At 37.0% G+C, this 72089-nt stretch overlaps 1 long non-coding RNA gene across 1 annotated transcript; it reads right to left on the minus strand.

The window, feature by feature from the left end:
- Positions 1-29115: 29115 nt before the first annotated feature.
- Positions 29116-31289, minus strand: LOC142157755 (uncharacterized). The gene is made up of 2 exons (XR_012692609.1): positions 31246-31289; positions 29116-29197 (listed from the first exon to the last, which is right to left on the minus strand). It is a non-coding gene; the product is annotated as an uncharacterized LOC142157755 (long non-coding RNA).
- Positions 31290-72089: the final 40800 nt, after the last annotated feature.

The following is a 72089-nucleotide window of genomic DNA, read 5'->3' on the forward strand; positions in this document are numbered from 1 at the left end:
TTTGGCTTAATCCCTGGCACCGCGAATTGGACTGACCATCCCGTGTACCGACCCGGCTGTGTTATCGACTACTCTCTGGATTTCCCTCTGGCACCGTATACCTGATACCTCCTGTGTACCGACCCGGCTGTGTCTCGACTCCTCTGGACCCATCTCCTGCTATGCACTCAACCGACTCTTTTCATCTACCGGTGACTGCTCCAGACCTCCAAACCCTGGAATTCACGGTTAGTGCCTGTATTTGCATCACTTTGTCATATTGCCTGTTTGACTACCCATCCCTTAGAGCCTTCTTCCTTACATCAGTAGGCTAACCTGGGGGCCGCGACCTGCGGTTCTTCGGCAGCAAAGTCCACCCTACCTTGCGGTGGTTCTTGGTGAAGACCGGAAGGCCGTTAGACACCGCGCCCTAGGTAAGCCTGTGCAAATACTGACTAAGGCATCAGAACCGTAACAAGATGGAATCTAGAATCTGATTGGTTATTATATAGGCAACATCTCCACTTTTTCAAATCCACAGTTTAGTAAATATACCCCATAGTTGCACCACATGCTCAGATGAGGCTGAAAACATACCATCAAGCATCATGATCTGGAATGGTCAAACAAGGGCAAATGTGCTAAAACAATTCCACATTCATAAGTACATTGTTGAACTAAAGAAGCACTGTTAATGCCAGTGATAATAACGCAAATAAGTTCTGCTGATCCATCCTCATCTGCATCCAACTTAGAATTCAAAAAATATATAGTGAATGGCAAACATTTCATTGGAAAAAAAAAATGCTTGCCCCATCAGTCGAAACTGAGAAGCACAACTCTACAAATCACACTTTAATAAGAAAAATATACTGTAAATGAAAGCGCAACATGTCATTGGTTTCATAGTCTTTTCCTTTGCATGTGTTATTGTTTTGTACTTACTTTTGCGTTTCTGCTTGCTCCTGCATTTACAGCAATTATTGTATTTTTTCATTTATGTTTTGCACATTTCGTGTCTGCTTCATGCTCCCTTGTTTACATTGTGACATATTTTTTATGGTGATAAAAGCAGGTCTCCAGGTTGGTCAGTGTAACATGTATTGCAAGATGAGCAACTAACATTACTTTTTGAAAAACAGAGTAAAGATTCAAGTAGTAATAATATAATGTATTTGGTGAGTGCAGCGAATCAATGTGTCTTTTTGTTTACAACACCCTTACATGCAGCCCAATTTTCATTCACTTTGTGTATATATATTTAACTTCTTTTAGGTTATTTTCGTTTAGGTTCATGAAATATTTGTGGTAAAGCAGTTTTATGTTAAATACTGTATGTGTTTTATGGCAAAGCCCTTTTTGAACTCTGTAAATGAGGCCCTGTGTTGTGTATATATGATTATTGTTTTACTAGAATCATTCTGTAGTTTCATTACTTGCAATGTTTTGCTAGTAATGAGCTATGTACCAAATAATTTTAAGATGACGTAACTGTCTATAAAGACTAGATTGATGTCCATTCCCCAACAGTCACTAAATACATATTATGTATTGATTTATTTCTTGCACCTATATACATGGAATACCCTAACGGGAGAACCATATTTCATACATAAGATTACTAGATTTTAATCAACTATTTTCACATGCACTGTAATTGACTATAAAAAAAATAGAGAAACATATAAGATGTACAATAACAGATAACATAGTACAATTCTTGAAATTTCCACATGTGGGCAACATTTCCTAACACAAATCTCTTTCTACTACACTATATAGCTACTGCATAAGAATCTCATATTTTATTATTTAAATTTTATGACTGTAATATTTTGAATCTAACAATGTTATTGCAATTAAATATGTCTTTATGTAGAACATTGTGGAAAGTATGTTGGACTATTTTAAAATGTTGAAAGTTTTAAATCGAATTCATTTAGTTGCATTACAGTAATCAGAGTTATATATAATGAAGAGTGTGCAAGGCAATAAACAAATACTATATGTTTTGTAAATAATTCTGTGCTATCTGTTTATTGTAATATGAAATTAGTATAGTGATTTTTTTTATTCCATTGTATGAATTAAATTAAAAAATCTTCTAATTGTGATTAATACATTGAAAACAAAACTGCATAACACACATATTTTGCTAAATATACTGTAATAATTAAACCTAAAGGCATTTTACCAAATTTCATATTTAACCAGTGGTTTTCAATGTTTTAAGTGAGATTTTTTCCCGTCTCTTGCTAAAGGCAGACAACCTTTGCTTAGAATGCTTGCAGTTATCAAGATACAACACATATATGCTTAATTTATTGTATGGTGCAGACATCAGATTGTAAAGAATTTTAGTGTGACCTGATCTGAACCAATGTATCACAGACAGCTGATTGGGCAGTTTGAACAATCAGCTGTCATTCACATCCTGCCTGTCAGATTCACTTTTAAAATACTACAGACACTGATGCATTGAATGTACAGTAGACCTCATTAATGAATCACAATGCACGGCCAGTACAAAACACCTTGTACCATTGCTCCTAGATGGTCGTCTAGTGCACTTGAAGTTACATGCCTATTTGCAGAGAAATCTGAAAAGGTGCACTTTTAAAACTCTAATCTCCAACCTCTTTACAGATCACCTTTTTCAATGAATAAAACTTTTTTTCCCCCTAAACTACTGTCTGGTTTAGCTTCATTTATTGCTTAAAATAAATAATCATGAGAGTGATGGGACATTACAACTGTCTTTATCACATGCAGCATTGTCATTTTTGTACATCTCTGTAAAACTACATACTTTGCAAGGTAGTTGTACTCTACTCAAGTTCTCCAATTGAGCCATGCAAACCTCTGTTCTCTGCAAATATCACCATCTTGCTCCAACACTGTAGTATTAAAGAGGATTTTATGGTGCAATTTTGCCATTTTAATCCTTGCAAATAAAATTCATTGCGAATTGTGGAAGGTGACTGACTTGGTAGTAGTTGGGGCTCCACTGAGCACACTCATTAAACTGGTAGGGAGAAATGAAAGGCAAAAAAAGAGGCTGTAGTCCTCTTTGCCTCTATGTCTTTCTAATTAAAACTATAATATTAAGTTAATTAAACTATATCACACACTGCACATTTTTAAATCATTCTGCAATTAGGGAAAAAGTTATCTCTTGATCGGGATATTGATTAACTACCTGCGATACAATTATCAAATAAAATACACACAATATAAGCATTTGTTGAAATGCCTTTAACATTGTGCCTTGCTGCATATAAAGCAATCATTTTAAATAAAAATTTCTGGCAGAGTGACGGAGGAATTTGGGCTTTCACTAACACACACTCACATAAAAATCTTCCACTAATGGAAGTTAAGAAAAAATACGTTTTAATTATGCGGTAAAAATACATATGATTAATGATAATGAACTTTACACATGACACTCCAGCACTATTTGGAAGTGAACTGGAAAATGCTAGAAGCTATTACGATTGTGGTTCTACCTTGCAAAAGCTGTTACCAGAAATGTCATTAACCCATGCTCTCACAGAAACAATAAAAATCGGCATCTAAGCTTGCACGTAATCAACTCAGACGAATGTTTTCCAAGATTGTATCCAAAAGCCAAAATTCGGTATCTTAATATTCATAGCTAACTATTTACAGTTAGCTTTTGACTTAATGGGGAATGTTATATGATTAGTTTTGTTTTGCAGATCCTTAAACTTATGTTGCTTTTAGTTTTTTCCATTAGCCTATTAGCACAGTCAGTATTGGTCATTTACAAAAGTTCTAAAATATGACAGTTAGTCAAGTTTACGTAAACTAATGTCAAGGAACTATTTCTATATGTCATTTCTTGTGTTGCTGTGCCTGTTCCCATGTCTTATCCTTCAGGTCTACTCTCCTGTTCAGATGTCCTGTTCCCTTGTTCCTGTTTGCTGCCTGTTCTCTGAGTCTCCAGCACATCTATCCGCAGATCATCACCATCGCATCCTGTGTCCGTTACCTTCAGTGCCTTGCTCTGCAGTCTGTCACACCTAGTGCATCATCTCCACTACTTTGTGGTAAAGTTCTGCAAACCATTGCCTTCTGCATATTATTTACTGAGTTTTTTTTCCATTTCTGCCATACCCTACTGTACTGCATCTTGAAACCCTTGTAACTGGTGTTTAATAAAAAACACTTCTTTCATTACACTCTTTCCATGGTTTTATATTGGGAATCCTGACAAATTGTTTGTTTTCATTGTAGAGTTAGTGATTTAAAGCACATTATTAAATAATTTCTGAATGTACACTAATTATACTAGACTAGCAGATCATACATATTATTGCATCAAAAATGCAGTTGAAAAATGTGTGGATATTTGCACAATTGCATTTTTTGTGAAAAGTTTTACTAATTGCAAGCATGACGTTTTGCGCCAGTAGCATTTTTGCCAGGTGTACATAGAGCATATATCAGGTACACTTACATGATGGTGAACTATGCATTATCTAATTAGGTTGGAATAACATTTAAAAATATCTTGGATACAGCAGGTATAACTATTTTTCTCATAAACAATAAAAAAAATATAGCTGAAATACATTCACAAAATCATATAATATATCGGGAATCTGAGACAAAGCACTGCAGGAACTGTTTTAGAACTGTTTTAGAGATTGGTTGGTACCCTACATCTGTTTGTTTGACTGGAGGTGGTAACCAGACGATAAGTGAACTGAAATTCCCAGCCCTTTATAGATGGCCCTCTAAAACCATGTCAGGAAATGAACACCTGTTTCACATTCAATCTCCAAGGGATGTCAATAAGATCAGAAAACCTCTCTGGTGAAGATCTGGGAGAGTTGGAGTGCTAACGGTAGTTTCTGCAAGGCTGTGCAGTGGACTTACTTGGAAATCTGATCCACTACCACCAGGATGGCTGTGTTGCATTGAGAGCTGGGCAGATTGGTAATGAAATTCATGGACACATGGGACTATGACCTCTGTGGAATAGACAAGGTCATCAAGAGCCCAGAAGACTGTATCATGGTATCTTCATCTGTGCACAAATAGTACACAATTGTATGAAGGAAATGACATCCTTCCTTACAGTGGGCACCAGAATTTTTGGAGGACCAAATTAATAGTTTTCCTGATATCAGGATGTCTTGCCAATCATGAGTCATGTCCCTATTGCATAATCTGTACCTGGTAGCTTGGTAGAACAAACATCTTTCTTTTAGCTGCCTCAGGCACCTTTGAGCGCACTCCAGTTGTGACCTGGATTCTCTCCAGAAACTCTGAAGAAATGACTGCTCCCAGAATTAAACCTGGAGAGAGAATGGTGTTGACCTCCATGATGACTCATTTGAGAGAGAACTTCCCGCAGAGTGCGTTGACCTTGATGTTGCTGGACCCAGGCTGGTATGTTATAATGAAGTCTAAGCAGGTTAGGAATAGCAACACGTTGACAACAGGCACTTAAAGACTTGATAATTTGCAAAGGAAAAAGTATATTTTAAATGCACTTTTGAGTACCACACCTGCTGCTAGTTACTCTGCTCTTACCTTATGGCTTGACTATTACTAGTCATGGATAGCTAAATATCTTATTACACAGAGAGTTTAAATATGTTCCTAATAAGCCAAACTACCTTAATATCAAGGTATTCACTCTTTATGTTAGGCAATTATTAGATTTTGTAGAAAAAATAAAATAAAACCACAGTTATTGCCATGACCTCTCATTTTCCCTTGTTCAAATCTTGCCACCATCCACCACTTATTTCCCAAATGATTTCTATTTCTACCTCTACTCCATACTTCCTTTGCTTTACATCTCCCTCTCTTTCCCTCATTTAACATTTTTCCTTCTGTATGACAGTATTGTGATGTACACAAATTGGAAGTTGCTCAATCAAATTACAAGCAACAGCAGAAGCTACAAATGGAGGGTAAAATAGAAATGATACACACAAAATACTCCCTGCTGTCAACCATTAAAACAGATCAAATAATACTGCCTTCTATTTCTAAGTAAAATGCAGAAGTCTTCATTACACACAGTTGCAAATGTAGGAAAAGCTACCTGCCACCTCATAGTGCTTCTGCTATGGGATAGTCCTAACTCCTTTCTAAGTCCCTATATTAGGTCATATATTTCCACTTCAGCCAGTTTGCATGCATCATAGTCCCTCTTTCCAGGGACCTTGATTAGTGAGACAAACTTTTCTACGTTTATTTAGTATTAGCAACCTATTCTTCTGTCTACAACTTCTTTTTTTAATGGTTTGAGCACATGAACTGCATCTAAGAAAGAGAAAAAAAAATATTTTTTTCCAAGCAATCATCACCAGTCTGCTTGGTTATAAAGTGATATTAGTATTTCTGCTTACTATATGATAATATCATCAAACCCCACTAGTAGAGCTGTGATCTTAATGTATACCAAGTGTTTAGGATATGACCATGAACCATGGAACGCACCTTATACTGTGTTTTCACTATTGCAGGAGTTATTTTAAACTGGTGTTTGCTCTTCAACAACTTCAGAAGTATCTGTGCTGCTGTCACCATCTGCATTCAAGTGTGGAAAGTTTTCTTCTCTACACAGTACCTCTTAAAAAAGAAAATAAATATGGGTCTTTTTAAACAATTGATGCCACTGTTTATTGGCATTAATCTAACTGCCTCATAATTCTGGTAGCACATTAAACTCTAGGAAATAACATTACCTTCTGTAGGTCTTAGTGAGACTTCCCTTGTATGCATCAATTATTTTTCTATGACATGTATGAATTTGCTGATTTTGACCATCTGTAAACTTTTTTCTGTCAGTCTTTTGTACACTCTGTACAGTGTGATATCCTGTAAACTTGGCAAATTGATCTAACTTGTTGCCCTTTAAGTTCATTATTTGGCACAGTGTGGCCACATGCATTCTTAATTTAGATGAGATTACCAGGGTGGTTAGTTTCACTTACAACTACAAACTTCCTTAGACAGTTATACCATCTAATTAGGGTTCTTGCTCATTGCCTTTCAAAAATAATAGGGGTTGAATTTTTGGTACACCAAATCTGTCACATGAAAGCAATCTCCAAATAAAGTACCTATCTCTTTGATAAGCAGCAAATGCACCTTGCTTGCACATTTACCTCTGATGCCTAACTTGGTCAAATGTTGTCAAGCATTGATATTCTCTCATATACAAATGCATTGATAGGTGTTTCGTTACTATACGTGTACATCTCCAAGAGCAATTTTGCTGATTCTTCATCTTGTCTGTAGAATAGCATGATTTGAATTAAAAGTATTGATTGCCCCAGAGTACGAGCCTGCACGCTATAGTTCCAGGCCTCGGATGGGGGTCTGGGCCTTCCAAACATTTCTAAATACTACGTGGCTATTCATCTCACTCAGCTGTTTATATTTCACTCACAATCTGCAATGAGACTGTGGGTCGACATTGAGGCCAATCTTCTGCATTTGCTTTCCCCCTACACGCTTCTGTGGATATCTATTAAACCACCCACCTCTCTCCTTACTCCCATCCACTATCCGCTTTTCTCTTTAGGTCCTGAACTATAGCACCCATGCCTTCAATCTACTAAAGAATCCTGATATTATGTTACCCCTTTGGGATAACCCCGCTCTTCCCCCTTGGCTGCAGCATTGCAACTTTAAGCATTGGTCTCAACAGGGTATTCAGTTTCTCTAAGATTTAGTTCCCATGCAAATTTTTCCAGGATGTGTGGACCTCCAGTGACGGTTTAGCAATTGCCATTACTGTTTCTACCAATATCTTCAACTAAGCCACCTTTACTGCTCTATACCCGCATTTAGGCTGTTCTATAAATTGTCCCTAAAAGAGTCCTTCTGTGTGAGAAAATCCATCCCTAATGACTGTTACCGTTTATTGGCTGCATTTCGTCAACCAGTCAAAGATCGTTATAAGCTAGAATGGGAAGAGGATCTGAGTGAGGAGCTGGATATAGACAAATGATCCAAGATCAGGACATGAGTTTGCGCATAAAGAGAATTCATATAAGTTACTCTATAGGTGGTGCTTGATCCCCACTCACCTACAAACCATATACCCTGCTTCTGCTAAGCTCTGCTGGATGCTACCTCTACTGCTTGCTGGTGGGACTGTGGGCAAATAAAAACATATATTTATAGTTGGTGGTCCTGCCCAAAGATATCTACCGTTTGGAATAAGATCTGATCCCTCCTCCCCTCCTTCCTTTCATATTCAGTCTCAAAAAGCCCCTTGTCCTTTTTTCCTTGCCACCCTCTTCAATATGGAGACAGCCACTCGGCAAGCTAGCTTCCCATATCTTTGCTGCTTGCCAAATCTTGAAAACAGAATTATCCCCCACATGTTTTTGCTAAAATCCTGCATTTGTTTTATACATGGTGTTTGAGGTGTAATGTGTTTGGGGTTTCCTATACAAAGTGGGTTTCTCTCACAAAGTGTTTGTAAATGCACAGTTAAACAACACAGTTGCTAATCATGCTTCATTTCAATTTCCCAGGTATGTACTGGAACCTTGATCATCTTCATTCCTGAACTACATCTTATTAATTTGAGCTTTTGATCTCTGCAACTGTCTTTTTTAAAAAAAATAAACACAGTTGAACAAACATTGGAAAACATCTGAAAAAAATCCAAGAATAATCTGCATCTTCTGCATCCTATTCTATACTCCTTCTCTAACTGCACTGGACATTGGAACTAGGCATTTCTTTAAATTCCCTCAAATTTGTTGTTTTTTACTCTTACATCACAATGTTTGACAAATTGCTTTTCTTATTCTCCTTTCATGGCATTATGTTTAGTATTATACCATCCTTCACCCTTCCTGCAACACACACCTTTGTCCATAATGCCTCTTCATTACCCCACTCGTTTCTAGTTAACACTCATGAACTTTTGTCCTATTTTTATTCACTAACTGGTAGAGCCTCATCCTGTCACCAGAAAATAAAAAGACACACATTTTGCAATCATCTTACCTATCTCTCTCTCTCTCGCTGCTTCTATTAGCTGGTGGTGTATCACATAATCCTGTAAAACAGAACTCCAATACAAACACATCAGAGCTCTACTGCAATTCAGCTAACCTCCAACGCATCATCTGTCACTCCTCTCTCCCAAAGTCCATTAAATGTACCCTTTGAAATGCACACTCTGTTTGTAACAAACTTACCTCCGTACATGACCTCTTCCTCTCAAACAACCTCAACCTTCTGGCAATAACTGAAACTTGGCTTACACAATCAGACACTGCCTCACCTGCAGCCCCTTAATATGGTGGCCTCCTTTTCACCCACATCTCCACACCTGGAGGCAGACAAAGAGGTGAAGTTGGACAATTTCTCTCTCCACAGTGCACATTCACAGTTCTACCAAATATACCATTAATTACATTCACATCTTTTGAAGTACATGCTATTCTGATTTTTAATCAATTCTCTATGTGTGTTTCTGTGATCTATAACATACCCCCACTCTCCCCCCTGGGCTGCACCAACAATTTCTTGAAGATTTATCTACAAAGCTCCCTCACTTCTTATCTTCCGACATCCCCACAATTATCCTGGATTATTTCACATCCACATTGTGGTACACGTTCCATTGCTGCTTCCGAACTACTCTCTAACCTCTCTAATAGGCCTCTCCTCATCGATATGGACACGGCCTTGATCTTGTTTTCTCTAGACTATGCTCAGTTTTTGATTTCCTTAACACTTCTTTCCCCCTCCCGGAGCATCACATTATAAGCTATATGCTCACCTCCACTACTGTAACCTCTCTGCTGTCAATCTCTACCAAGCCTCCTCATACCCACAGAAATCTTAACTCTATTGATTTTCAAGAGTTTTCCACCTCTCTCCAACAGCTTCTCTCCCCAATCTTTACATTCTGCTCCTCTAATACGGCAGTACCTCATTTTCACCAAACCATAGCAATAGCCCTTGCTCAAGTGGCTCCAGCGACTCTTCATACTCCACATCAAGCTCAAAATCAGCTGTGGCACACTAAAGTAACATGAAATTTTCAAAAATATTCCCGTAATGCAGAACGTCACTGACGTTAATCTCTCTTACCTATAATGATTTGTTCACATACACTTCTATCTATCATGCCTATCAAAATGCTCTGGACACTGCAAAGCAAGGATACTTCCAATCGCTTATGTCTGCTTAGACTTCAAACCTCAAATGCCTTTTTAGCACATTTAAATCTCTTCTCAACCTTCCCACCCTACACACTCCAGGTACTATGAGTGCCCAGGATATTGCTTCCTACTTGTAGGACAAGACTGATAAGATCAGACTAGAAATGGAATCATGTTCCTTGATAAGCAATTGGCTCAATTTCTTTCCAGCACCCTCTGGCACCCTCTCTTCATTTTATCTTACAATTGAAGATGAAGTATCTACTTTCTTTATCTTTCTACTCCACCTCCTGTCCTCTTGATCCTATACCCTCACAACTTGATAGATCCATGTCTCCTGTGCTCATTCCACCTCTAACTAAACTCTTCTGTCTGTTTCTCTCCCTCTCCCTCTCCCTCTCCCTCCTCCTCTCCCCCTCTTCCTCTCTCTCTCTCTCTCTCTCTCTCTCTCTCTTTCTCTCTCTCTCCCTTCAAGCACACAGTGATTACTCCTATTCTGAAAAAAACAAACTCTAATTCATGCACTTATGATTTCCTGCATTGACTATTGCAATTCCCTCCTTGCTGGTCTTCCCCAAAACAGTCTTGAGCTCCTACAGTCTATTTTGCATGCAGCGGCTATATTGATTTTCCTTGGAAAACGTTTTTCCTCTGCTGAGCCACTCTGTCAGTCTCTGCACTGGTTGCCCATTTTATACCGAATCCAATTTAAAATATCTCTTCTAAATTACTATCTCTACTAAAAGGCTATCAACAAAAGGTCACCAACATATTTCTTTGCACTTGTCTCAAAATATCTCCCAGCTCGACACCTTGTTTTGCACAAGATCTGCATCTCTCTTCCACTATCATCACATTCAAGCTGCACCCACTCTATGGAATTCCCTCCCTCGAACAAGACTTTCCTCTGGTCTATTTACCTTATCATTCTCTAAAAACCCACCTCTTCAAGTAATCTTTTAATATTCCGTAACCACTCTCTTAACCTCCCTCGGTTACCCTATTACCACCCTTTGCACAATCCCCTCAAGACAACAACTCTTTGACCCTCTGAGCAACATTTGTGTGACTAAATAATATAGCATATGAATTACTTTTACCTTTGCAATCTGGCTGTACTGAAATGCATTATTTAGACTTAACTACATATATTAAACTCCCATTGTAGATTGTGAGCTTGGCGAGCAGGGTCTTATTACCTCTTTGTCTGTATTACCTATTATTGTATATTATTGTGTTTGTCCCCAATTGTAAAGTGCTACTGAATTTGCTGGTGCTATATAAATAAATGTTGTTGATGATGATAGTCCATATGGAAAAGATCACTTACTACCTGCATGATAAATAGTACACATTTCACCATATCTGTGCCCCCTTGTAATGTATAGTCCACTCTTACTTATTCTTCTGCTTGAATTTGTAAAATACTCTTTCTCCTTTTCCCTTTTTATACTTATCTTATGGCTCCCTTAACTTATTGCCCCAGGGTACACCTAAGAAGCACCACTGCTTTTAAGTGTTGACCACCATATCCTCCCTCCTTCCCTCCCTCTCAATATATAAATTTAAATTATATGTTTCAGTTTTTCTATGCAATTTTTATTGCTTATATAGTTTTCACTGTGATTGAATCTTGAACTTTCTAAGTTACCTTGCATGTCTGTCTGTAATCCAAGATTGTTGAATAAAATAAACAAAAACGAAAAAATACAAAAACAAATAAATAAATAAAAACCAGACAGTTTCTTTACATGTTTGACTACCAAAGTCAATCTGTCTGGATAAGTAGCATATTTGTATTACGTAATGTTAGAATTTAACTCATTGACATCAAAAACACACTTTGCTATTTTTCTTAGCTTCTGATCAATATGAGATTGTTGTGTCTTATTAAGTATATGTATCAAATACAACATATTCCCAAATTTAAGCATAAGTTGGTAAATTGCTAGCATGCAGTGATATTGTAATGGATTTGTTGGACAATTTCTTTAGACTTAATATTATCAGTTGGCAATGGAAGAAGATCAGTTGTCACTGATAGAACTTTCTGTCTTTTCTTGAACCCTTGTTTTTATATTTTAGATAACAACAGAGTTTACGTGTCCACAAGGAATAAATCCCAAACAGTGATGTTATGGCAAGTAGTCATTCATCAGTGCAGTTGTAGCTGATCACTTCCATACAGCAAGGTCACTACTCCTAAGTACTTCTATATTTTTGTGATAATAACAAACTTGCCAACTTTGTGAAGTGCCCCTCCAGGAGTTCCCAGAAGGGGTACGGGTGGATGGGCTTGATGAATCCACTGTAAAATAAGGCGCATGCATCATTATATCGCAGGGTGGGGCCAAAATGATGAGATTCCATGAAAATTGCGTCATTTCAAATTGCGTCTAAAATTCTACTTTTACTATGTAGTGGGCAGATGCGGATGGATTTCCTACTCTTCCGGACTCCCAGAATTCGGGGGTCTCCCGGACATTTCGGGAGAGTTGGCAAGTATGGTTAATAATATTTGCTGTGGAGTCTTTCTATCAGAACATATCTGCATTTTGTAATTTTTAGAAAACTTAAAGCTTAGCTACTTCAATACCATTTGCATTTGTAAGATCAATATAATATCTACAGGATACGCTAGGTAATGAAATTCTAGTTTAAAATGCTCTTGCTTTGTACTTTACTTTTTTAAATTGGAACCTGAAGTAGTAGAGGTATTGGTAGTTTACTATAAAGTGAAGTTTGTTAGGTTTCAGAACTAACATGTATTAGGTCGAAAGCATATATTACCCTGTAAACAAATAAGTACCAAAGCAGCATTTTAGTTTGTTCTCAATTTAATTTTTCTTAATGCTTTTATGTTGTCATTAAGTGAAACATAGTACTCAGCAGCTGTAAATTATTACTCACAAACTAAAGTTGAGTTTTGCAGAAAGCTAGTACATCGATTTCACAAATGACATGAAAAGAACAATTTTATATAATAAAATGTCAGTCTTGTCAAAGATAAATGAACAATTTAGTGAAAACATTAAGAAGCACATGTTGTTTTGTATGAGGTTTACTAGCATGCTAGATTTTTATAATAACACATATTTGAGTTCAATGTCTATACTCATCCTGTGACATAAGAATTCTCTTTTGTACATGATATTACTCGAGTTTTTATGTATCTGTGGAATTGTATTAATTTGTATTAATAAACAATTGGATTTACCATTCCCAGTTTGAATTATATATTTCTGCCATAGTGAGCTAGTAGTTAACGTCCCTAAGTAATTACACTTTTAGTGCTGTTATGTGTTTTTGAGTATTCTCCTTCCAGAGGGTTTGGCATCAATCCCTCCTTTATTACAGCTACTGTGATTTTTATTGTGATTTCTATTGCTACTGCTCCTAATTAGTTCAGTGCAGGACTTACTTTTTCTATATCTATTTCAGCTGCTATCTGTGCTACCTTTAAGCTACACAAGGGGTTGATTTCATTATTTTTGTATTGCAGAAATTTGCTGCTTGAGGAGAAAATTAGGAAATGGGCAATATCAGATCAGGTCCTCATTTAGAGTTAAGTGTTAAGTCCTGAATGTACATGTAAAATTTTGGACGTAAAATTGCCCTTTTACATGTGCACTTTGAATTGCATGAATCTTCAGATATGTGCAACTAATACTATGTAGGTATGTGGTCACATTAAGATATCCATGAAACATATCTTAATGCAGTCATAGTAAAGATATGCCAATTTTTTGCCAATTTTCATCAATTTGATGATGATGACTGGCATTTTAGTGTAAAAAAGTAATGAATAAATAAATATTATTACTAATAAGTGATGGTTTGCCATATGGTTTGGCAAATCACAGCTTAACATATTGCCAGATCTGAATGTATCCTATTGGAAACATTGGGGTTGCGATTTTATATCATGTACCTTTGATTGATGCACTTTGATGTGCGGTTTGGACTCTAGTAAATTGCACATAAAAGGGCACGAACACATGTAATTTGAACAAACAGCAATTTAGTAATTCTCCCCATTAGAAAGAGAGAAAAGGAGAGAAACAACGGAAGAACTGATGTTCATGGGCTTTTATATCTGTGGCAAAGAGTTGTCCAAAGGTTAGTAGTATCCAAATTTTTGTCACTTGGACTTCTACCAGCATAGTGCATGGACCACACTCTCACACTCTTCCGTTTGAAGTTACAGGTGGAAACCCAAAAGCCTCTTCAAGCACCTGAATTGTTTTTGTTTACAACACATGTTTCTGAGTATTTAGATTCAGCATCCAATTGAGATTCAATTTGAATGTCATTAATTTCTACCGCCATTAAAATAATTGTTATAGGTGGACTGTCAATATGTCATTGACACTGTTCTTGCCATTTTGTACATGCCACCACTTTTTGGGGGGTTTAGGACTGTGTTTTCATTCACATCATTATTTTATAATATACCTTGGAACTTTAACAATCTTGCTTCATTTAAAATTGGCACCATTTCTCACATTGCCAGCATCTGTTACTTGCCATAACATTTTCTTTTAAAAAGTAGGTACATAAAACAGCATTACTAATTCATTTTCAGAAGAGTACTAATGATTTACAAAGCATACTATGCCAATTGTAGTGAGAACAAAATTGAGGGCAGATCATTGACAGTTTCTGATTTCAACTTGTCCTTGATGCCAACACAAAGTGACCGACTTCTTAACATAAACTGTTAAATTGACAAGTTTGCTCTTGATTTGGATGTACTTGTCTTACTTTGTGAAAACACATTTGTTGTTGCTTACTTTATAAAATATTGCATACATTGTTTCAATAGCACTTCTTGCTGCTAAAATTACTCTGCTGATCTCCCTAACACCAAAGTGTCATCACTATCACTATAACTTGACTCTGCCTTATAACCAGAAATACAGTTAAAGTAGATAAGCCAGATAATAAGAGAAATTTCTTATGATTATTAATCGTTAACAATAATCAATAATTATTGGAGTATAATACAAATTATGCATTTTTCCCCAATTTTAAGTCACATTGAATACTATAGAGTACAAATGTTATCACAATTCAAAGTAACCTTACTCATCTTTAGTCTTGTACCACAAGAACCACAGAAAGGGAGTCCATGTTGTTGCAACCGAATGAGAAATCCATGATTTTTACTTAAGTGACTTCCATTTTTAACCAGACCTAAACCTCCCAAGTTTCACATATCTCTTGACATATCTATCACATAACCCACCATCATATGTGAATCACTTTGTGAACACAAACCTATCATCAAGTTGTAAGTAAATTAAAATTGTTCAGTCATCCCTACTCTCAGTTATCATGGACACATGAACAAATACAAAGTACAAAATATTTTACTTCACAAAGATATATTTGAGATCATATAAGTGGTTCATATAAATCCTTATATATGTTACTTACAATACAGTATAGTTCAACAGGTAAGAGAATATACAATACCATTAAGCCACTCTTGCAAGCGGTAGTAGTCAATAAAACAACAATCTAAGCGTCGACACTACTTACCCCGACATGATGACACCGAAGCTCTCATTGGTGACAGGCTGGTAATACTGACTGCTTTCAATAGAGACTTCAAACAAATCCGACCAATGAAGATCCTGGCACACTACAATGACGTCACTTGCAAGGGCCACACTATCATTTATGCTGTTAAGGTAGCAATTTAAAGAGGCGGCGACTGTACAATGTTCTTTAGAAATCCTTGTACATTGTACAGCCAGCGCCTCCTTAAATTACTACCTTAACAGCATGAATGATAGCATGGCCCTTGCAAGTGACATCTTTGTAATGTGCCGGGATCTCCATCGATGTGAGGTAGAAATTCTAAGTGTGAGTGTAATATCAGTTGTCCTCTGTGTATGTGTGTCTATGTGTATGTGTTAAGAGAGAGAGAGAGAGAAAGAGAGAGAGCAAGGCTAATGCAGTAGGACCAATATATTGAATATAGAATGGTATATATAGAGTTCAGCTTTATATATAGAAGTGGCAGTATTATATAGAGATGGAAATTCTATACAGAGATTGCAGCATTATATAGAGGCTGTGTTATGGCTACCAGTAATTTTCATAAGCCTGCAGAACTATAGCAGAGGTCTTCACCTATAAACACTGCCTTTCCCGTAGAGTTTGATATGCTCACACATACTCAGATGCACCCAAGTCTTAAACTCAACGTAGTGCAAGCTTCTGACTAACCCTGCAGCACGGAAATAAGAGGTGATGACAGAAGGTAGCAATGGTCAGAAACAAGCCACAGTTCAAGGGCAAGAGAAGTCAGCGACGTTAGGTTCAGGCAGAGATCAGGGCCAGCAGCAAGAGTATCCAAGTCATAAGCAAAGGTCAGTGTCACAAGCAAATATTCGAAGTCCAGGAAATAAGCCAAAGGTCAAAAACAGAAAGCAATCCGGAGATAAGCAGGACAGGAGCAGGTCAGCAGCCAGAAACTGATCTCTATAACTGACAGGGAGACTAAGCCCCCCCTGCCTTAAATACATTAGTGGACCAATAAGGAGCCTGGAAACATAGCTGGGGAAATCAGCCTCAGGAGGCTGCTAACTTACTTGCTGTCACTCACCGGACTGTGAGTGCCATTTCTCCTGTGTTCAGGAACCGTGGCCGTCCGCCATCCTGAGGGTCTGCGCATGTGCAGCCCTTATGAAACCTTCAGTACCTGTTGCTTTTAATTAATTGGATGATCAGGCAACCCTCCCTATTTAAATCACCTGTGATCATTACCTAGTTGCCTGATCTTGGAGTCTCATTCCCCATGAGCCTCTGAAGGTGTTCCTGTGTTTCCTCGTGTATTCAGCTCCAGCTGATTCCTGTCTACTATGATTGTGGTTTCCAGACCACTTCAACTCTCCTGTGTTCATCGTGTCTGCACTCAGCTGATTCCTATCTGCTACTGCTGCCGGGATCCAGACCGCCTCAACTCTCCTGTGTTCAGCGTGTCTGCTCTCCGCTGCCTCCGTTACTACTGCCGGATACCAGACCATCTCAACTCTCCTGTGTTCATCGTGTCAGCTCTCCACTGATTCCTATCTGCTACTGCTGCCGGATTCCAGACCGTCTCTACTCTCCTGTGTTCAGCGTGTCTCCCCTCCGCTGCCTTCGCTACTACTGCCGGATACCAGACAGCCTCAACTCTCCCGTGTTCATCATGTTTCCAGTTTTACTTACTACTGCTTCCTGAGTATTGCTTCTTTGATTACCGGTTACCTTTCGTGCGCTGCACCAACCTGATTACCGCTTCCATCCTCCAGTGGTCTCTCCTCCTGCCGGCGTTCAGCCGTTCAGGTATCCCTGCACTTCTCCTTGACAGCCTGCTCTCCTGAACCGCGGTATGCATACTTTCCATTGACTTTGCTATTGTATTGCATATCCGTCTGGACTGTGTTGTGTTCATCTCCGGAGTCTTCCATCTACTGAAGCTATTGTTACTATTGACTTTGTTTCCTATTACCTGGATCTCTATAGTGACTTTGTATACTTCAAGCAGCGCTTGTCAGTTATTTTTGTATTGTGGTTATCATCGTGGGATCAAGTTCCGTGTGCCCCCCGTGTATCCTCTGTATTCCATTCATCTCCTCATGCCCCTCCTCACATATATATAGCAGTGGTACAACTTGCTGAACGCAGACGACTGACTCCTGTTTCCCATTGGCACCAGTTTAAAGTATCCTCTCACATAAGCAGTGGTACAACTTGCTGTACGCAGACCACTCACTTCCCCGTTACCTACTTGCACCTGAAACCCATTCCTTCACTATAGACAGTGGTACAACTTGCTATACGCAGACCACTGACTTTCACTACCTCCTCTCTACTCATGGACATTCCTCCTCACTATAGCAGTGGTACAACTTGCTGTACGTAGACCACTGACTCTCCTCACGTTTACTTGTCCATCTGGTTCCTCGTGTTCATACATCTAAGTCATTACCAGTTGCTGCTAGTCATAGACTTTCATTGAGCATTCTCTCACCATCTGCTGATTCTCCTGTTCCGTTGTCACCCTGCTACCAGAGGACCAAAGTACCAGCTATATTACTCTGGTAAGAACATCATCTGGTGATATCCTGGGCAAAGACTCCTAGTGCCCGTGACACTTGCTGGTCCTTGTGCATGCGTCCAGCTGCCACTTCTGCTGGGATGCAGCAATTTTGACAGTTCGGCTTCCCGGCCGTTGCCCTGGCAATCTAAAACCGAAAGTGATGTCCCGATTGGGTTTGCAGAGTTAAAGTGAATACTGAAGATGCAGGCATGCATGGTGGAAAAAAACCAAAAAAAAAACAAAACATCTGTGCATGGTAGCATGTGCTATGTATCATTGCAACTTACCATGCAAGTTCACTGTGTATTAGTCTGCTGAAACTGGTGCATTCTCAAAGCATATGTAAACTTTACATGTGCCAAGACATTGCATTTACAGTGTACTGTGAACATTAGCCTTGAGAATCCCAGGTGGATTTCTGCTTACCCTTACCATGCCCCCCTACAATGAAAAAGGCGCAGTCACTCCTTCATAATAATGACCAATTAGAAGACTAGCAAATCCCTTATTGTCATCATCATTGATTGCTGATAGACAATGCTACAGGAGTAATTATAACATTCATACCAAGAAGCACTCTATGTGGGGATGTATAAACACTGTATGCCGGGCAAACAGGGGCGGGTGTCAGCCTTTATGATAATGACTGGGGAGAAAATTGCAAACTAACTGATCCATTGTATTCTTTACCACCTTTAACATATGTATTTTTATATGTATCTAAAAATAAACTTTGTCTATTCGCTCTTGTTCTGCCCCCCTCTCAAAAATGTCATCATTATTATCTGTAGAAACATTGCAGTAGCTTTTCAGAATGGTTTAAAATTAAACTTTTGGCTGTCGATTATCTAAATGTTTTTGCAATCATTGACAAGTTTGATTTGTCTATACCAGTGGAACTCCCATTGAGTTTGGTTGCTTACATTTTAGTCAATGGCTTCTGCTGAAACATTGAAACATGTCCAATGTTGTACAATTGATAATTGCAAAACAATTGAAGTTTTGAAATGTCAAAGAAGATTCTCATAAATGTATTATTACATTACTAATAATTCTGGTAGACCAAATCAAGATCAGTTGCATCAACTTCCGCTTCTATTGCTATGCTGTCCTGAATTGGTAGCACATTGCAGAACCCTGTGTATACCATCTGAATGATGATGACCAGCAACTGCAACTATGCACTGACACTACTTTATGAGTTTGTAAAAGACAATTATTAAATGCAACAAGACAGAGTTTTACAGATGCTGTATTTATTACCCTTGCAATGTTGTGCTATTTCCTTACTATAAATATGATATAACTAATATAGAGCTAAATGATCATTCCATGGAATGACGAAGTAAAGCTACACTCAAAGATTGCTGAAACTGTGTTAACTGTGCCTGTTTATCCACATATTTGATTTGCATATAATTTTACTGATGCTTTACTAATACTTAAGACTTTTGTAACAGAACAGAAAAGGAGTACAAGACCATCTCATACAGGCTAAAAGGATAAGATTATCCACTAAGTAAGTATGGACATGCTATTTGAAAATGGAGCCCAACAGAAACAATACATACATTATGTTTGTTGCATTTAACAGTATTAAATGACTACAAATGCATCATTCAGTTACCATTCAAAATATGTATTTTATTCTTTGCTTTTTTTGATATTTATGAAACGGATCTGTGTAATATTGATAATTTTTTTTTTAACTTTCTTCTAACTAATTTAATCGTGTGTATCATGAAATATCACAAACGTGCAACCACTTTGCCACTAGATATTGTCTTGAACTTAGGAAACAGCATGTGATTGGCTATTTTTGTCATGCATCATGGTTTGTTCTTTTTCAATTGTCATTTACTACAAAGATAGAAGATTTCTCTTTGGATTGCAAAACCTGAAGATTTTTTTTGGATTATTAATATTAATAAAACTTAATAAAACATAAAGCTTTGCATCTATGAGAAATTTTGCTACAACTTTACTCATTTCTAGGTTTGAGGTTCTACTTTGATGGGTTGTTTACACTTTTGCACAGTGTATCTCTAAAGATTTTTCCATCTCACTGCACCTTGACATGGACCATTCAGGGGCAGATGTGCAAAACCAAAGTGAATTGTAATGTTCATTGTGTGCACTTTGTAAATAACTTCTTGCTACCCAACAAAAAATATAGATGTAGTGATATAAAACTTTTTCTATATCCAAGGATTATGGGTTTAAAAAACAAAAAAAAGGAAATGTAACAGAGTTGTGAAGTTTGTGCACAACTGGCAATATAACAACATTTTACATTAAAACACCTGTTTGCGTATCATAAAATATGCAATTTTGTACTGGGCATGTCCACATAAAAAAGGCGTAGAGCTGACACTTGCTCCTCATTATGCTTGGAGAGTCAGAAACCAGGGAGAGAAGGGGTGGTGCATAATTTTGACCAAGGCAGACACATGTATGTCAGTCAATAGCTATGTTACTTGCAGGAGTGAAGGTGCAATTACACACTGATGCTGATGACAAAACACTAGCTAATTGCTTCTGTTAAGATGAATGCAGAATCACCTCTCCAGCTCATAGCTATTCCATAATTGCTCACCGCTATATAATAGGATTTAGCGGCCATTTGTTTGTGTGACTTTTTTTGCTACCAACTCCGAACTGGAATTCTATGTTATTTATTTTAAATTACACTGAATAGCGGATGTGTGTCTATCAATATAAATGTCAACAAATGTTTCTGGCCAGTTAGATTTATATTACAATTATGTTTGGCTAGTTTTATGCGATTGTGTATGGTTAGTGTACTGTGATTGACACTTTTCTCGATTATGTTATTCAATAATAGTTCAATTGTTAGTGCAAACTAAAAATACATATTGTTAAACATAAATACTTACAATTTCTGATTTACTATTTGTAGCTAAAGCATTGGTTACCTAAACATGCTATTTTTTATTACCATTTGGTCAATTATATATATACATGGGCATAGCTGCATGAAAAATTTACTGAGATGCCTTTGTAAAATATTTTGACACAAGTTAATTACCAAAAAATACTGAATTGTTAGTTGGCTCAATGCATATTTCACCATACAGCATATATTTTTGTAATCAAACACATTTTTATAATCAAACAAATTATTTTCCATTTTTCTGAATATTCTGTTTTAATCTATTACATGTATAGGATTTCTTGAAAAAGACCAGCTGACTTTTTGAAAATGTGTTTTTTAAATGAAAATTAGATTTGAAAATACATTTTTCATTGGCAAAGCCCATCTATTTATTCTGCCTAAATCTATTCCTTGTTGTAGCTCTGAGCTTTGGGGCTCAAGAGCAGAGGTAGATGTTGAGGCCTCTGGTCCTTCAGACTCAGGCTCACTTTGAGGCCAGGCTCTAGGGCTGTGGGGGCCATCCTATTGAGGATGGCCACACATGTTGTGCCAACTTCTTGTAGAGTTGTTTATAGCCACTCTTGAAGGCACACCTGCTGGACTTGCATCCCCTGGAGGGTTTGATGAATTGCATATAAGAGTTGTTTAGCTTCTTTGGAATCCACTTGCATTACCTCCAGGAGTTGCACATGTGAATGTTCAGGTCCAGCAGCTGGAGAGAAGGTTGGCATTACTGGTGGATCATCTTCACATTCTCCTCGTACTCCTTGATGGGTGATACATTTTGTTTGGCTACTTATTTTGATTTATCTTAAAAAGTCTTAAAATGAAAGAAACAAATGAAATCAAGCTACTTGTTTGGCGTTGAATCTTAATTTGCATACATTTCAATAGCGTACAAAAAAAATCTATTTTCTTACATACATTTTTGTCTGTTAAAAAAAACTGTAAACAATACCACTTAATTCAAAGTTCAAATATGTGTTAAAATGTAATGAGATATAGCTATAGATAGAAAGCCGAGAAATGGACTCACTAAATTATTTCTAAGCTGTGTTTGCCCAAAAAGACTAATTTCCCAATATTGAGAGCACAGTCCAGGTTTAATAGCCTGCCTACCCTCTTCAGTTCCTAGCTTTGCTCTAATCCCTCAGCATGTTTGCACTATTTATACCTAAGTCTAGTCACTTTATTTTTGCATTGTGTTTTCATTCATTGCTTATATTAATGTTTGTTCATTAATCCATTGAATTTATTCATATTGCTGTTCTATGAGTTTGTATTTTAGCAATGGAACTCATCCTTTTACTCAAAAGAACAGCTCTGTAATGTTCCTTAACCATCTCACAAATAAAGATCATGGCAATTGTGTCTAAAGGAATTACTCAAAAGATACAATACTACAACAAAGTACTTAAAACAAACAAGCAAACAAAACTATTGCTCTGAAGTCATGCAGCGATGTGTTCTTACTCAGCTGTGATATAATGGGCCACCTTTGTATGTCAGCAAAAAACACATCTGCAATGTCAGCATGCTAATTTCTAGGATATTTAGAAAGGATGATCACATCAGAACCTTTCCTAAGTTTGCATTTGATATTAAACTGGTAATGTATGTTTTCAATTTGCTATATAGACATGTGTAGGTAAAATAATTGAACATACAGTAAACTGGATGAATTTATAATGTAGTGCAAAAAAAATATTTAAGCAATGTGATTGATGTGCGTTATTAGTAGTTATTTTTGCAGTCACAGTGTACAATACATTTAAATAGAAATAGCCAAGGTTAAAAAATTATCTATTGTTTACCAATGGTGCATTTGCATTTGCACAATACATATATACATGTAATACATACACAAAAGACTAGTAATAATTATTTTGCAAATAAACCAAACAGTTCCTAATGTGGATGTGGCAGAACATCAGAAACTACACAGTTTTAAATTGGCATTAATGTATTCATGTAGAATATGATGTAAAGGTTTCTTTTGTAATTACAAGCAGTCTTAACTCAGAAATGTGGCCTAGATTCTACTCTACTTTATCAAACTGGAGTACTTTAAGCTATATGCACCTGTATGTTCTTTGTTGAATTATATACCATTCTTCACAATGAAGGTTTATTATACGGCCTGCCTTGATGCAAACATTATCCAAAATTAGTTTATATTATTGAGAGCAATCATACATAATTTTGCTTAAGATATTATTTCACACTTTACTATCTAGGTCAGCCTGAAATATTACATTTTGAAACATCTACATGTTGTTCTATTCTATGTTCACCAAGTGGTGATTGTCATATGGACAGTTTGCAAAATATCAGTATACCACACTGTCAATACTAACTGTCAGTGCCAACAATATTTGCTTCAAACATTGGACATATCATGCAACCATTGTACTGCACTTTTATACCAACCAGCTCTTGTCAGAACCGTCAATGTTGACAGTGCAGTTCTCATAGTGAACATGGCCATTTTCTAAGACACATTTTAAATACAAAGCCACAGTGTTTGGATAGTATGAAACAATCATTTGCTGTCACAGTTCATTGACTGTGAAATGCTGTTTTCCTTTTCACACAGAAGTGCCACAGCTTTGAAAGTATTGTGCAACAGCTGAAGTGCTCTCATGTGACAAAGGCACTACATTTCATACAATGCATTGAGAGAGCAGCAGGTTTATGTTTGAAAATGCATGTGTTCCACAGCAGTTAAATGGCAAAAAATAGGTATAGATATAATACAATGCATATAAGTCAGTGATAGGCCTCCTGATACACCTAGGCAGTCCTCTAAGCTTTAAAAGGGCAACACATAACCTTTAATCTCAGTAATAAGTTAAATAATAATAATAACAATAATAATAATAAAAAAAATAATAATAGTTTAATCAATGAAACAGACACACATCTGTAAAAACACAGCAGGCATTTAAAAGAAGCTATAACAAGCAAATCTGACTGTAAAGCATGAAGAAGCTGAGAGATGCCTGTATGTATATAAAAAGTACAAAATATATACAATATATACATTAATAGGTGGCAAAATACACAACAAACCTGCTTGTAATTAGTGTGAGAGAAACACTGGTAAGCTGATTTAGTTTGTTTGTCATAGGTCATAGGTTTTCATCCTATGTGTTTTAAACTCCAGGGTGTAATTTAGTTTCATAGTGGAAAGGTATCTTCCCCCTCTATTCCTTTATGGAGGAGAGTGATTGCACTTCCATTCCGTTAGGCTAGTCCTAATTTTCTGGTTACCTAGTCACATCAAATCTTAATCGTTACACTACAGTTGACTAGATTAGATTAAACAACTACTCAATGAGTTGTCTTTTTCATAGCTGTGACTGTACACATTCTGGGCCTAATTCATTAAGGAATGTAAATGCCAATATGTACAGTATTTTGTGTTAAATCACACTGTGCATGCCCAGATACGGACTATACGCCAGTGAACGCAGCAACCTCCAATTCATCTTTAAGCGCAAAAGACACTTATGACTGACTACAATTTCTTTGCTGGAATGGGAAGGGGAATGGGACTATGCACATTGTCATGGTATGTATTTTCTGCCCTATCACTTGCACCAGCTACAGGTCAGGTGTAAGTGCTAAGGGATAGTGATGATGGTCATGTATGCATGCTAGAATATGTGTTTGCAATTAGGAACAACTGTAAAAAGCATTTTATGTGCAGTAGACATTAATAACATTTTGATAAATGTAATTAAGGGGATTTTTTTAAAAAAAATATTTCATTAATGACTATTATTAACAGGTGACAATAATTGAATACTTATTTGTACTGTGACCTTATTTTCCGCATATGTATAGTATGTATCCAGCAGTGTCTTGTGTCTGTCTCAATTTTGCAAGTGCTGAGTGTATTTGTAGTTGCATATGTCCAATTTATGTGCGTTTTAAAAAAACACAAAATGTATTAATTTTGTGTGCCTTAATGAAGCAGGTCTTCTATCTTTCTTTAGTAAAAAAGTGTATTTGAGATTCCACATTAAAATGTGAACATAGAAAGCATACCCTGTTTTTCTGTAATGTATGTGCTGGGCCCTAAACCTTCCATGATATAAAGGGTTATTATATAGATAAATTTAGACAGGCAAAGGATTTATTTTTTTATCTGTTCTTTTATGTTGTCCTTTATCTTGAACAATAGAACTAACTGAGTGCTTGTTGCACCATACTTGCTGGACTGAGACATTAATCTGTCGTGATATCCCACTCTCAGGGTGCATCACACCAGTAATTGTTCCTCTGCAGAATTCAACCTCTTGAAATATGCTTTTTGAAATACATTGTGGATGTAAAATATGAGTAACTGCATCAAATAGGATATTGATATGCTTTTGAATATATACAACTTCTGAAGACAACTATAAAATACCCTGTTCTTCAGCAAACAAATACCCCTATTGGAATGGAAGGCACTGGTATAATATTATATACCGAGTTGTACTTGTAACAAAAAACTATTTTGTAAACACATTTTCCCCACTGAAATAACAAGTTTGTCAAATTGCAACTATTTAACTTTATTGCAAATCTGAAACCAAAGTGGGCATTGTAGAAACACCAGTGTCCTCTTTCGAAACATAGACCAAAATAGTGTGTATGTGCGGTTGTGGTGAATAATAAATTGTACTCTCCTTGTGACACAAAAAAATGTGTGTCATAAATGGCTTTTTTGCTGAAATAATGTCATATCCCTCAAGCCAAATATTGAGATATTAAGCCTCATTGTAATTGTGCCAGCAAAGTGTCATTTAACAGTGAACTTTTTGTTTGTTAAATATTGTATGTGTAGTTGAAGGGAGGGTAAAGTCCTGTGATTAAAATTTAAAGTTGTCATTGTTATATAGTAAAATGAATATTTAGCACAAAGAAATATGAGTGTTTTAAAGTACATTAAAAACTGTATGTGTAATAAATGTGTCATTTACTTGGAAACTATTTTCTAAAGTATGCTTGGCTCCAAATATTACAGTATTACAATTGTTTTTAATTGGAACTGATTTATGTCTGGGGATAATATATACATTCTTTCAGAAAGTAATTCTATAATAACATAATTCAAGAACATATGCCCACAAAATGAATTGTCCTCTAGTGCTCGTACAAGATTGCAAACTACTGGATTTCTATCAAAATAAATTAGTTCAGTTGCCATAGAAATTCTACATTGCATGTGTATATATATATATATATATATATATATATATCTATCCACAATACCAACAATTCGGTGCGCTCAAGTCAAATATAGTAGATATTAAAAGTTCCAACGTGCTTTGTTCGTGATCCAACTCTTCTTCTCATGCAATTTACTAAAACACCAGCAGTATATAGTCTGCGCGTCTTCCCTTCCGTCTCCCGATCTCCACGGGGACACAACCAACACACCTACAATATCAAAAACACAGGGGCGCTTCCATAGTGTATTATCCAAGTAAAATGTTTTATTCCAAACATTAAAATAGCACGTACCAGATGGCAAAGGTATTCAGGCATAAATAGTACAACAGCTCTGATATTCACATACGAACAGCAATATTTGAAGCAGCTCGAAGTCAGAGAGTCTCCACAATCACCTCATATATATGATATATATATATCATTTTATATTTTTTCAAACAAAGAACAGATATAAGATGGCGCATAACTCAGCAATAATAATTGTCGCAAAAGTCAATATTTGAAGAACACTTGCCAATGTCCAGGCGGCTGTCAGTTCCCATTAGAATAGGTGGTGGTCTGGAAGGAATCTAGAACAAAACATATGGAATAGGGTGCCAAAGTGGTGTAGTATTGTTATATCATAAACAATACTGTAGTGACTGCAAACATAAACCAATAGGTAGAAAAAACCACGTGTTATATATTTGGAACTTCCAAATTTCATAGCAGAGTCAAACAGAGTGAACATAAAGAGCAGAAGGAATTAAAGTTTTCATGCAAATTTTAAATATTGAGGGTCTGCCTGATGATTCTCATTAAAATGTTTTGAAACAGTATGACTTGTCACCTTATTTTTAATATTCCTTATATGTTCTTGAATGCAAAGTTTTAGAGGTCTTTTTATTTTGCCTGCATATTTTAATCTGCATGTGCACTCTAAAAGATATATAAAAGAGATTGACATGCAATTCATAAGTCCCTTAACATTAATGTTCCTACTATTATTACAGTTGTAAAACTCTTTATTCATTAGAGCCTTATATTTACATATATTGCAATGATTGCTCCTAATGCTCTCTTTAGTATCAAGAAATGAAGTGTGTTTAGTCATAGGGGCATATTTAATTGGCCGCGTTACTGTCAAAAATAACGCGGCTTGCGCACTATTACCATTATTATGGTACTAGTGCACATAATTACCGTTATTACGGTACCTTTAACCCTGGCTTTCTGCTCGCAGCTCAGGGAGATGCAAGCTGATATCCGGGTTAGAATTACCGCAATAACTGTAACACTTTTAACGCTGCGTTACTCTCCTACATGCACTAAATATTATTTTTGGACTACTTTAAGAAAACAGAGTTAAGAAATTTGACCAAGTGGTGAAAGTTGGGTATGGAATGTGTTTTAAAATATATTTTAACTCTGAGTATTATGATACATAGTAGTACAGTGTAATTAAATAATATTTGAGATAATTAAATATTTGACTCTATGGAGGGAACTCAATTGTCCACAGAGTGCCTCCGGAATGTTCGAGGGGGTGCTTCACGGTGATGTAACATTGCAGATTTATCCTTGCACCTGAAAGTTGGGGTACTGTATTAACTGCAAATGTTTTCAGCTGCGTATTTGGCAGAACATCTCGGCTAACTGAATTTCCCCTATGAATGTATTTAGAAGAATGGAATGATGTGCTCTGTATATTTAGGGGTTAAACAGGATTAACATAAACTGAGAAAATTTGGACAAATACTGATATAGATTTGATGTGTTTACTGTTTCTGCCTTCATTAATTTTTACTTTTATAGTTAATAATAATCTCTTTATGATGCCACATATTTTAAGTAAGTACATAGTTTTGTGAGTTGTGTTGCATAATTATTTTTGTTATATGGTTATTGTGGGTCTGATTAGTCTGTGAACGTATTGTGAGTGCAACTTGCATTTAAAAAAACCTGCATGTAATTTGCACGCATGTATGCCGGTATTCAAATACAAACTGATCACAAGATATGCTTCCATTTGCATATGGGTATAAGTACGACTGGTTATACTTTACTTGTCGTATGTGGACAGACAGAACACAGTGCAGGAAACATATATGTATATGCATACGTGCAACATAAAGTCCTATCACAATGCATGCAAAAATAAATAAATTAGAAATGAATAATAATATAATAATTAGTAGAAATGTTTTAACAAATTGTTTTTTTAATTTTTAATTTTAAATACACAAATCAGGATGTTCTTAATGTGTACTGTACACATAATCTGTTTTTATAGCTTCTCTTCTTCTAAAATACATGTTCTGTGCTATCTAGTCGCAGGCATACATGTAGTCATCACTATCAGTCAGCACTTACACTTGCCCTGTAGGTGGTGCAAATGATAACGCTGAAAAACCCGTACTTACAAGATGATTATAACTTGAATGAGCCGAATCAGCATTGGCACTTCCTCAGCACACAGAGCTGGATTAAGGTTCTGGGGGGCCCGGGGCACTTAAGACAGGGGGGCCCCATATTGTCGAATATGATATTCATTTTAAACAAATAAACAGGCAATGCTATGTGCACTACTGTTAGATGCACACAACTCTGCCTTCACAAGAATAACAGTGTGAAGTAGGACATACCTCCCAACTGTCCTTGTAGTCAGACCAAATCCTAACTAAGTGAGACAGTCACCCAAATTCTGGACAGTCCCACCATATTGAGAACAGTTGGAAGATGGCCCTGCTCTCTCCTACCTGCTGTTGTCACTTTCACCACCTGTGGCTGCTGGTGTCTTAAGCTCAGTTGCTGCTTGTGTAGATTCTGGAATGTCGGGGCCTATTTTGAAACAAAAACAGGTACATAAAGTTTAGGAGTCCCCAAAGAGTCCGGTTAATAAATCAGTAGCACAACCTTTAATAATTAGGCCTCCCTCCCTGCAACCAGCCCCAAATTTGAAATTAAATTAAATTAATACTATTCACTTTTAATAATAGAACTATTTTCCCCAAGCAGCCCCGACATTAAATTAATAGCGTACACATTTAATAAACTTATTTCCCTCTCCACCAAACAGCCTGGTGTAAATGAATAGCATTTACATGTAATAAATAAACCTATTTTTCAAAACCATTGCCAACATTTTATAATTCATATTCACATTTAATAAATAGCACTCCTTCTCCCCAAACTCAAGCACACATTAAATACCTCACAATCACTCCACAAATAATTAACAAAATAACCTTACTATATGTAAGTATATATTGGTTATCCCTAACAGCCTAGTCCAGCTAAGCACTAGCAGGCCTGATTTGTTGCAAGGCAACAGAGCTAGCATGGAGGCATATTACATTTTGTACATTATACGTTTCCATATAAAGTAAGTGTATGTCCTCTTTAGGAGAGCTAACAGAATGAGTGGCCATAATTTTGTCATTTTTCCCATAATGCCCACTTTTAGAAATGCTACTTCCCTGGGGCATGGAGAGAGGGTCCACAATAAATAGACAATCTAGGTCTGAGCACATCGTACTTCTCTGTTCTCCATTTATATCCCCAACATCCCACTCCTCAATCCTCTTCTTCATCTTAATCCTCTATCTTCCCTCTCACTCCTCATTCCCGACCTACTTAGCATCTTCAATCCCCTTCTCATCAGCGTTGGTTTCCCTTCCTGGGTTGTCACTCTGCAACCCCCTCTATTTGTATAATCACATCCTCCTTGTCCATAATCACCCCCTCTCCTTGTCCATAAATCACCCCCTCTCCTTGTCCATAAATCACCCCCTCTCCTTGTCCATAAATCACCCCCTCTCCTTGTCCATAAATCACCCCCCCTCCTTGTCCATAAATCACCCCCTCCTTGTCCATAAATCACCCCCTCCTTGTCCATAAATCACCCCCTCCTTGTCCATAAATCACCCCCTCTCCTTGTCCATAAATCACCCCCTCTCCTTGTCCATAAATCACCCTCTCCTTGTCCATAAATCACCCTCTCCTTGTCCATAAATCACCCCCTCTCCTTGTCCATAAATCACCCCCACTCCTTGTCCATAAATCATCCCCTCTCCTTGTCCATAAATCATCCCCTCTCCTTGTCCATAAATCACCCCCTCACCTTGTCCATAAATCACCCCCTCTCCTTGTCCATAAATCACCCCCTCTCCTTGTCCATAAATCAACCCCTCTCCTTGTCCATAAATCACCCCCCCTCCTTGTCCATAAATCACCCCCTTCTTGTCCATAAATCACCCCCTCTCCTTGTCCATAAATCACCCCCTTCTTGTCCATAAATCACCCCCTCTCCTTGTCCATAAATCACCCCTTCTCCTTGTCCATAAATCACCCCCTCTCCTTGTCCATAAATCACCCCCTCCTTGTCCATAAATCACACTCTCCTTGTCCACAATTATCCCCTTCATTTTCATAATCACCTCCTCCTCTGGCTGAAACACACACAGACACAGTCACACACACACACACACAGAAAGTTTCACACACACAGAAAGTCTCATACACACAGTCACACACACAGAAAGTCTCACACAAACACACACACACAGAAAGTCTCACACACACACAGTCACACACACAGAAAGTCTCTCACACACACACACAGTCACACACACAAACACACACACAGTCACACACACACACACACACACACAGAAAGTTTCACACACACAGAAAGTCTCATACACACAGTCACACACACAGAAAGTCTCACACAAACACACACACACAGAAAGTCTCACACACACACAGTCACACACACAGAAAGTCTCACACACACACACAGTCACACAAACACACACACACACAGTCACACACACAGAAAGTCACACACACACACAAAGTCATACACACAGCAGATCTTAACTTACCTTATCCCCCACAGACAGGCAGGGCAGCTCTTCTCTGCTCCTCCTCACACTGTCATGTACACGCAGCTAAGGAAGCCCAGAACACTCAAAAAAAAAAAAGCAAAAGCTTACCTGTGCTTATAGTGCCGACAGAGCACTTAAAAACGGAACCCTGTGCTGCCCCCTGTAGACTGACATTTGGGGGCAGCAAAAAGAGCCACAGCTGGTCCGGGGGGCCCCCTGAGAGAGGGGGACCGGGCCACATGCCCCCTGTGCCCCCCCCTTAATCCGGCCCTGTCAGCACACCCTTGTTGAATATCTCCTACATTCATAAGCTACTTCCCTCCACACAATTCCACTCTTCAAGTCATGAATTGCATGCAATCGCGTTCATTGGCATAAATTCCATTTCTGAGCATGCACAGAGAAATTTCATGCAAAATACGGCATGCAAAGGGATTTCCATCCAAAGATGAATCTGGGGACTGTATGTTTACTGTACAGTGATAAACAGGCTATTTGTTTCCCAGCATGTTATACAATTGTTACTATTGGATTGCATCTAAGGATGCTTAGTAACTTTGACAAGGACTCCCTATAATGCCAATACATGAACAAGTCAAATTCTCTGCAGTGAATTCTGGGATTTATTACTTGATCACCATAATTCAAAAAGAATGATTAGTTCAGCTGCACCAGGTATTTTCCTTCTAACATCCTTAGATTAATTAATTTAATTCCAAATATTCAGGATAACTATATAATCCGTATCCTGAGGGGTGCACCCAAGCACATAAAGACATACAGTTGAAAAGAGAGGTGTAGATCGGGCACTCAGGGATTTACTTAAAACTTATACATTTGTCACCACTTATATTTGTGTCAATAAACACTTGAATTTGTGTGTTAATAATGTCTTCACTTAATTTCAAAATCAATATTATCACAGTTGCTATACCAATATTATACTATTAGAAACCGATCATTATTAAATAAAATTATTAGTTTCTCACATAATCATGAAGAGCATGGTATAAGGCTGGGTACACACTACAGTGTTTCAACCAATTATTGGGCCAATCAAACAATATACAACCGCTTGCGATAACCGATCGTCACTCACCGGACTGTGAGTGCCATTTCTCCTGTGTTCAGGAACTGTGGCCATCCGCCATCCTGAGGGTCTGCGCATGTGCAGCCCTTATTAAACCTTCAGTACCTGTTGCTTTTAATTGATTGGATGATCAGGCAACCCTCCCTATTAAAACCACCTGTGATCATTACCTGGTTGCCTGATCTTGGAGTCTCATTCCCCATGAGCCTCTGAAGGTGTTTCTGTGTTTCCTCGTGTATTCAGCTCCAGCTGATTCCCGTCTTCTACGTTTGTGGTTTCCAGACCACTTCAACTCTCCTGTGTTCATCGTGCCTGCACTCAGCTGATTCCTATCTGCTACTGCTGCCGGATTCCAGTCCGCCTCAACTCTCCTGTGTTCATCGTGCCTGCACTCAGCTGATTCCTATCTGCTACTGCTGCCGGATTCCAGTCCGCCTCAACTCTCCTGTGTTCATCGTGCCTGCACTCAGCTGATTCCTATCTGCTACTGCTGCCGGATTCCAGTCCGCCTCAACTCTCCTGTGTTCATCGTGTCAGCTCTCCACTGATTCCTATCTGCTTCTACTACCGGATTCCAGACCGCCTCTACTCTCCCGTGTTCAGCGTGTCTTCCCTCCGCTGCCTCCGCTACTACTGCCAGATACCAGACAGCCTCTACTCTCCCGTGTTTATCATGTTTCCAGTTTTACTTACTACTGCTTCCTGAGTATTGCTCCGTGGATACTGGTTACCTGCCGTGCGCTGCACCAACCTGATTACCGCTTCCATCCTCCAGTGGTCTCTCCTCAGCCGTTCAGGTATCCCTGCACGTCTCTCTGACAGCCTGCTCTCCTGAACCGCGGTATGCATACCTTCCATTGACTTTGCTTTTGTATTGCATATCCGTCTGGACTGTGTTGTGTTCATCTCCGGAGTCTTCTATCTACTGAAGCTATTGTGACTATTGACTTTGTGTCCTATTACCTGGATCGCTCTAGTGACTTTGTATACTTAAAGCAGTGCTTGTCAGTTATTATTGTTTTGTGGATATAATTGTGGGATCTAGTTTTGTGTGCCCGTTTATCCTCTGCATTACATTCATCTCCTCGTGCCCCTCCTCACATATATATAGCAGTGGTACAACTTGCTGATGCAGACCACTGAATCCTGTTTCCCTGTGACACCAGTTTCAAGTATCCTCTCACATAAGCAGTGGTACAACTTGCTATACGCACACCACTGACTTCCCCGTTACCTACTTGCACCTGGAATCCATTCCTTCACTATAGACAGTGGTACTACTTGCTATACGCAGACCACTGACTCTCACTACCTCCTCGCTACTCCTGGACATTCCTCCTCACTATAGCAGTGGTACAACTTGCTGTACACAGACCACTGACTCTCCTCGCGTTTACTTGTCCATCTGGTTCCTCGTGTACATTCATCTACTCACTACCAGTTGCTGCTAGTCATAGACTTTCTTTGAGCATTCTCTCACCATCTGCTGATTCTCCTGTTCCGTTGTCACCCTGCTACCAGAGAACCATAGTACCAGCTATATTACTCTGGTAAGTACATCATCTGGTGATATCCTGGGCAAAGACTCCTAGTGCCCGTGACACCGATATCGCATTAGTGTGTACGCTGCAACGATGAATGATTACCGTTCTAAAGCAATTGTATCATTTAATTTGATTTTTAAACCGGACTAAAAATGTCATTCAATGATGGAACAATGTCGTTCCAATTCTGCAGTGTGTATGCACTCATGACCAGCAGTGTCCATAGATCTCTATGGAGTATGCAAAGTCACGATGTTTTCAGCCTATGGTTATGACAGATGAAGGGCACAGATCTGAAGGTAAATCATGTAAAACATGTATAGTGTATATACATGAATCTGCATGCTGATTGGGACTTTTTTTTCTGTCGTTGGTAAAATCGTTGGAGATGTTATGTTCAAAGCACCCACATAAGTCTCATAAGGAATATAGGTAGTATGAACAGTGTAATAGTTGCAAGATAACAGCTTCTATATGTGATCAGCTGTTAAAACTAATCATATTATGAACTCCAAGGGATATTAGCAAAACATGCATTGCAGTGATTATAAAATGACAGCTATTATATCTTGAGCTGATTTACTATATCACTGCACACAATGTAGGTTTTATACTCCGTTCCAACTATCAATTATTTATATCCCATGTTAATAACCAAATATTTGGGTAAATCTACACATCTTTTTTCTTTTCTATTCAACTGTTAATCACCATAATGACAGTGATGTCTACAGAATTATGGTTATAATGTGGTCATGTGATTAATGGAGACCGCTCTAAAAAATGAACAACATTACATTTAACTTTTTTTTTTATGAAACCTCCATAGATATGGGGTGTAAATATGCATTTGGGTCTTGTTCTAGGCTACTTCCAGAGCATACTGATATACTCTTTGAAAGTATCAAAGCTATTGATAAGCCTTTAGAACCAGACTAGTAGAGGCCTTCACCTATAGCAGCCACCTTTCTCATAGAACTATATACGTTCGCCGGTATTCGGATGACCCCAGGTCTTAAATCTATGGTAGTAGAGGCTTATCAGGATAACTGCAGCACTGGATAGAGTAACTTGAAGACTGGAGGTGGGGGTCGAGGCCAGACCTGGGTAGTAGGTCCGTAGCTAGAAGAAAGGTCAGTGTACAGGTCAGAGGTCAGGGCTGCCAACAAACAAGTAGGTCCCAATATTCAGGCGAAGGTCAAGATCACAAGCAAAGAAAAGAGATCCAATATCCAGGCAAAGGGTCAGGGCAACAGGCAATCAGTCAAGGTCCAAAAATTCAGTTAAGGTCACAATGGAGAATCAATCAGGTATGTCAGGAAACAAAGCAGGTCAGCAACACACAGGCAGTGAACGCTATAACCGGCAGGGGGGCTAAGCCCTCCCTGCCTTAAATACATGGAAGGGCCAAACAAAGAGGGGACGCTCAGGAGGAGAAATATTGCTTATATTATGTTGCACATGCGCTCGGCTGCAGAATGAGATGTATCACCTGTAGATATGCAGATCACAAATGTACCGCTTTCTCTTCATTTGCATGGTGTGAGAGTTTTTCAATTGATAAAATTATGGTTTGTTAGTACTCTTATGCAATTTACCTTATTAATTTTGAATGTGGCATACAGTATGTTGGACGTAAAATAATAACTTTGACCACTCGAACACAGACATAATATTTTCAAAAAGGGTAAAACACACAGGCTTTTGCAACATGTGAATGTTTAGGTAATATAGAGGGCCTAGAAATAAGAGCCATTGAACATATTAATATTACTAAAAGAGGGGGCGATAGATATAGCCTTCTCTGTAAACGTGAAGCATACTGGATCATCAGACTCTAAACACTGATACCTTCGGTCTTAGCGACACTATAGAGCTGAATAACATTTGAACTGTGGGGGTTGTGCTAGTAGTTTTGGATAATTTTGCTGATATTAATATTTTTATCAGACACTATTTCTCATCATAGGACTGGTTAATGTTATTTACATGTCATTTATATTTTAAGCTATTAACGGTCGATTTATTTTGACGATTACAGTATGGCCATCATACCATCTGGGGACTTGATTCTAGACTAAGATTTTATAGTTAATTGATATGAATTCCTTTATTGATATGTGTTGTCATTCTACAGTTTTATCCTATGTTATATCCTCTTTAGTGTCTGCCACAAATTATTTAGGGATGTTATAGATTCATTTAGATTTTATTATCATATAGATTTAACATATAATTATATTTTATTATATTCACGTATCCCTTTTTTTTCAAATATTTTTTACATATTTTTTAAAATGTATCTTTTCATTAATTTCATATATTTATATTGATCCATCTACCACATTTATATTTTAAACGTTATACATTTTTAGATTTGCTTAGTAGAGAAGTATATGAGCCAAACTGTTTATTAATATTATGTTACGTCATAATTTGTTTGCTTGTGTCTTAGGCATTTTGTCATATTTACAATGATAAGCTTATTTACTTTAATAGGATTAGCTCATTAGAGTGATATTTTTTACTTTTATTGTTTATTATTATTATTTTTCATTTTTATTTTTACTTTTATTATATTAAGGGAATAAAGATATTTATTGATGGAGAGTATTTATTTGTTGACATAACTGCTAACTTGTCTTATTTATAATGACAGTTGTTCGGTCATGTCTGTTTACTAGAAATCACTATGCCGACAGACTAATTATCCTCAAAGGAGACCCTCAGTTGATTGAGTGAGGAGAGTTACATGACAGCTCTTTCATTCCATAAACAGTGCTAATAACGAGTTCTACTTCCTTGCCTCTGATGAAACAGTCATTCAAGGCTAAGAAAAGCGCCAGGTGACGCTGTATTCAACTCTGACTTACTGAGATCATTCTGGATATTTATAACCCCGGGGTTTGCAGCACATTATCAGGACTAGAGAAATATGCTATACCTTGGAAGTATTTGTTCCCTCTAATCTCCATATTGATAAGATATTTTAAAATATATCTGGTTCCAGCACTCTTTCTATTTTCTCTAATGAGATGATAGCATACATTCTTGAAACCAATGGTCATTTAACTCTTTGAAGTTGAAATGCTTTTCCAGTTCTAAAAGTATAAGGAGTTTTGGTACCACCATAACAATTTCTACAGAAAGAACAGGATTGTTTTGTCTGTGCTCCTGATGATTGAAAGTTATATAATAAGTTGTGCTATCATTATTTGAATCAACAAAGTGTGTATAAATGTCAATATTGATCTTAGAAGAATATAATTTTTTTAAATTTACTTTTTTTTTAATAAACCAATGTTATTTTATTGCACATTGGCATTCTCTGCATATTTTAATGTTTGCTGTTGCAAAAATGTCTGTATCAGAATTTAAAATTTATCATTTTGTTTTATACTTTGTTTAATAATACAACTTTGCCCTAATTATTTTTGTGAAGATTATTTGCAATAAGCATGTAGCTTTGAAAATGCTAGATTTTGCATTTTAAGTGGGTCAGCAAATAGCTAGGAACAAATGCATCAACTGGTTTAAACATTTCCACAATAACAAATCACTTTTTTTATTTTGATGATGTTTCAGGTGCTGCTCTAACTCCACAACCTCCAACTTGTTTTCCTTCTTTTGTTCATTGAACTCTCCTACTCCCCATCGTCCACAACCTCCATCAATTGGTGACTTTCATCCAAAGCCATTCTCATCCAAACAGATGAATCCATTGATGTAATGATGCACACCCACATGATGCACCCCTATCCAATCACATTTATTCATTATTTCACACAGGAATTATTAGAGACAGAACTTTTTTCAAATGATGAGTTCTATCTCAGTGAAGTACAGAGATCACAATATTAAGCCTGGAAGTGAAAATCCAGGCAATAAGTTAAAAAGAAAATACTTTATTGTTGTTAGGAGGGAAATATAAAAAAAAACACATAGAGTAATTAATTGGACAGCTGCAAAGTTGATGGAGTATGTCACAGTCTAAATTACACTGTAATTAGAGGGAGGGAGGTAGACCCCAATGGCTGGTAACTTCTGTTACTGTGTTGCCACATCATTAAGATAAGAAACTGAATCTAGATGCATGGTAGTACTGCAGCAAAAGATGAATTTGAAAACTAAAATCAAGCCCTGTACCTGACACACAGCAATGTGCAATTTGCATTTGAAATTTAGGTTAAGGTGAGGACCTATACAGCTGAAAACCAGTTGACATATATACCTTGGATGAACAATGATCAAACAGTGGCTACACTATTAACTAAAGTGTGGCATTGAAATATTAAATGCACAGCAGTTAAGTCAGAATCTGACACACAGAATAATAAACAATGTTCATGTTGCAATTGAAGCTTGATGCAAAGTGAGGAGTACACAGCTGAAATACAGTTCTCATTTATACATTGGAAGAACAGTGAACAGAGTTCAAAACTGAATTTGAATACATAGAAAACAATTAAGGAGTTCACAACTAAACTCCAGAGTTTAAGTGGAGAATATTCAACTGTCAGCCTCAAAACCAGTCTCAGGTTCACAGGTATAATAAAATAGCAATCAGAAATAAAGCCAGTGTCTGGCACTTAAGAGACACAGCAATAGTAGAATATCCAAGAAGAGTGCAAAAGTTTAAACAAGGAGTAGACAGTGGTCAAACTCACAGTCAATAACATGTTCATGTGTACAATTAAGTAACAATGCTAAAAAAAAAAACATAATGGATGCTCAGGAGACATATAAGGAGTAATCAAGCTCATTGTCAAAATCCAATATTTTGTGATAAAGAGTCACAGCCAATGTTTGATTCACAGATAGCAGTATAGCAGTGGTCAGAGTTCAATGCCAAATCTGAAACACATAATACAATAAAGAATATTTGATTTCACAGCCAAGGTCTGATATACAATTGCATGGAAACTGGAAAGGCTAGACTCTGATCCAAATGACTCAATATTCTGGAAATGTATGCTTGCTGTTGCCAGATACTTATAGACACAAGTAAATGTCCAGCACCTGGGAGACATCTCTCTCTGTTAACTTGTCTCAACTTGGAAGCTAGTGTAGCACAAATATGTGATATACACCTGGTTGATAACATTATAAACACACTAACATTAACAACATAAGTAGCACTATTATATTATTATTATTATTATTATTATTATTATTATTATTATATTATTGCTGTTATACATGCACAGGAGTCCCTATTGCCTTTGTTTGTGAAAGAAATGGCAGCTACATGTCATTAAGAAGATAATGTGCAAAATAGCAATTGTGAGGCAATGCATCCTCATCATCCTCAACTTACTAATCAGGTAAGCATTGTAAGTGTGGAGGCTAGAGCAGATGCAAGTGACCCCTTTTACTGATAACACTTCTTGTGTTCATTTGAGAAGTGGCTGATAGGAGAACTTATAAAATTCTTACAAATTTCTGGTTCATTCCCCATTTTCTCTCCAAGTAGCTTAATTGTGCCTCATTCTCCTAGTGCCCTTTAATATTACTGCCTTAGGACAGAGGTCTGATAAAAAAAACTCTGCACTGATTATGATTATAAGGACTACCATTGACCTCCACTATTTAGGAAAGGAAAGACTATTGTGAACACTCAGGTCCTTGTGGCCATTCATAGCAGGTCCAAAAACCTTACCTCTACTACAGATCAACACTTTGCTCAAGAGTGTGCAGTAGGGGAATACCTTGTACACGTTGTGGTGCAAAACAGTGCAAGTGCATAAAGAAGTATTACAGTAAAAAGTTACATATAAATGTATCCTCAAGTATGAAAGAGAAATTCCAAATAAATAAAGAGGTACACACACACACACACACACACACACACACACACACACTTGTGTTTATTGCATTGTAAGGACCACTGTTTGGAACAAGCCTCATGGGGACCTTTTTCTAATGTCCTATCATCAGGACAATAAAAAAAAAATGTTTAGAAACTGTTTGTCACCGTCATTATATATTGTCAGTTTAACCTACACCAAAAGATTGACATTTCGCTGCCTTGTGGAAACAGTTTCATGTATTCCAGCCATCTGAATATATCCATATACATACACACAACACACTATTCACATAGGTTATATTCAAGGTCATACATTGCATATTGATTCAATTGTTTGTTATTTTTTTCTCTTTATAGCTGTTATCTGGTTCTATATTTAGAAAATCCCAGCTAACCAGTTTCAATCCCTCAGTGCGCATGGCTCAGTCATGACGCATGCAACACAATTATGCTTTCTAGGTACTCTACAAACAACATCATGTGCTTCTCCACAGCTTTGGCCACCTCTCTGTCCCAGGTTGTTTTCCACACGTCATTATGACCAGATAGGAAGTAGAATTGTGCATTACAGAGGAATCTATGAAACAGAGAGAAAACAACATGCTTTAAGTAGCAAAAAGATAGGCTATACCAACCTTTGGAAGCCTTGGCTGTGCTTTGATCCCATGTTACTGGATGCATACATCATTTCTCTTCTGAAAGGACAATATTGACTGAATGCGTGCCCATTTGTCTCACTGTTTCAGGGGAGTACTCATCCTCTGTCTCCTCACTCTGTAGCTGGGCCATTTCTAAACACACCTCTTGATGAGCATCAAAGCCCTGTTTACAATAAGTAAATACACAGTTTATAGAAACACGCCATTGTGGTGTTGCTTTTGAGAGGTATATATTTACTGAAATTCCCTTGCTACCATCATTAAGCATATAGCTTAAATATTGCTCTAACATTTATAAAATGTGATAGCACGGTGGCTTAGCGGTTGGTTAGCACTTCTGCCTTACAGAGCTGGGGTCATGAGTTCAATTCCCAACCATGGCCTTATCTGTGTGGCGTTTGTATGTTCTCCCCGTGTTTGCATGGGTTTCCTCTGGGTGCTCCAGTTTCCTCCAACACTACAAAAACATACTGGTAGGTTAATTGGCTGCTAACAAATTGACCCTAGTCTGTGTGTGTGTGTATGTTAGGGAAGTTAGACTGTAAGCACCAAATGGGGCAGGGACTGATGTGAGTGAGTTCTCTGTACAGCGCTGCGGAATTAGTGGTGCTATATAAATAAATGGTGATGATGATGATGATAATTGCTATTAGGCTGCTAATGCCAGAATCATCACTTCTAATTACATTGGTTGATTTATCAAAGGGCCTTAACTGTTTACATATGTCCTATAGCATTTTACATTATTTTGGGTAGGGGGTAAAAACTTTCCAGCACATTTAGGAATTTGCATTACATGGATTCTCTTTTTTTTAAAAAAAAATCCTTCAAGAACTGTAAGAAGACAATTCCATCTAGTTGGAGAATCTTATGTTAGATGATGCTGTGGAAAACTTTAATATTGGTGGATCATTTATTGTACTATATGATCTGTTGAAATGCATACTGAATGTCCTTAAGACTGATAAGATATTCTTCAGAGGGAAGTGTACAAGAATATCTGTACTATTTTTTTAATTACACAGCCAGAAGTTATACGCTGTATATTTACCCCAAGACAGCAATGATGTTTGAGCCATCGACAGATATTATGTACATTTAAAATATTGAATTGTTGGCAGGATAAACAGTGTTAGGTTTTCAATTTATGAAAGCATTGTGAAACCTGTGCGCAAAATGTCACCCAGTAAATAAAGTGCCGTAAAAAGATGTAAACTTTATAAAAAAAAATAGCAGCCTTAGTCTGGAGGAAAATTATGATTATTACTTTGATGTGTGGGTGGTGATAAATATGTGGCTGATATTTTAATATCACTCAAGCATCACTAAGTGAGCATTTAGAGCCATATAAAACCTCTGCCTATAATTATTTCACCACTAGGATTAAAATCACAGCAAATATGTAATAAATTTGAGTAAAATAAAAGATAAGACAGATAATTTTCTGGCACATTTACAAAAATGTGTATTCAAAAATTGGAGCTAAATAAACTGTGGTGTTCAACCGAAATGTGACATTTCAAGTCTAGTTAAACTGTCTAGTTAAGTAACAAGATTGATTTGTTTTTTTTCCTGCTTTCAAAACATATTTGACCATCATCATCACTGTTCTGTTCACCATTAGTTTGAAGACATATGCATTTATGAATGTTTCATTTTACAGGGTTGTTTAATATTTTAAGACTTGCTGAACAGAGAAAAAATATTCTGACTCTTTAAGCGAAAAGTATATTGATATAATCATTATCCACATATATTTCAATAATAATTTTAGTGAGAAACTTTGATTTGACGAAAACAAACAATTTTCTGGATGTATATAGGATAAATTCTATTCATATAGGACCTCATTTAGTCGACGCAAAGTCATTTTTAGGCGCATACAACAAAAAAACACTATAATGCATGTGCAGAAAGCACCAGATCCACCTGGATCTTGGACACTTGCACCTAAAACAGACTTTGCGTCCGACTCTAAATGAGGTCCATAATCTGTAGTGACACATACTGCGGTAATTACTTCAGTGAAAAAACATTTTTTTGCCATATGAAAATATGGGAGTTTGGGTGAACCAAATGAAAAATCTATGTAACTGTTCCATTTTCTTTTATGTACATGACAAACTGTGTGCAAACTGACTGCGCAGATACAGTTTGAGCCATGTAGACAAGCAATGTGTGTCTATCTATGACAATGTTAAAAGGTAGAATTGTGCTTGATTCTATCAATTCAGTCTTTGAGAAACAATTTTAATTTGATGCAACTAGTATGAAGCTCGCAAAAAGCAATTTTTGCAAGATTATGGCCATGTGCTTGTGTCTTTTACACTGAGTTTTTCTTCTTTTAAGTTACTTAAATGTTATTAGTCTTTTTTTTATATCCACAGTGCTTCATGAGTGTCAGGCCATTTCACAATATTATTTGGTGGACCTTAATTTAGGAAATCCATAAGAAGAAGTTCAACTTTGGATGAATGTATTCATTCAACTTTAGCCATATTTTTTCTGCCTCAGAAATGGAAAGAAGTGTATCTAAAATTTAATCAAGAAATTTGTCCTGAGTTAGGTGATTAAATATTTGAAATAGCAATGATGTGTCTAATAATAAAGCTTGACTAATATAAGGCAATCTACTCTGTCATTAAAATTTAGCCAACTGATTCTTTTAAATAGCCTGTATTGACAATCACCACTGAAATAATTTTTATTTTATTCTGCTCCTTCATTTCTCTAAAGTAGAGTTATGCCAAAGCAGCAGGCAGACTTTAGATGTCCACATAGTACAATGAAAGACATTTAAAAGATTAAAAAATAAATAAGAAAGTATTCATCATTTTTATATTAAATACTAGGGGCCTGATTCATTAAGGATCTTAAAATAAGAAGTTTCTTATTTAAGTCTCCTGAACAAAACCATGTTACAATGGGGTGCAAATTAGTTTTCTGTTTTCTGTTAAATACTGACTGTTTTTTCATGTAGTTGTACAGTCCCAACTTGGGACTCACCTCCCAGTGAGTGAATATGTAGCTCGGCACTAGGACCCACAGGAGACACAGCAGGAATGTTGCTTAGCAACATCATTCTAGGTGGGATATGGGTATCAGAACCTGTGTGGATGAACGGGAGAGCCAGGGACCCAGGACAGAGGGGAAAAGTTCCCTGGGACCCCATTTGTAATATGGGGAGCTGGTCCATCACCTGCTGCCACTGTGGGCCAAAGTACATAATCACTGACATAATACTAGTGACATAGGACAGATTTCACTAATAAATTACCTCAGAAAGTGACAGGATGATAGAAAGAAGAGGCAGCAAACATTGAAGGGCTTGAGAAATAATACCCTTGCAGAGGAGGGGTAAAAGATAATCCCTCCACAGCCAAGGGGTGAGTGAACACTGTTGTGAGAGAGAAATGTGAACTAATTTTAACTGTGACTGCCCCGTTAGTATACTGTACATGTAGCTGTTAAGAACTGTGCAGGAAAAGACAGCTGATGTATATAGGAACTGTACATATTTATTTTATCTCTGCAACCATTTAAGAATGTGCTGGAGTGAAGAAGGAGTGTAAATAAAGAGTTTAATTTTCAATTTAGAGATGGTCTGGTACCCAAATTATTGAGACATCTGATTGCACTGCACCATCAAGTTGCATCACCTGTGTCCCAACATCTTCACAGAGACTCTGTAAAAATAACCTGCATATGCAGGGACCCTCTGGTCATCTACATCCATGCCAGGAGCTAGCCAGGACTGAGAAGGAAGTGCACTGACTAAACTGTGCACTTCAACACTACACACAGTAACAGGGGGCTGCATAATAATAATTTTGCATATATAAGACATACTTACCAACTTTCTGATCTTCAAATCCGGGAGCCTGCGTAGGAGGTGGGCGTAATGGGGGACGGGGCTCCGAAATGCACGTCATTTTGGACCCGCCCCCATGACGTGATGACGCAAAATGCGTCATTTGACAGCGGGGGGCGGGGCCAAACGCCACGATTCACCGGGAATCGCTGCGTTTGGGACTTAATTCTGCCCACTTCACTAGGAAGTGGGCAGAATTATCCAGATGCGGGAGATTGCCACACTCGCCCGGGAGTCTGGGAGACTCTTGCAAAATGCGGGAGTCTCCCGGACATTCCGGGAGAGTAAGCAAGTATGATATAAGATCACTATTTAATAAGGAAGTCTCCAAAAACTTGCTGTGGAAGTATGATCACTGTTTTATTTTGCTCATATATTTACTGTTATTATGATCTTTGCATATTTTCAAAATTATGGTTATGTTTTTTCGCTCATTCTAATCTCTTTGAATTATTATCAATTCAACACTTTGCTTATATTAGTGATGAGCAATCAGCAGCCCTAGGAATGCATGCCACCCTCTGAGCCTTTACCTGGGACACCCTGCACCTGCATGCGTTATTGTCAGATTTGTTTGTTATGCCTTGTAACTCTTGTGTAAAATTCCTGCTGATATGCTATGACAGATAGGTGTCTCTCTCTTTGATTAAATGTATTGTTGTAGCTTTATATTACTGAGTTTAATGGTAATGTGCCGCATTTTTAAAGGTTAAGCGACAGCATTATGCAGCCCCTGAAGTGCATCAGGTTGCCTATCATTGGTTTATATAGTTCTGTTATGCAATGGTACACTTATTTACAAAAATAGATTCCTAAATAACCATGAAGCTATAATAGTTTCCACCATACATGCCATCATATTGAAGTCACTGTAACATTAGACAATGAAAATCATTTAATACATCAATTTCAGTAAGGACAACTGTGAGTCAGTAATTGAAGCACCACATACCACACAGCAGAAAGGTTTAATGGAAATTAGATAGCTGAATACTTTATATTTATGTTTCAGTGTCTAAAAAAATAAATAGAGAAGCATGACATAATATTTTTCAAAGCTCACAGTACTGTAGCGTTCTGTAGTGCAGTTTTACAATAAATGAAACCTCTATTTTCATATAATATAAATAGACCGAGAGAAAGAACAATACACAATTTGTTTTTATTAGTTTCTAGATATCAATTAAATTCAAAACATATTATATAACATCTGAAGAATATATGATTAGTGCACACAATGTAAAATTGGATACTAAACCTCTTTATTACCAGTTGTTACATCAGTGACTACATCTGACACAATGCATATTATGAGCAGCCTAGCAGATGGGGAAATCTTCACATACCAAAAAATGTGGATCAGATTTGTTTGAAAAGCATGCTGCAGCCATATGTTGATCATAAGATGCAAAAAGAGATTTTCCAATCTGCAATTACTGCTGCCAGCATCATGACTGTCTGAATTAATGTAGTATTGTTATGGCTACTCTAACTTGGTATCAATTTTCTGTCCCAATAACTTTAACAAAATTCATCTTTTGAGGATTTTTCTGCTTTTGCTTGCAAAATATAGATGCCATCATCCTATCTAAAGATTATTAGCTTGATCTAAAGTCAGGAGTAAATCCATCAGAAAGGTGCAGCTTTGCACTTTGGCAAACCTATATTGCACTACAAGGAGGAAATTTTAAAATGTAAAGTCAGATTTAGAAGTTTAGCATCATAGTTCAACTCTAAACTGCAGTGTTGAAATAAAGCTCTTGTGTATATGTGTGCTACATACAAAGTCAGGCAGTATTTTTCCTGCATTTTAACCCTTTGCATTAAACACTGTTTGTCTACGTGCAAATTTGCACCCTTTACCTGGATTTGCTCCTAAATCTTAATAAGCCCCTAATGTACATTGGGGCAAAGAGAGGGGTAGAGTGCCATATTTCAAGTGGAAAGGTAAGGGTTTGACCAACAATCTGCAGGATAAAGTGACAGATAGGGTTAAGTTCTTTCAGAGTGAGACTCCTAAGTTGGACATGCACAGGTGGAAGGCTGGGTCTAATTAAGTAATTAGACTAAGGCAAGGGGTTCATTGTATTTAAACCTGTATTGTTATATTGTGCAGTGCGACCGATTCCAAGCTTGTTGGCTGGTGACTAGGCAAGAGGTCTTGCTTAGCCAGAGCTAGGGTCGCCAGGTGTCATCCTGACAAGAGTGTGCTGTATATTATTGGTGATATGCACAATAAAAGCACCATTATTCAACAAAGACATTGTTGTATCAACTGCCGGTTGTCAGGTCACAACATACAAAAAAACTTTAGGGCGATAAGGAGAAATGTTTTATTTAATTTTCTTCCCCACCAAAAGAAATATGAGACCTGCCTGCGATTCAGTGCTTGAAACTTTCCCACATATCACACTGCTCTCCATTTAAAAACACATAAATGTGTGACTCAATATAGGGGCTCTCATTATGGCTTATCATATATGTGCAAATGTGTGTAACTAAGACTTCTGTCATTTATTTACAATGCAAGGAAGTTGTAATTATTTATTTTTCAACTGGAAGTGTACTGGGGGAATTTTGTGTGTGCTTCTTTTCTAGATAACCCCTTCCTTTCAAGAACCTATAGTTACTTAAACAAATAATTAAATAAATTATTTGAACAAGCTGACAACGAACAATTACTGGTCCTTGTATTGTCAGTTTGAAAGCTTTTGCGGTACCTCCTGTTAACTTTGCTTTCAATTTAAAGACATATATATGTGACCCGATATAGAGAATCTCATTGTTTAGAGTCGGATTTATTTGCAGAAATGCTGCAAACTTGTTTGTGGATTTTCATATATTTGCAAATGTGTGTAACTAAGATGTATCCTGTTAGAAGGCTATTTGTTTTAGTCTTTTTTTACTTGCTGATGGCAGTGATGTGGGATTCTTTGTGTGTGTTTCCACACACACACATATATATATATATATATATATATATATATATATATATATATATATATATATATTTATATACAGTAAAAGTTAATTAGGGATAATATTAAGTGCGTATTATTTGTAATATAGTTCATATTGTCATGCAACTGATGGTGATTGAGTAAATCAATGGTAAAAATGGGTTTGCTACAACTCAAACCATAAACCAGTGAAGATGAAATTACATTTTTGTGCAAAATGTTATCTGCATAAGTAGCATTAATTAATATCATTTCTGCACTTTACACAGGTCCAGAAATATTCAGGGTATTTGTGCTCTAAGAAAAATTTCACTTTATCTTCTTATTAATGATGGTAGCTGTCAATATAATTAAGGTTTAACTGTACCTTCTATTATAACCATTTATATGTATTAATAAAAGATGGTAGAATAAACTGATCTGCATAAAAAATTGCATGCAAAAAAAAATTGGCAAGATGATGTTTTTTTAGTCTAAGGAAACAGTTGGCTAATTTTTAAATAGAGTAGTAAACAATAGAGGTGGATTTTTCAAATAGAAATTGTAGCACACTCAAATGAAAGATTGACAGAAAGTTACTTGAAAATCTGCATCAGATAAACTTTTGTGTTGAACTGTATACATATAATATGTTTGCTTGTACATTGGAAAGCCATGCCATCACTTTTCCTACTGCCTTCATTATAAAACTATCAAATTCCATTCGCTTACATTTTCCATGCCCCAACTTTCACATTTTCACGGCGTCACTTATATATTTCCACTCAACTAGATATACATATATAAAAATGAACATGAAAATCTACCGGATAAGAGGTCACATATGTGAACTGTCAGAAAGAAGACAACAACATACTACAGTCCTCTAGTCTCTCACTGTTGTGTATTCTAAAGATGCAATGTTGGGGCTAAGTGCTGACATATTTTTAAGAGTGAGGTATTAATATAAAACACAGCATAAAAACCAAAACAATGTGATCACTTTAAGATGATGGTATCTAAAGATATATAAAGAGAAAAGAAAAAACTTTGATGGTGGCACCCAAACAATTAGCAAACAGTGTTGTTACCAAAATAGGCTGCAACCCTCCCTCACTAAATTCATATAGAATATAGGATTTTATCTGAACAGTTCATCATATCAGATTAAAAAGATTATTTATTAAAGTTATCCCATTCTAAAGCAAGATCCAGTTTTACAAACACTACTCCCTGAGAAACCCAAAATCATTTTTAAAAAGAATAGCAATCTTAAAAATATATTGGCACCGAGCTTTTCAAAAACAAGCAAAAGATGCAATACTGGTTCAGAAATTATCCATAATTGGTTATCAACACAGACATGTGGCTTCTTTAAGTGTTCTAATCTAAATTGCATCACTTGTAGACATATTAAACATTGAACTAAAGAAGTATACTCCACTAACAATAAAACGGAAATTTAATACAATAGGTTTTATTAACTGTAACACAGATTTTGTAATATATCTGTTACAAAGTAGTTTTTCTCTCCATTACATTGGAGTCAATCCATATGGAGGGGACCAGGCCAGGTTGCTTTACATTTTTTTTTTAAATTAAATTTTTTGTGTGAGATGACCCCTGTAAGTTAGTAGTTAGAAACCAACATTACTTTATTTTTATTTATCTTCATATAAAGATGACGGCCAATTTTGTATCATGACGTATGCAATTTTTCACTCTTGCTGTTGTTTGGGGTAAATGCAGTCAGCTCAAAAAAGTCACAGAAAGCAGTGATGAAAACGATTATGTTCAGCACATTTCAAGCTACATTTTTGTCATTATAGCTATTTCTCTACCTTTCTTCCTTATGACTGAAATTTAAGCCCAAAGTTAATTGTCAGATTTTAAAATAGTCAATATTTAGGATATTATTTTAGTGAGAAGGAATAAAATTTTAGAGCTGTAATTTTTTAGGAAATATCTATATACTCAAATATTTGACAAACACATTTTGAGTTATATATCTTGTCTACATTTTTCATTACAGCACTTTGAAATTGATAGTTTTTCCATTTTTCACTAAAATTGACCCCTATTATCTCTGGTGGAGGACATATTAAAAATTTTAAATTCACAACATACCCAGTACTCTATGAGGGGTAATTGTAAAAAATAGAAAATCCAAAAAAAATACTGTTTTTCATATGTCATGATACAAAATCTCTTCATATAGAGATAAATAAACATAAAGTAATAGCGCTTTCCAACTACTAACTTACAGGGGTCATCACACACAAAAAAATATTTTTAAAAAAAATAAATGATCAAGCAATCAATTAATTTAATTATGGACCATTTGATATAGATTGACCCATTGATACAACTACTAGACCTCTTTAAAGAAGGATCACAAAACATAGGCACAGCATTCTCAAAGTATCCGTCTCAAAGTGTCTCTTGATATTATGCTGTGGTTGATAATGGGGATCCTAAGTGTCTGTTATAGCAGTGGAGCATGTCAAGAGCACTGAGAGAAGAGGTGTATTGGACGCACCAGCTAAACGCCATTCATCCAGATGGCTTCAATGAAGCCTTGGAGCTTAATAACATTCTGTTAGCTTATGATTTAATGCACACAATAGTGCAGACAATTGTTAGTTTACAATTATAGTTTGATGGGATTGTTTTATATCATAGTGGGTTTTTCATTTAGTAATTGTTATAATATTATTATTTGGATAGTATATAGATATATGTTCATTATATTATTTCTTCATTTATTTTTTCTATAGAATATCAGTTATATTATTATTATTATTATCTTCATTTACATTCATAACTATTTACATTTCATAATTTTTATTTTCATTTTCATTATATATACATATATATATATATATATATATATATATATATATATATATATATATATATATATATATTGTGGCAATGGGAGTGGTTTTCCACAGGCCTCTCAAAGTGGAATTAGCTATGGAGCTAACAGTCTGCAGGTAAAAGGCTGCAAACCAAGTTATATACAGGTCTAGCACTGTGCTTAGGTTCAGTTATGTACAGGTCTGAGACATGTCATGAAGTAAATGTAAAATGTGATTTACTTACATGCTTTAACGTGTTTGTATCCACAGCTAGCAGCAGAGCTGATAGGGGTGGCTGTACTAATAGGCATTACAGAGCACCTGAGGAGACTTCCTTTAAAGTCTAGGTGGTAGTGTCGCCTGTCAGTTACCCAAGCCTGTGTATTTAATCTTGAGTTGTGCTCTTGTTAGAGGTGACTGATGCTGAACTAGTTGGCCAGTCAGTAGTGAGCTGGTCTGTGTATAGTAAGCATTAGGGTCACCAGGAGGTGCAAGCAAAAGGGGTTGCTTGCTGGTGTCATCCTGACAGAAGTATTGCCATTTATTGTGATGCAAACAATAAATATATTTGATTTAAAACAAGAAGTTTTTCGTGTTGCTGATATCTGCTGGGTGTTCTTGCAACAGAAGGTGACAAAAGTGCCATGAGAAGGGTGCAGTTTTGTTACAATATATATATATATATATATATATATATATATATATATATATAATATAACACAGTAAGTAAAAAATGACATAAACAATGGCGCTCAAACAGTATTGTTTAAATAACAATAAATCCGATCCCACCAATACACTAATTCCACGTAAGGAGGCTGCCCTCCTTGAAGATTCCGGATGGTAAGTCCACGACAAAAGATCTACTAGGTGCGACAAAAAGAGAAGGCGCACAGTAATGTAATAGTATCCAGATAAAATAATCCATAAAGGTGGGTATATATATGTGTACCAGATATGGACTTTAAAGATGTCATTGATCCAAGAATATGGGTGATTTCAGGAAGACCATGTACTGTTCACTCCAATCTTGCAAACTCATATAAAAACAGAGATGACAAATAGTGTAATATGGTCAGATAGCTGGTATATTCAGTGAGGAACCCATCACCTTATAGGGTGCACACCAAAATAACAAAGTTATTCTTATCTGTATATCCTCCATTATTTCTCCTTTATTTTTACTTGGACTTATCATTATTTTTATTTTCAATATATATATATATATATATATATATATATATATATATATATATTATATATATATATATATATATATATATATATATATATATATATTTGCATTTTATGTTCTCTTATTTTGCTTTGTTAATTGGTATAATTGTCACTCCTTATATACTAAAAATGCAATTTCTAATTTGTTTGCGGATTAGGTACTGGGAATGTTGTCCAGTATTGGTTATCCCCATTAAACTATAGATACACTAGCTGAAGTACCCTGTGTTGCCCAGGTTTAAATCTTCAAGTTATCAATGAGTTGGATGTAATTATCAACATTTTATAACTTATTAGCAGCTTAGCAGCTCTTCCAACACACTCATAAGGTGGCTGTCCAGTGACATGATTCTTTTAATATTAAATATCAACCAAATCCATCCAGTGGAAGGCACAGAACAGGCTCCTTGGGTCAAAGTTCTGGTCAGCTGTCACAAGCTGCCTCCTGCAGCTCCTGTCTGCCAAGTCCAAGTACTAAATTGGACTTTTGCCTTTATATGTATCCTGTTTACAGTACCACTGTTCCACCAAAGGGGCCACTGTAGTACTTGGACTGCTTTTCTACGTGCCAGAGCTAAGCTAGTTACTCCAGGATGCTTAGCAACTGTCCCTGACCTGTAAAAGCCTGCCTGTCCCAGCACTCTGTGCAAATTCATATATGACCTTTACTGCTGCTGGTTTTTCTGTGTATGAATGCTGATTGATTTCCTGGTTTTGACCTTTGCTTGGCTCGTCATTTTGCACCTCACCTTTTGACCCAGACCCAGCTTTGTTGTGACTTCTCTTCTGCCTTCTCCCTGGTATTGTGGTGGACTGTGTGACTTTGACCACTGGCTTGTTTGAACCTCCTGCTTTACGGTGTCTGCATTCCATTGCACCACCAGCAAACCAGCTCCTACACTCAGTGGCATATCCAGCTCCTTTGTCTGTATTCCATTGCACCACTATCAATATAGCTTCTACAGTCTGTGGCATATCCAGATCCTGCAGTTGTTACACCTCTGTGTCTGATCCAGTCTCCTGGGTGTCTGCATACCTGGACCCCCGAGTACTTTGACCTACAGCCCACTACACTTTCTCGGCTTGCTGATCATCCAGTGCCTTGTGCCTGCAGGGCAAACCAGGTTTTCTGACACCCGTGGGTTTTCTGGTTTCTCAGCACTGCCTCTTTGGATTATATTACTATTGACCATCCTCTTCATCTGTGGCTTTGTGAGTAATCCTTGCTATAACTGCCATACTCTGCTGACTTGCATTTTATTCCTTACCAATTATTGCATCCCTAACCTGTGTTACCTGTATAATAATAAAACCACTTTGCTTCACTTACATTCTCTCAGTAGTTTTCACACTGGGAATCCTGATATCAGCATACACCAACGGGAGGTCTGACTGGGACCACATCCCCCTAATATGTCTTCTGGGATCCACCGTTACCAGTCTGTGAAGTTATTGTCCAAATCCATCCATTGGAAGGCTCAGAGCAGGCTCCCAGGTCCCTAACCCCATTAAAACCTGGCCAGGATTCAACTTTGGAAAACCATGTTGCATTGAAGGGGGAGTAAATTTAAACTGTGGGGACAGGTTTATAACTGGGTTAGGGCAAGTCCTAGACCAACTTTAAATTTCAGTGTAAAAATAAAGCTTTCACGTATTTGTATGCTACATGAAAAACAGCCAGTATTTAACTTATATACAAAATAATAAACTAATTTCCCCCCTTGCATTTTAACATGGTTTGTCCAGTAGAAAATTTACTATTTATATTGCCTTACTTTCTAATGAATCAGGCCCTTTGTGTATAAAATTTGTGCATTTTTCATGGTAGATTCATTATCTAACTGTGGAGGTTTTTCTATTCAAAAACTATACAAATAAGATATATGGTTGTTGTTAGGTTGGTAAGGTGTTAAGGGGTTAATATAAATGTTTCATATGTTCCAAATTGTCTCTCATGGTGCACCAATTGAAAATGCCATAGCTAATAGGCTAATGAATTAGAGTCATTCGATTTCAGAGTCATTCAGACTTTCCTCTGAAGAAATCACTATGTATAATGAAATGCATGAAGGTATTTTAGACATATCTAGCCCTGTTCAAGATATCCTATTTTGTCTGCGCACTTAAAGTTTACATTGGTTAAGCTGACTGCATAATTTCCTAAGGATTACCAGCAGTTTCCTCTTCATTATGGAAATCATCTCCATGTGAGTTATGCCGTTCTGTTCCCTGACTGAGCGGTTCTTTTGTCATAATTGCTATTTGCAATATTTACCATTAACTACATTTTGACTGTGATTTCAAATCTGGCCCTCCTGCATACTCAAGGTAGATTCTAAAACCTATTATTTGCACTACATTCAGTGGTCAAAGTTGAAATTTAGAGGTGGCAGCAAGAAAGATGTAATGGGAATATAAGTGAGTGAAATTTGATAGTTTTACAATGAAAGCAGCAGGAGAAGTGGTGGTATGGCATACCACCATATACTCACCCACTTTAACCACTGACTATTTATATATAGCCGCATTCATACTTATTAGATTGAATGGAACATATAGGATAAGCCTCCATCAAATGCTGACATGCCTTTCGCTAAGGAGTAGATTATTCTTGCCTTGATTTTAATCATACATCACTTAGAAAATTATCTCTGAGTAGACCTCACAACATATTCCTCATTATTAATGCTAGCCACAAAATTATATAAGGCAGAATAGGGATCTGTCAGGAGTGAGCAAGAGCCACAGGAGCCAACTGCTCCTTCTGCTTATGCAGCCAAGGCTGCTCAGCTCACCCATTACCAATAGCATCCACAAGATTTAAAAAAAATAAATCAAACGTTTCTAATTTGAATAATAAAAATTGTTCCTTAACAAATATGTAATTGCATTGCAGAAACCATATAACATGATATACATGTAGCTCATATAACAGGTATAATGGTAAATAATAATATTATGCTGATGGATGTTAAACATGTGGGTTGTGTCTTCTATTTAAATTAAGCAATTAAGTTGCAAAGCAGAACTGTACAGTTGTTATGTGCAACATGTATTATATAGACAATATTTACTATTTACTTAATTCATAACAATTGCATTGCAAGCATGGTCTCAAAGCTCAGCAGTTAGATGTATTTAGTATGAACTGGTAATTACATCCACATTGTATACACATTTCCTTGTATGTGCTAGGATTCTGGTTCTGTTATCTGATTCTGTTTTTGTTGTTTCACTCTATGTGAGAACTACTTGCTTTCAATAACTTTGTGCTGCAATGCAGGAGTGCTACCTGCATGTGTCAGGATTCTTTTGTTAGATGTAAGGTTCTTGTTTGTATGAGAGCTCTCTCCTTTCAATCAGACTGATTGGTCGCCTGCACTATTTAAGGCCTGTCCTAACAAAATCATTGTATTGCAACAACTGAACCGGCCAATTAGTTTACACTCATTTTTGGTACATATATGAGAGCATCCCAAAAGGCTTCAACACAATAAAAACTCTCTTGGAGCAAGCCAAAGGGTTATTTTTATGACTGATTGATCTGGTGGAGGTCTGTGCCGAATTATATGCCAATTTTTTGTCTGCGCTGGATGTAAGAGAAGAATGAAGAGCTACAGTAACAGAGGGTAAGTGTTGTCTCATGTATTTACATTTTCAGACACAGTGAAGTTATATACTATCCTAATATATCTATCTTAATATCTATTTAATGTGCAGTTTTTGTTAAGCATCATATAATCTGCTGTTTTTTTAGCCTGAAAAAAAATGGAGCATGTGGTGCAATATTTGTACATGACTCAAGTGGTTATGTGCAAATATTGCACCACATGTGGTCACAACAAGTTGTAACCACTGTGGTCAACAGTTAATCCTTAAGCAAGATTTTTAAAGTAACAATTGTGTCCCGATCTGCCTCCAACTGCTCTGCAACATCCTCCATGTGGATGCTGCTTGCCTCCTGCAGCTCCTGTCTGTAAAGAACTATGTTAGACTTTAGCCTTTATCAGGGCTGCCAAGAGGAATTCAGGGCCCGGGTTCAACAAATTCATGTGGCCCCCCCCTCATAATCGAGTAAGCCGCAAAAAATTTCGGTGGTGTGGTCATACATTCAGGGGCGTGTCAATGCGCCGTTGGGGCGTGGTTAGCCTAACGGCGGTGCAAAAATTTACGGGGGTGTGGTCATACATTTGGGGGCCTGGCAATGCGCTGTTGGGGTGTGGCTCGCACATCACAATCACTAGCTCCTGAATTCGCCAGAGCGTCACATATGTCCCAGCACTCCTGACTTTTAAGACATCTAGCACCACAGTGTAGTATAGAAAGAATGCAGTGTGTACACAAAGAGTTCAGTCTTGGCCTGCACCTTACATTGGGCACAACACTCACCAAAAATTGCCATTGTCCCTACTAGAATCACAACATTTCACACACTGTGCTGCTCTCTCCTACCTGTTCTTCTCACTTTCTCCATCTGTTGCTGCTGGTTTCTTTTGTTGCGGCTTGTCCGGATCCTGCAATGTTGAAGGGCCTATTTGGAAAAAAAATGGCTGCATTTAGAAAATTACAGCCAGCCCCAGCGTTAAATCAATAGCACCCACGATTAATAATTAGGCCTTCCTCCAGCCCCAACATTAAAATAATAGTATTCCCATGTAATATATAAACCTATTTCCCTTCCTGCAAACAGCCCGAGCAATTCCTATTTCCCGCAACCATCACTGCCATTAAAAAATTCATAGTCACATTTAATAAATAGACCTCATTCTCCCCAAACTCACCCCAACATTCAATAGCCCCCAAACCTCCCCATCTTAAATTAATAGTCCCCACTATTAAATTGCATCACCATCACCCTACAAACAAAATAGCACCCATTAATTAGCCACCACCTACCTCACACACACTACATTGCAACAAGCCCCCTGTGCCATCACACACACATTACTGTGCCCCTTCTTCACAACTACACTGTGCCCCCTTATGCTCACACTGTGCCCTCCATGCTGCTCTCCCCCCTTCTTTTTCCCTCTGTGCCTCTCTCACCCTTTTTTTCACTCTGTGCCTCTCTCCCCCTATTATTTTCCTTTGTGCCTCTCTTCCCCTTTTATTTTCCTTTGTGCCTCTCTTCCCCTTTTATTTTCCTCTGTGCCTCTCTTCCCCTTTTGTTTTCCTTTGTGCCTCTCTTCCCCTTTTATTTTTCTTTGTGCCTCTCTTCCCCTTTTATTGTCCTTTGTGCCTCTCTTCCCCTTTTATTTTCCTTTGTGTCTCTCTTCTCCTTTTATTTTCCTTTGTGCCTCTCTTCCCCTTTTATTTTCCTTTGTGCCTCTCTTCCCCTTTTATTTTCCTTTGTGCCTCTCTACCCCTTTTATTTTCCTTTGTGCCTCTCTTCTCCTTTTATTTTCCTTTGTGCCTCTCTTCCCCTTTTATTTTCCTTTGTGCCTCTCTTCCCCTTTTATCTTCCTTTGTGCCCCTCTTCCCCTTTTATTTTCCTCTGTGCCTCTCTTCCCCTTCTTTATAGTACTGTCCCTTTCTGTTCTTTCCTCCCCTTGCCTCTCCGTTTCTTTACTTACCTTTTGTCAACTTCTTTCTTTTCTTTTCTTCTCTTCTGTCTCCTCTTCTGACTTCTTTCTTCATGCTGGCTGCGGCGCTCCTCACTGACTGACGGGCGTGACTTGATGACATCACGCCCGACAGTCAGTGTGAATGGTGCAGAGAAGAGAGGAGGGACTCGGCGCCGATCACGTGAGTATTAATTTATTTTGGTTTGGTTTTTTTTGTTCAAGCTCCCCCCACCAACGATCTTGCCAGACCGACCCCCCCCCTCCGCGCCCCCCTCCCTCTCCCGCGAAAAAAAAAAATGTAAATGAAAAAACAGAAAATTAAAAAAAAATAAAAAATAAAAAATTTGCAGCGAGGGCCCGGCTCGGGCCCCCTGGCAAGTCCAGGCCCGGGTAAAATGTACCCGCTCCCCCCCCTCTCGGTGGCCCTGGCCTTTATATGTATCCAGCCTGCAGTGCCACTGGCTTTGTTATGACTTTACTTTTGCCTTCTTCCTGGTATCGTGGTGGACCGTGTGGCTTTGACCCCTGGCTTGTTTGACACTCCTGCTTTACCGTGTCTGCATTCCATTGCACCACTAGCAATCCAGCACCTACAGTCTGTGGCATATCCAGCTCCTGTGTCTGCAGTTGTTACACGTCTGTGTCTGATCCAGTTTCCTGGCTGTCTGCCTGCCTGGACCCCCGAGTACTCTGCCATGCAGACCACTACACTTTCTTGGCCTGCTGAACATCCAGTGCCTCATGTCCCCCGAGTTTCCTGGAGTCCTGCTACCCATAACACATCCAGTGCCTCATACCTCCTGAGAAAACTGCAGTCCTGACTCCTGTGACTCATCTGGTGCCTTGTGCCTTCAAAGTAACCTACAGTGACTCATCTGGTACCTTGTGCCTCTAAACTAAACCAGGTATCCTTACACCGGTGGTTTCTCCAGCTTCTGGAGCACTGTCTCTTTGAAATATATTACTATTGACCATCCTCTTCATCTGGGGCTTCCTGAGTCATTTTTGCTATAACTGCCTTACACTGCTGACTTGTATTTGATGCCTTACCATTTATTGCATCCCTAACCTGTGTCACCTATGTAATAATAAACCACTTTGTTTCACTTACACTCTCTCAGTGGTCTTCATATTGGGAATCCTGACAAATTTCTATATTGAACTGTTATGTTAATTAACATTCTTTTAAACACCAAATTTGCACATCACATTATTTGTATACAGCATGTAAAAGCTTACATTTTATGCTTTGTACAATGAAGATTCACACTGCTGCCAGTATTAAATTGATACAATAAATGTTACTACTCTATGTGCTCCTATGTGATGGGTATTACTGATGAGAATATTTTGTATTTTCTTAATCAATGTCACTACCACTCTTAATGCGGCACAGTTATCATAAGGGAAAGCTTTGATTCCATACATGGAGTAATGTTGTAGCAATTGTGCTCTATATACATTAATACACAATGACTCTACAGGAAATAACATGATACAAACATGAACAATTGTGTGATTTAGTACATTGCACACTTACCTAATAGACAGTATGATGTAGAAAAAAGAGAAGGCAGGGCACCTCATAGTGTGGTATTATAGGAAAATGACCTATAAATATGGTGATAAATATTGTGCATACCAAATAGTTTCTTGTTATCAGGAGTATCAAAAATTTGGTCCTCACACCTTCACTTAGAAGGTCATCTGGAATCCCACAACCATCTACTGGGAAAAACAAAATGTGAAAAACCAGCAATAGTGTATTACCTTTTATATATAAAGAGCCTTACACAGTGCACCCAGTGGTTGTGCTTAAACGTTCCAGATGCAAGAGATAGTATGCTTATCTGTATTACTTCAAATTTGCTCTGTACTTCTTGGTGTTACTTGATACCTCCCAAGTACTGTATAGGGGGTTACATCTAGCCTGATAGACTGATAAGCATACTATCTCTTATGATTGGTACATTTAAACATAACCACTGGGTGCATGGTGTATTTATATTCATAGGCCATTTTCCTATAATGCTACACTATGAGCCGCCCTGCTTTCTTTTTTTTCTAGATGTGTTTCCCGGACTTACCATCTGGTTATATCGCATTGTGGTGGCCGCTTGTTAACAAGAGAGTGATTATTGGTGTTGAAACCTTAAGACTGTATTTGAACTTGATCTTGAAAAAGCGCTATTATATATATCTTTATCTTATGCACTATTAACAGACAGTATCATGTGTTTACAATGTTATTACAAAATGTAGCAATCTCAGTACCCAACGCATTCACACATTAATGTGAACAAGCCTTTACTCGACTTATGGCAATACAAAACTGTAAGTGATAAACATCCTTTAACTATAGAAATTGTGCACTAATACCCTCGAGAGCTACAGAAATTGATGTAAGTAAAATTGCGCGCTCCTAACCCACAGAGCTATCGACATTGGTGTTGGCTTTATACTGCAAGGACCTAAAATAACAATCACTATCCACAAAAGCTATAACTCACTGCAAAAGAGCATAAACATACAAAAAGGAAATAGCATAACTTACTTAAGAAAGAAATCACTATTAATAAGGATAGTTACATTATTACTTTACTGATTAATCATAGCACAAGTGATTCCCTATGAATATAAGGTTTACATCAGCAATCACCTCGATCAAAGGTTACACTAATAAAATGTTGTTCATTGAAGAATGGTTGGTGCACTACAGAACATTTAGAATTGTGTAGTTTAAGGAAGGTTTGCACATTTCAGCAAAGTTTTCAAATAACCTTCCATATAACTTTTAATCATTAGAGATGTATTAAATGTCCAAAAAATATAGCCAGTTTGCCCAAATTCAGATTTGTGCATTGCTCATATTTTGAGAATCGTGGTTTAAATCTGCAAATGTAATTTCGCTCCACTTTGCCAGTTCAAATCAGTTGTCAAAAATCTAGCGGTTAACATGGATTCACCTTTGCAAACCTGAATTACCACTGGCAGTAACAGAGGCACAGCATTTGATGAAGACCCGGGATTCAACCAGGGAGCCCCACAAGGATGTTTGGGCTTCGATGGTGGGGGTTTCACAGGTGGTGGCCCTCTGCACTGCCTCCAGTTGTGATGAGCTGGTATCAATAGCAAGAAGGGTCTGGTCAACGTAGTCAAGACTGGTACACAAATGTACTGCAGGTTGCAAAACCAGCAAATGGAAGGAGTGTCAGAACAATGGCATTCCAATTCCTCCTTTCAACTCCTTTCTCTTATTTTAATTATTTTTCATGTAAAAGGAAATCTCATGCTTGCATTTGCTGGTAAATGTGCTATTTGTCCACAATTAATGTCCTTATTGTGCCCAACAATTTCCGACAGCCAGAGCAAATGTCACATCTTGCCCTGCAACACTGTGCTTTTTGGCAAGGAAAACTAGGACCAGCAGAGTAAATTATGGCACTTAAATTCACCAAACAGAATTTTGCAACGCACCTCTGCCGTATTGCACAGATGACCTCCTAAATGTTTAAGTGATTAGAGTTGTGCTGAAACATGTATCAATTACAACAAAAAAGTTGTACTTAGAATCTTATTGAGTCTAGTTTGAACATCTTGCAGAATATTTGTTTTTCCAAACCAATGTAATGTTATAACTATTATGGTACAGTACATTTTTTCATATGGTGCACTTATCGTTCATGTGAATATTGTGCAGGGGTAGTGATATAATTTAGAGGCTAAGATTGTTGATTATTTTTTATAATTGTCAGCATTTCCACATTTTTTCGGTGGATAATGGATAGGGATGTGCATCGGTCACTTTTGGTGTCTCGTGTTTTGTGTTTTGGATTCGGATTTGCTTGAGGTTTTGGGTTCGGATTTGTTTCGCAAAACACCTGACGAAAGGTTTTGGTTCGGATTTAAGGTTTTGGATTCAGATTTATTTTGAAAAAAACATAAAAAGTGTTAAAATCAAGTTTTTTGGTTTATTTTCACTCCTACGCTATTATTAACCTCAATAACATTCAATAACAATCATTTCCACTAATTCCCAGTCTATTCTGAACACCTCACAATATTGTTTTTAGTCCAAAACATTTCACCGAGGTAGCTTTCTGGACTGCATAGTGCATTGGTCCCAGTCCCCAATTAGTACCGGGGCCACAATACCTCCGCCTTCAAATGGTCTGAATTCCACTGCACAGCTGCCTGCTCCTACATTCTCTGCAGCATATACAGGGTGTAGTTTGAGCGTGTCAATACCTATTGTTTTTGACGATGACAGGTCATTTTCATTAATTTATGATTTGGCAGCAACAGTCAACGTTGTTTAATATCTGATACACCTCTATCTGGACCGCATAGTGGAGTGGCCCCGGTACCCAATTTGGTACCGGGGCCACAATACCTCCTTCAACTTTCAAGTGTAGTGTTTATAATTTATAAAAACTACAGTAGTTATAGCACGTCAATAACTCTTATTTTAGACGACCATGGTACAGAGCATTCATCATTGAGATCCCATCAAGTATGTGAAAGACAGACAGCGTCGAAGTGTTATTTATTGACTTTGTTAATCAAAAAATTGTCCCTGTTGCAAATATTCGTGCAATGAAGAGTGACTTTTTCATTTAAAGGTTCAAGCTTTCAAGTGTAGTGTTTATAACTTATAAACACTACAGTAGTTCAAGCACGTCAATACCTCTTGTTTTAGACGACCATGGTACAGAGCATTCATCATTGAGATCCCATCAAGTATGTGAAAGACAGACAGGGTCGAAGTGTTATTTGTTGAATTTGTTAACAAAAAAACTGTCCCTGATGCAAATATTCGTGCAATGAAGAGTGACGTGTCGTAAATGGCATATTACCAACTTTACATTTCTCCTCAGATGATTTTAAGTTTTTATTTTTGCTACTTTTTGAGAACTTGGGCTTTTTGGATTTTACATGCCCTGTACTAGGAGATTGGGCATCGGGCTTGCCAGACGACGTTGAAGGCATTTCATCGTCTATGTCATGACTAGTGGCAGCAGCTTCAGCATTAGGAGGAAGTGGGTCTTGATCTTTCTCTACTTTATCCTCCAAATTTTTGTTTTCCATTATATGTAGCACAAGAGAGCGTACCCCTAAGCCACACACACTCGGCAAAGCCTTTAAAAATTATATGCGGCACAGGAGAGTACCACTGGACTTATATTGCTGAATCAGTGAACTTTTTAATATTTCAGTACCACTGGACTTATACTGCTGAATCAGTGAACTTTGTAATATAGCAGTACCACTGGACTTATACTGTAGAATCAGTGAACTTTGTAATATAGCAGTACCAATGGACTTATACTGCAGAATCAGTGAACTTTGTAATATTGCAGTACCACTGGACTTATACTGCAGAATCAGTGAACTTTGTAATATAGCAGTACCACTGGAATTATACTGCTGAATCAGTGAACTTTGTAATATAGCAGTACCAATGGACTTATACTGCAGAATCAGTGAACTTTTTAATATTTCAGTACCACTGGACTTATACTGCTGAATCAGTGAACTTTGTAATATAGCAGTACCACTGGACTTATACTGTAGAATCAGTGAACGTTGTAATATAGCAGTACCAATGGACTTATACTGCAGAATCAGTGAACTTTGTAATATTGCAGTACCACTGGACTTATACTGCAGAATCAGTGAACTTTGTAATATAGCAGTACCACTGGATTTATACTGCAGAATCAGTGAACTTTGTAATATAGCAGTACCAATGGACTTATACTGCAGAGTCAGTGAACTTTGTAATATTGCAGTACCACTGGACTTATACTGCAGAATCAGTGAACTTTGTAATATAGCAGTACCACTGGACTTATACTGCTGAATCAGTGAACTTTGTAATAAAGCAGTACCAATGGACTTATACTGCAGAATCAGTGAACTTCGTAATATTGCAGTACCGATGGACTTATACTGCAGGATTGTTTTTGGATATTTTTTTTTAATTTCTTTTTTTTATAATTTTTTTTTTTTTTTACAACTTTTTTTAAAATTTTTTATAACTTGGGAATAGTGGGGAAATAACAATGCCCTTAGAAGGACAGAGCACAGGACACAGCACCACTGGACTGAACAGGACACAGCACAGGACCCAGCAGCACCACTGAACTTAGAAGGACAGAGCACAGGACACAGCACCACTGGACTGAGCAGAACACAGCACAGCACAGAACTGAACAGCACAGCACAGCACAGCACAGCACGAGATATAGCAGGACAGAGGACCACCTAACACACCCTCCCTCTACCCTGATCAATGCCCGAGTGAAGATGGCGGCGGCTAGCGGGGAATTTATAGAATACGAGTATCGCGAGATCCGACAGCGGGATTATGACTCAGAGCCTCGGTTTCAGTTTTGCAATTGGCGGGAATACCCGGATCTGTCTCGGATCCAGCTCGGATCGGCAACGTTCGGGTGGGCTCGGATATCAGATATCCGAGCCCGCTCATCTCTAATAATGGAATGTTTTCAACAGCATCATTGAACACACATTCAGACAATACACTGGATTATGGGTATACTTTCACCATAAGTTGCAGAATTGGGTGACATCCTTACTCTTCAGTTCCCCCATCACATACATCTCTTTTGCCAAAGAGGGATTTGGTTAAAGCGATACAACATGGCAGTAGCAAACGGTTTCCTGCTAATAAAACTAATTGCTTCAGTGTCTTTCCAAGTGAAGAAGCAAATAGAGTAGTTCTGCAGGTAGCATTTGCACCAGGTCTGATGCTTGATTTACATAAGTTTCACTAACCCTGCCTATAGATATCAGATTCAAAATAATTTTTCCTCTTTCTTCATGGAATATATCCTTTGTAAAAAGGAACTAAACAAGTATTGAGTATTATGAATGACACTGTTTCATAATTTTGATTCTGAAATAACTATTTTGGTCTGAATTGCTGAGCTTCAAATATTACATTTAATAAAAATATTTCTAATAATACTCATAATATTTTACAAAGTTCAATCATGCTTGTACATGGTAATATAGGTATGATTAAATATTAGTTAATATTAAATATCAACATAAAAATAATAAGAATTCTTATATATTTTAAATACCCCATATACAACATATTATTATAGATATGCTCACAAGATCGATTTAGGGGTGCCGTCTCTGGGGGGGGCTAGATGGCTGCCCTTCACACAATTCAACCATATATCACACCAGTTCAGTATCTTGGTTCATCTAACCTCAGCTAGATTTATTCACCATGCATCATAATAAAACATATAAACAAAGGTCCTAGCCTGTCCAGCTTCTAATACATGGGAATACCCTCTCTAAATTGTAGGACCTTGTGTCCCTCACAGACAAAAAAACAGTACTTACTGATCACAAATTGCAGTGTCTCTCCACTGGAATCTGACCTGCTCCCCAGGCAATGCCTGAACTGCCTAGCAGCCTTTTAGCAGCAGTTCATGAGGTGCAACTCCTGTTTAGTTAGCAACTTGCTAGCTCTGTGGAATGGATTTAATGAATGGAGCCTTCCTTTTTCTCTCCATTCATAACCCCAGGGACCCTTACCAGTTTTTCCTGCAGCTGAAGACAATCTCTGGGAGGTGTTTTCTAAATACAAACAGCCTTCCTGGGGTTTTAAAGTATATAAGACAGAAATCCTGGGATAACTATACTGCCATTTATCACTTACCCAGTGATTCTGTAACAAAATATTCAAATATATTTCTTTGTAACAAATGCAACTATGCTCAAAAAGAAATAGAATTGTTCTTTAAATTAAGCAAATTTACAAGAATTAATAAACAAAAAAAGGTAAGAAGCACTGCTACAATGTAAATGATATAATAAATATACAGTATGTAAATATGTTCCTGTTGAAAATAAAAAGGTGTCATGATATTTGTTTTCTCTTTCATTTATTTCTCAAGAGAAAATGTCTCATTATTTAAATAAATGCATACTCTCAGACAGCTTTGTTTTGAACACTATCAAAATATTTAATGTAGAAAAAACAAGGTCAGTAAAAAAGCTCTCCTTTGAATATATTCTCTTTTCTAAGTGACACAAATGTTTTTTCAAAAGATATACATTTATTTAGAATCTAATTAGCTAATTCTAAGATAAAATACATGATTTATATTCAAAGGTATATACATTTGAACTACACTGTTTCTGGGGTCTTTTTCTTTTTTTTTAACAGAGGGAAGTTGTGTTCTAATATAGGCCAAGTAAGTAAGGGTGTGCATGCGCAACTCTGAAGATATGGAGACAGGTACACAGACAAATGTATGCCTGTCCAACCGTATTATTTGCAGGTGGTCAAAGGCAGATGCAAATAGTGGATAATGATGATGAAGTGAGTGGGCTCTTTGTGAATGCCCTGCTAATGCTTATAGGTGCTTTCTTCTTTGTACGTGCACATATCATGCTTTTGTAATGGTTTGCGCAAAACAAGAAGTTGTTTTTCCTGTATTAGAGAGGTTTTTGAAGTTTTATTGATACCTTATAGAAAACATTTATTTTGAGAACAAAACAAATGATTGCAAACATAGGCACTATGTGATGTATGCCTGCTGTAAATCTGGTGCATATGTTACTGGTGCAGACCTGCATATATCTTTCGATAGTTGCAGTTTTGCATTTGCACGCAGTTATGCATTTTTTAGTAAACGCAATTTGCGGAAGCAATTTGGGGCTAAATTGCAGCCAATTCTTCTTGAGCCCCCTTATTGTTATTTTTATTTTGCAAATCTATCATATGTATTTTTGTTATGATATACCAAATTATATTGATATTTTAAGTTTTAACTAGCCTAATGCATTTATTAAATTACTGTCAGCCTTATTTCTTACTAGATTATGATAATTTACTTCTACATTTCTGACCTATATCACATTACTTTTCCACTGGTATATTATTTTGTCATACAACTATGATGTCATAATGAAAACTCTGCAGATTTGGTAGACTGGTCATAGAGCCTATGACCATCATCCACACAGCAATAACACACTGACTAACTAAATTGTTGGCTGCTACATTTCAGTGCATCTGGATCATTCGACACCAAACTAGTTGTGGTGGCAGGCCCTACAGGCACTCCTGTCAAGCATCAAGCAGTTTATTAATTTGCCATTGGATGACGAATACCTTTCTCCAGTAAAAGAGCAGTTTTATAACAATGCTCATTTTCTGCTTGTCACAGTTTCCCTATGAACTCATGTAAGCCTGGTAACACTGAGAAGAGATTAATTATTTTTTTGCAATCGGAAAGATTTTAATTCCATCAAAGTCCAGGCTATATGTGATGCACCTCTCCTCGTCCAAAAAAGTGCTGCCAAATTTCCAGAGAATGCCCATAACTCCATTGTAATGCGGAAAACAGTCTCTTATCAGAAGCAAAGTGAATTTTTATAGCTACTAACTAATAATGCTTTGTTCAAAAAATAGTGAACATGACTGGTAATTATCATGTAAGTAGTAATGAACATAGAGCATACTTCATATATTTTAAATTATTTTTTACACAATGCAGGTAACCTGTTTAGAATCATGTTTCTTTCAAAATACATTGTAGATAATTATGTCCACTCTACAGCTACATTTTTCTGAAAGTGTCTTGTCTAAGTCGAATAATTGGATGAAATAAAGTATATTGATTAATATTGTTTTACCGTGCAATTGCGATCAGTACGTCACATGTCATGGCGCAATTGCACGATAAATAACGCACGCATACACATATATTAGTTCCAATCCACAGTTGTTTATGAACAAATTTTATTTAGTTTATAGTTAAATATTGTAATGTTATATGCACTTTAGGGATATCTAAGGTTCAGGTCACAGGAAGCATGTCGTGTTTGGTATCATTCTAATCCTCCATTTATCTGCAGACGTCCGGTTCATTTGTCGGAAGGATCGCACATTGCGCATGCTAGTTATGAATGATAGGGAATAAATGATTAGAATGATATTGTCTGTGTAATGCTAATAGACCAGTTTGAACCAGTTCTTGGCTGGAAGATTAAGTATGCATCTTCTGGAAAGTTGACCCCCACCCTTGGAGGGTGTCGTTTTAGCTGACCTATGGACTGCATTACACTGGACCTTCCTGAAGCCTGAACCTATGGAAACATGCCAAATCATATGTATTGTTTTCACTGTATCACTGAGTGTATATACGAAAAAGCCCTGGGATCAACATGCAGTCACATTGACCACAGACTTTAGGATTGATGACTGTATGCTGGACCCAGCATTGCACAGCACTGTGAAGCGTATGTATTGGCTGTATTGTACTTATTTATTGAACTGTTATACTTTTGCTTTAGATAAATAAATTGATTGTGCTTTGGAACCACACAAATCGCATAGACAATAATTCTTGGAAAACGATGGAATAACTTTAATAATCTGTAGTAACATATATTATTGAACCACACAGATAGGTTTGTTTTTTCTAAAGTTTGTTTGTTCTAGTTCCTCTCTATAACATTGCAATTAGAAGAAGGGTGCTTTTTGAGAAGAAAGTTGAAATTGTTGGGCAGGAGGCAGATGATCTAGAACAGGAACCTGCCCACCTGGGAGAAAGTAAGAACCACCAATTTATGTTAATCAACAATACTTCAGTTGCAAGTGCAAAGTACATATTCTGAAACACAAAAATGCATAGTATCCCCTTTTCTGTTTGTACCAAAGCATCTAATAATTGATTGTATAATCCAAACAAATTTTAAATTATAATTATACACAATTATGTGTACATGGTGTAATGTTCATTCTATTGCTACCAATAAACATTGTCCAATGTGATTATTGTGGTTCCACGAATAAATAGATTTAAAAGCAAAATATAGCAGGATTTACAGGAAGCCATGCTGAAGCAAAAAATATATAATAATAAACAGGAAAGTATAAATCTAATACATTACACATGCGCTTCCCCTGGGCCCAGGTTCAGTTATAGACATGTTGTCTGTTGTCAGGTAGAGAGATTTACACTGGCCCAGAATCTTGCTTATATGCAGTTTGAATTAACATAATCAGTGATGATGTCACAATTATACACAGATAAAACTAAGAGAGGTCTTCATTGGTCCAGGGTTTGCGATGTTTCAGTAGACTGCTGGTCATAGGACAGTTCATTTGATCTTTTCACAAAGGAGGGGAAAACTCACTCCAACTGTTGACTACATGTCTTTCCATGGAATAACCAGTTTATACTGATCCATAAACAAAGTATTTTTAAATATTAATATTGCTCATATCGCTACTCTATCATAACCGGGTTAATGCTGGTGAAATAAGCTTTAATATGAGACCAAACTCTTTACCATTTAGAGGACATGAACCATAAATACCTTTACTATAATATTATCTATGTATAATTAATCTCTAATACATTTTACTAATAAATACATGTGGATTGGAACTTTAATAAATATGTACTATTTACAAGTGTAAGTGTGAATGTAAATGTATGTGTTATTACTCTGTGCAATTGCATCATTACACATGGCATACTAATCGAATTCGCACGGTAAAACAATATTAATCAATTTAGTTTACTTCATCCAATTATTTGACTTTCACAATGGACATAGAATATATTCTGCATGAGCATTTGGCAGAATTGTATTTGTAAAACATTTTGACACATGTTAATTCCCAAACAAACGTAGTCATAACACTGTAGGCCCTAGATAAGTCAATGTTTGCCAATTATGGTGTATGTTTTTCTTCAGTGTGTAGTTGCTGGCATTAATTGAATTTTCTATCTTTTTGCCCCCAAAAATGACACAATTTGTATTTACTTACAGAGACAAGTCTGGGAGAAATGTAAATATTTGCAAAGCACACTGCCATGGCATTCTGTATGAGTCATTTATTATTATTATTATTATTATTAATAATAATATTAATAATAATAATAATAATAATAATAATAATAATAATAATGATTATTATTATTATCTTTTTGAACAAACCACAAAGTTCCATAAATGGTATTTACAATAGTATACAATAAACAGACAGCAAGGATCCATAATACATTACAAACTACATGAAGTACAAATAATACAAAAAACAGATATCTACTTATTAAACAAATAATACACAGATAAATCAGTAATGCAGATCAAGTTATTTACAGGACAGTGTGTGAGAGTGATGGTACTTTCCAATGTGAAGTAGGCATAGCTCAAGAAAACAGGGTTACGGAAGCAGGCCTAGAAGTACAGAGAGTGATGGAATAGTAGAAAGAGAAAACAAGGAAAACAAGGAAAGAGGATCCTGCTCATGAGACTTTACAACATAAAGGGAATGAGAAGACATGTAGAACAAATGTGTGAAAGTAGTGTGAGTCATATAGGTTTCCGCATATTCTGGGCACAGGAATAGACTTGATGCCTTCTGCAATATAAATTACAAATAATCTATAAAGACAAAATTATTTGGACGCTTGACCATTGCACCAACAGGGACTGTAGCAACATTTTATTAAAATACATATACTTTAATATGGAGTTGGTCTCCCTTTTACAGCAATAACAGCTTTTTGGAAGGCTTTCCACAAGATGTTGAATTGTTTTTGTGGGAATTCGTGTCCATTCATTCTGTAGAGCATTTATTATGTCAGGCACTGATGTTGGTCGAGAAGGCCTGACTCACAATCTCCGTTCCAGTTTATATCAAAGGTGTTCGATGGGGTTGAAGTCAGGACTCTTTGTGGGCTAGTCAAGTTCTTGCACACCGAAATCATCAAACCATGTCTTTGTAGTCCTTGCTTTGTGCACAAGGGCACAGTCATGTTGGAATAGAAAAGAGTCTTCCCCAAACTGTTGCCACAAAGTTGAAAGCATAGCATTGTCCAAAATTACTTGGTATGCTGAATCATTAAGATTGCCCTTCACTGGTGATAAGGGGCCTAGCCCAAACCCCGAAAAACAGCCCCATACCATAATCCATCCTCCACCAAACTTCACAGTTGGCATAATGTAGTCAGGCAGGTAACGTTCTCCAGGCATCCGCCAAACACAGGCTCGCCCTTCTGACTGCAAAACAGAGAAGCATGATACGTCACTCCACAGACACAAAACACGTTTCTACTGCTCCACAGTCCAGTGTCAGTGTGCTTTACACCGCTCCATCTAACGTTTGGCATTGGTCTTTGTGATATGAGGCTTGCATGCAGCTGCTCGGCCATTCCATTAAGCTCCCACCACAGAGTTTTTGTGCTTACATTAATGCCAGTGGAAGTTCGGAACTCTTCAGCTATGGAATCAGCAGAGTGTTAGCGACTTTTACTTACCATGCGCCTTAGCAGTAGTTGACCCCACTCTGTGATTTTACATGGTCTTCCACTTCAAGACTGAGTTGCTTTTGTTCATAATAGCTTCCACTTTCTAATATTATCACTTACAATTGACCATGGAATATCCAGCTGGGATGAAATTTCACAAACCATCTTATTGCAAAGGTGGCATCTTGTCACAGTACCACGCTTGAAGTCACTGAGCTCTTCAGAATGACCAATTTTGTATCACAAATGTTTGCAAATGGAGATTCCATGGCTAGGTGCTTGATTTTATACACCTCTGGCAACGGGTCTGATTGAAACACCTCAATTCCATAATTAACAGGTGTGGCGAATACTTTTGTCCAAATAGTGTATGTATAATTCATGTTTTGGTGCATAAGACTATAATTATTGATTACATAATCCAAAAATATATAGGAAATAAAATAATCGATTTTGAACAAAATACTTAAAAAAAAGCCCAATTCACCAAAACAATGTATTTATTGAGTAATAGGAAGTGTTTAATTATCGAAAATAAATGATTATTGCAACACTAAAATGTTCTCTTTTTTTCATCCACAGATGCTGCTCATGAGGACATTTCTTCTTCAACATGAAGGCAAAGGACGAAGACATACCTGGATGGCCTATGTAAAGAAATACAAATTAAGCAGGACCGCCTGATGTGTGCTGGTATATTTGTAAAATGGTTTGTAATGCCATTTTTAGTTACTTAACAAAAACAATTGTTTACTTTAACTCAACACATATGAAGCTCTTTAACATTATTTGGTGGTTAGGTATTGTAACATGCCTATCATAATTTTCGTTTTCATTCCTAAATGTGCTGCAATTTCTCATAATTTGCAGTAATTATCTGCATCTACCTTTTTTCTGTGTTTTTTTCTACAGTGTTGGCACTTTTAAATGTCATAATTAAATGACAATGAAAATTTATAAATTTAAGTCAGTACAGACTGTACTGCACAATAAAAGGTTTTTGATATTGCTAGTATTACCTAGTAGTCACATGCCTGTAGCTACACCATTTAACTCGATTGCAACTGGAAAGCAATCAACCTATAATAACAGAAAACAAAGCTGCAGAAGAGCTGTGCTTTGGGTCATCATGTTGGAAAAGATGTTGAATCAAGACCCATGATATTTGCATATAAGGAGCAAGGGCATTTATTTAGGAACTGTTCTTGGAATCTGCTTATTTATAATTCCTAAAAAAATAAAAAAAAACCACCAAAATGAAAAGCATTTTCATTAATTATATTAAGTATCTGGAATTCACATTCTCTGATGGAGAAATTAAAATACAACTTAGATAATTTTTCATAGAACAGAAAGCAAATAATCTCTGAAAATTCACAGCATGCAGTACAGTACATTCAAAAGGTATAATTGGTCCTGGATCGGCTCCATAAGTAAACTTACAGGTAATAATTTTGCCTTGTTTTGACTGAGAGATGGATCTTAGTCCTAATTGATAGCTGTGATAAACAGCAATTGACAAGTTGTTAATTGGTAATCTTAAGAAAGGTGAATGTTGTAAACAATTACAATATTCTTACATGGTTTACACTGTTTCTAATTTTATTGTAGAGTATTACAGTGTATTGCACCTGGTGGGACAAATGTCCATTTGAGTTGGCATTTCATGTTCTATATACTGCATTCAGGGATTTCTATGCCATGCTTGTTTGACAAAACAAAGCTCATCATTCTCACAGTGCATCCAGTGTTTTCCCCTATATATCTGTAAATGAAAGAAAAACAAAATGATTACATTAAAGAAGGACCATACTATTATTATTATTATTATTATCGTTTATTTGTTAGGCGCCACAAGGTATCCGCAGGGCCGTACATGGTACAAACAGTAGACTATACAGGGTAAAACAATACAGAACAATAAACACAAAGTACCAGGACTTCAGAAA

Source organism: Mixophyes fleayi, chromosome 5 (genome assembly GCF_038048845.1).
Source record: "Mixophyes fleayi isolate aMixFle1 chromosome 5, aMixFle1.hap1, whole genome shotgun sequence".
Lineage (NCBI taxonomy): Eukaryota > Metazoa > Chordata > Amphibia > Anura > Limnodynastidae > Mixophyes > Mixophyes fleayi.